The 72,089-nt window shown below is 45.2% G+C and overlaps 2 protein-coding genes across 2 annotated transcripts; both read left to right on the forward strand.

Moving 5' to 3' along the window:
- Positions 1-1,354: 1,354 nt before the first annotated feature.
- Positions 1,355-42,833, forward strand: LOC105198019 (transcription factor Sp9). The gene is given in 6 exon segments (XM_039453585.1): positions 1,355-1,999; positions 39,138-39,987; positions 39,990-40,175; positions 40,244-40,477; positions 40,480-40,624; positions 40,626-42,833. Coding segments are annotated over 6 exon segments (2,031 nt in total). The 5' UTR covers positions 1,355-1,885; the 3' UTR covers positions 41,128-42,833.
- Positions 42,834-42,935: 102 nt separating this feature from the next.
- On the forward strand, positions 42,936-43,804 carry LOC105198020. The gene is made up of 2 exons (XM_011164651.3): positions 42,936-43,399; positions 43,480-43,804. Exons 1-2 carry the CDS (start codon positions 42,972-42,974, stop codon positions 43,481-43,483), a joined length of 432 nt encoding a protein of 143 aa, XP_011162953.1. The 5' UTR covers positions 42,936-42,971; the 3' UTR covers positions 43,484-43,804.
- Positions 43,805-72,089: the final 28,285 nt, after the last annotated feature.

Raw genomic sequence — 72,089 nt, forward strand, 5'->3', positions numbered from 1 at the left:
CATACACACAGCGTTTTTACATCTGCTTGCTTATATTGGGTACTCAACTAATACTATAATATTATAGACTATAATATTATAACTTGTATATTAGAGCGAAGGAGTTCTTCACTCTATTTGAAAATTGTTTTCGTTTCTGTTATCGCAAATGGTCGTGTCGTCACATTATCATTGCGATCATAACAAACAGCGTAGACTTTTTTGAAGATTGCTTACTTTCTGTAATTATAGAGAAAAGTAATTAATGTAAATAAGAAAAAATTATAATCAAATAAAAATTCAACAAATATAATTATCGAATTGACAATAAATAATTATTGAATATACCGATGGGATCGAAAAAGTTGATGTAGGAAATTGCTTAATTAAAATATGTTAATTAAAATGTACCTTGGCGTAAAAGCATCAATGAACATCCGAAGGGAATTCCATTGATGTGAAAGACGTCGCTGAACACGGTGTTATTTTCCTTAGCAGAAGATAGTTATTAACTAAAATCAGGAAACCTGTTCTTCACCGTAATGACATATTAATATCTCGAAACCTAGTCATTGTAATTCCTCTACTGCCTCCCAAAGAACAAGTCTTTCGATGATCTCATATTTGAGTATTAACTAAACGGAAAGATAATGAGAAGAGAAATAATAAAGAGAGCAAAAGACAAAGAAACAGATAGAGAGAAAAAGGGAGGACCTAGAGAAGGGAAGGGGGGAGAGTAAGGGACAATAAGATCGTGAGAAGAGAAAGGTAGCGCAGGTGGAAAGACAACTAAGGAAGGAAGAAGGAGCAAGAGGAAGAAGACGCGAAGAAACGAGAAGAGGAAGACGAAGCGGCGGACGCTGTGCTGAACCACGTGATCGTAGAGCGTTTTAATTGGTCGGGAGCGCGATTCACGCTGCGATGGAGGGAGGACGAGATAAACCAGGCAGAAAGGTGGGACACGGGGGGAGGGAGGACGAGTGGGACCGAGGGGGTGACTGACGGGGTAAGGGAAGGGCGAACAACGTTCGTTAGGGTTGCAACGTGGATTAGACGATCGCGAGGTCGTACCGAGGAGGACCGTTGCGAGGGCGGGCGCTGTTTCTGCCCCACCAGCAACACCTTCCAGGATGGAAACGTACTCGCGAGGTTCCTTAGGAACGGCCACTCGACGCACTCTCCTGGGGCACGCGCACGCATACACGACCCACGCATACAGGCGCGTATCCTCGCGGTAGGGGGGCAACGGGAAGAGAGAGAGAGAGAGAAGATAGATAGAGAAAGATAGAGAGCGCGCAAAAGAAGAGGAGGAGGAGGAGGAGGAGGAGGAGGTGGAGAAGGAGAAGGAGAACGAGAACGAAAAGAAAAAGCGAGAAAGAGATACCGATCCGGCTCGCCTCCGTAGCCGGGCCGCTCCTCTCCTACGTGGGGGACGAAAAAGCTCAGTTATAATTGTTGCACGCCGCGAGGTGCATCTCGGGGTCCCTCCGATAATTGTTACCTCCTTCCGCGTGGCTGACGGCGTTCCTCGACGCCGCGACGGACGCGTATATCGGACGACAGTGAGAATCCGCGTTCGTCGCGTCCTCGACCGACCTCGTTATCGACTAACCTCCTCCATCTCGTCCGCGGCCGAGCGGCAGCCACAGAAATTACTGTGATTACCGGGATATACGAGGGCTCGTGGAGCACTCCGAGCGGACTGCCGCCGCTGCAGCCGATGCACCTGCGGACGTCATCCGGAAAGCGTCTCCCTGCACGCGCGGATCCGAAGCTGCGGCTGAGTCACGATCGTCGAAGGAGCGGCTGCTCGAGTCTCGCCGATTCAGGAGAATAGGATAATCCTTTATCGCGGGTGGACTTTTTGGAAAAGTTCGCGGATCTTCGGAGCGGAGAAGACGCGGAAATGAATTGCGCGTATCAGTATTCGCATAACGGCCATCCGCAAAATGTGATGATGATCACGCCGACGGCACCGCAGCAGGGTCTACATCCCGCGCAGGAACCAGAGTATCTCGAGGTAGGATGTCGAGATATATTATATATCTTTAAGAATATGCTTCTCCTCTCGTACGCGGAGAAATTCGGCTTAACCAGCGACAGCATCGAGGACGGGTAATTTTAGCGATTTAAAAGTCCACGAGCGTCTCGCCGAGTTAGCGGGTGATTCAAGTCCGCGACGACCCTTCGCAGCTTACTTCCATAACGAGCCTGGGCGGTTCTAAAGCTCCCCTTCGTTAATTGTTCATCTCCCGACGTCTAACGCGGAGGGGATTCAATACGGGATCACCAGGTCGCCGCAACCAGCCATTTTCGTTGGTGTTCGCGGAAAATTCAATTCGTTCGATTGCCAATCGGATCGCTCGATTGAATTTGTCGAGGATGGGAGTATGGATACCAGTCCGCGCTTTCGTTAGGAATATCAGCTGCGTCAATTACCGTTTCAATAACGCTCTTAATTTAATCGCGAGTCACTGCGCTAACGTAATCCACGAATCCTATGAAAGTCTGCGAATAAATTTCGATGACAAGCTGAAAAGCATCCCGCGTGAAAAAGAGACGACGGAATTTCGTTTACTTAAAAACACTCGTGGTTAACGATCTGAAGAAACGTGCACCGTGCCAATAATAAATCGCGGTCGATCGACTCGCGCGAAAGGTTGCGAAAAAAAGTCGCCGCTTTCACGCGGCCAAGGCGACGAACGAGGAATCGCCGTGGAACCGAGGAGGAAGGTAAAGGAAGATGGAAAGAGAGATGTAGCTGGGGGATATTAATATAAGGGCTCGATACGTAATTATAGTGATTACCGTATTGCCGGGGGGCGGACGAGGGCGTCCCTCAGTTTGCACGTCATTTCGCGATCTCAACTTCCAGCGAACATGCGCGCGAATTTGTCGGCGCGGGTCCTTGGCCAGGCTAATTGTTTCCCCCTTTCGCGCCAAACTTTCGCGCACCAACCACTCCTCCGCATACTTTCCTTTACGTATTCCCGACACGCGCGCCACGGCAGAAGGCGCTCGCGCACCGGATATTCAACGTTTAAGGACGACGCGTTTTAAACCGTGACATTTCGCTCGCGGCGATCATCCCGCTCTGCTCTCGATCGTTTTCTGACACAGTAACCGACGAAAACGTGCCGATCGTTAGAAATACGGATGAGGCAGGGCCGCTATACTTATCTATTAGGAGCGAATATTTCATGTCGTTAAACGCAACGTAATAAATCACATTGCGCAACCGAGCACTTTTCGATGTTTTATGTCGACAGATCGCGCTATTTGTAATTCATCAAGTCCGCCAACATTGTTAGATAATTAGAGGTTTTTCCGGCGCCGCGTCAAATGACGATGTGCTTTGCAAAATGGTTAATCGTCGTTACGAACTTTTTACTCTGTCCTTAATTGGTCATTATCATCAACATTATCGATAATTATAGCGGCACGAGCGTCAACCCCTCGCCGTCGCCTGCCGTTCGAGCGTCCACGTCTATATATATCGCGTCATGTATAATGCAAAAATCTTTTATGAAATCGTGTTCACGCCGATAACTTATCTATATTATTTCTTCCCGTCCACGGCTTATTAAGGAATCATGATTTCCTTCGCGCTGTGCTTCCGCGAATTACCTGTGCTTAAATGTCACACCTAATTTACTTCAATTATGCATGCAAAGATGTATAACAGCTGCTTATGCAAAGACTAAAAAATCTTATTACACATACGTCCTTAACGTTGGAACAGCCCATGTGCTGTGAGTGACTTGAATGTAACTAAGAGAACTAATCCGTTAATTAATCCGATCGAGTACATTTAGATTAGTTAAGCGAACCGAATCGCTTCGAGTCTTAACGCTTCTCGCGTTCCGTGTACCAAGCGTAAGTACCGAGTTAAATTTATACGGATCGATACAAGCCGCAGCATCCAATAACTTGTTCAACGTTATTATCCCTCTCCATTCCATCTTTTATCTACATCTAATATACTCGGAATACGAGCAGACGAAGGCAATAACATCGAGGGCAGCGGGATAAATCGAGGAAAGATATTTATTTCGATCGATTCCCTCGTGAAATGGGGTGCGCCTTATTTGCGTCGCTCCTCTAACGTTCGCGGTCGGCGGAAAAGAGCGAGAGACGCGTGAATTACGGAGGGGGTTGTCTCCTCTCCTCTCCGGTGGAACACTCCATAAATCTGGTCAGCGGACGGAGGGACGGGCGTCTCTTCTATCCCGGAGCACGATGTAGACAGAATCTCGACTTACGCCCCGGCATCGGCCACGGCAGCGAGTCCGTAAATCAGTCCCGGGCAAGTTTCTCCATGTCCTGTTTCGCGGCGAGACGCGCCACTCGGTCTTAAAAGCCTCGTATTCTCGGCTCTGTCGCGGACATGTAGCCGCGTGTATTCGTTATTGGCGACTGCTGGAACCTCGAATCTATCACCGCGCGCGATGTTCCAACTCGGAGATTAAATTTTCCCTCCCTCGCGTTTGTCCCGTATTATAAAAGCAATTTGACATTTCGAAACGTATACGGATAAGGTTGCCTCGGCAGATCTGTAGAAGCGTCACGAAACACCATCCACAGCGGATGTCGGCACATCAATGAACGATCGTCTCGCGTCTGCGTCCTTCGGCCCGGTTTCGGCAAAGGCTTACACACGCCGTTAGCAGATAGTAGACAAGATCTGGCTTCAACTTGGTAAGGTGAATCTTCATTTTCGACGCTGCCAGCCGCCACGCACGGAGAGCTGGTTCCTTGGTAATTATTAGTCCATCAGCATCTCTCGATGGCCACATGGCCGTGTGAGAGGCAAGAGCCGAGCTGGTCCCAGCGCGGACCATCCTCGCTACGCGAGAGACCGCCCTGTCATTATCCGCCCCCGTGAGGCCCGTAGGCCCCATTTCCCTTTCAACCCCATGGCCCGTCTCTGCCAATCAACGATCCATCATCGAGAGATCCGATGTTGGCTCCGTCGATCTATCGCGCCATCGGAGACGACGTCGCGATCGGTAGTCGATCGCCGCTAATCATTTTTCAACGACGTGGAATATCCATATATTAGCGTCGAATTAAACTCTGGCTGTCCGTTCTCCGAAAATATCGGGGATGCACGATTCATCTTCGCGCTCGTGGTCGCCTCCGAGGGGGGTTCACGTTTGTAATAAATCGAGAGAAACGCTCTCGTGCGGGAATCTGAAAACGAGGAAACCCGATAGCTACTAGCTATCGCTTCCACGCGCGCGCGGCCCAACGCCATTTGTCCTTGCCGCGAGCGTTAACGCCCGTCTTTGGTTCCGTTCATTGTAAAACATCCCTTTTCTCACCCCTCCCGCGCCCATCCGCCGTCTTGCTCCGCGATACGCAAGGGCGTGGGCGGGTCGCACCTTTTGTGCGCCGGTGGCACGCGATGTACGCATAATCGCCACCAAGATTCGTAGCGGGTGCCGGCCGATAACGTCCCCTCGTTCCGCGAACCTATTCCTTTCTCACCTCTGCGTCGTCCATCTATCGATTATTCCGATGCTTCTATCTCGGGGGTACCATCTAACGTAAACACTATCCGGACGATGCGTGTAGATACGAAATCACGCTGATGGTTACTCTATAACGGAGGATATAATAGGATCGGGATATGGGAATCGTCAAAAAAACGTGCAGTGATGTAATTACGTCAGCCGAGCTTTCACGTTATTTAGGAAGAAAGTAGATCGAACATAAGCAAACTGGAAGAAACTACAATTATATATTTCTATTTTATCGTACGTCAAGCGTCTCGTTGGCCGGATCAAAAGTCACTTCGCGATCGTAGCTTTACAAGACGAGAATACATCGAGTCCAAAATCCGTCATCGAACTCGACGGCATTCTCTTTGAGCGGACTTCGCGACCGCCTTGTCACCGAGCTCCATGAGATATTGCGTCCACAAATTGCCCGGACCAATCTCGATTGGGACCACGGTGATCGTCCGCGCGCCCGGCTTGGCCGGGAATGGTTATGAATGGACCACGATTAGCCGGTCGCCTCGCCGTAGTGGCGCCGTACCACACCACGGACTTCTTCCATTATGGAAAATTAGATCCTAATGCGACCTCGACCCGTCGCTCGCGTCTCCACCGGGGCCAGTGGCGTAGGAAGGTAACGAACGCGCTCCTATACAGAAGAAAAAATACGCGGCGTGCCCTGAAACTGCATGTTCGGGTGGGTCGTTCAAGAAATTTTAATTTCGTAATTCACATAAACTCGACGAATGGCTCTTTAGTCGTGAAATTAAATTGTCATTTGTACACTTGATCCGTTGCGTTAAATTTGAAGAGAAATCCAGCTCTCCAAATTACGCCAATTATGAAATTCTTAGCAACCGGTTGGCTACCTCTCGCGATGCGGTTTTATAGGCACGATTTAATCACAGCCACGACGCAAACCGCTATAAAATCCGCTCGTATCATTCGCCATGTGACGAAAAAAATTTGCGGTAGCCTAATGACAACTCTTGTCTTAATTTTCGAATCGTTGACGCAAGATGTTTTCAGATTTTATTTCCCTCGTCCAGTTTTTATACAGATCTTGCAAAAAAAAACGTTAATCTCGAACGTTTTCCATATGTTTACAAAGTTCTCGCCGATGATTCATTTTTATATCTTGTTTCGTTTTTTCAAAAATTATAAAAACGCTCTCTGCTCTCTCGCGAGTACGCCACTGAAGAAAATGCTTCTTCGAACATATTGCGTTTTACAAGACGACCCCGATAACATTTGAAATTCAAACCGCACGATTAAAGTCACATTAGCTTCTTGCGCGTATCCACAAGGTTCTCTCCGCGCAACTTTGTGATATTTGTGATTTTAACAGCCGCCATTCTCGAGCTTACCTGCGCCATGCGCGCAGCTTGTTTCGCAAAACCAAAAAAGCACGAGTAAATTGCGAGCTCGTACGATCATCTTCTTTTTTACATGTAATAATTGACGTTCGATACAAAGCTACGATTACGCAGGTGTTGAGATGGACTAACATATATTCTCAATGCGAATATTCTTAAACCTTGAATCGAGACGCGAAATATACGATATACATTTATTTCAACCAAGTGTTAAATATAGTCGCACTGTATGCGAATATATCCATTAATTCGTTCTCGCTAATATAGACTGAATCTATTTACCTTTTAATTTTGATGTTGCGATATCGTAATGTACAAATATTGATATATTTTTCCAACTCGACCTGTGATAAGATCATTGACTTAAAATTATTCGCCGACTGTAATATTATTATTAATGATGCTATCGTTGACTGTTATCGCAGATCAAATATTAGTATCGATTTCCCTGCACATAGATGTCGTAACGTGGCACGAGAAATTGCGCGAGTTTGAAACCCATTTGTAAAATTATGTTGTAACAAGTTAACGCGTGAACGCACACAGAAGTAATCCATCAAACGCCGTGAATATATAATATTATATTATGTAAAATAGATCACGATATCTTATCTAATTAAAACTCTAATCATAACTCTGTCTCCAAGAATCGAAAATATATAAAAATATCATATTTCAATTCAATATTATTACAACACTAGTAAATAGTTCGATAAATAATGTACATTTGCGTCTCCACGAATATATAATACATACAAAAAGAAAGAGACAGAGTTACAAGTACAAAAAGTTGAAGGGGATATTTTTTGGCTTGTCATAAGAAGAAAAGGCCTTTTAAATTCAGCGATAACGTCTTTTATTCTAAAGGACAGTCCTTCATTTCGAGTAGCTGATTTTAGATTTATTTATTTTTTCAAAATTTAATTTTGTCCTTTATTTCAATTTGCTGTTTTTTTAGTCCTTTATTTTATTTTGCTCTTTATTTGATTCTTTCCTAATTAGCATTCCAATATCGTGCTTCTAAGTGAATTTTTATGTAATTATTTTTATGTAACAATTAATAAAAGTTGTTTAACTGGTTTAGAAGCATGTGGAAAAGAAAATTTTATAATTTTTAGATCTGTTTTTATTTTCTTGAAAAAAATATGGTAACCTCCCTAAGTACAAAAAATTTTTGTATTTAAAAATTATTCCATCTACAATTGTGCTGTATACCTACAGTGCTATAGATATATATTTTCATGTAACTGATAATTTAAAATATCTCTTGATATTGATAATAAAAAAAAAATGCCAAAGAAACAAGTTAGTTGTTCCTTTCGAAGAGACAAATATTACAATAAACATTCTTTTTATAAGATTTTGAAATAATCAACATTCAGAAAAATAGGATAGCATATTTTCATTGACGTAATAACGTAGTTTATAAAAAAAAAACAAATTTAATATGTTGATTGTAAATATAAAAAAAAACAATCACATTTAAATCTTAAGATCAATACACGTTATGTAGCTAAATTTGTTTTTCTGTTTTACGAATTATGTTACCACGTTAATGAAAATATGATATCCCATTTTTAAAAATGTTAATAATATCTAAATAATCGAGTTTTAAAAAATCATTTGAATTATTTTATGAATCGATTACTTAAAAAATACAACATAAGCCATTTTTTGTCGAAACTGAGACTCAGAAGATTCAGACTTAAAAGAACTAAATACATAATTTTCTTGATATACATTTGGGTTTCGTTTTATATGATGAATGCATATCGTGCAGAAAAAATCGTGTAAAAAGTGTCGAGTAAAAATGGATTTGCAATAAAGTATAAAACTTGTGTTAAAGTGATGCAAAATTGTACAAAAAGCAATTTAAATATAGAAATACATTTGAAAACATTTTATTTAATAAACACAAAAAGAAAAGTTAATGTGTCGAGGAAAATAAAAAAGATATTTTTTTAAATACGACATTTTTATTCGTCATGTTAAAAAGCCATGTGAATATGTCTTAAAAAATTTTGTAATTGTGAATAAAACGTGTTAAAAAATCTATATAACTGTGAATTATGTAAAACAATAATGGGTAAAAAGGAATCTATACATATATATATCTTAATTTCGAAAAAAATGGACTTTTTTTACAAATGATCAATAAATATATAACCGTACATTCGCAATATGTACAGATTATATAAAATATAAAATCATGCATGATTTAAATAAGTATACGCAAGACATATGCAAATCACATAAAATTCACGTAATCATGAGGGACACTATCGTGACTTACAATCAATAAAAAAATTTTATCTCAAATTATGAACTAGAAAATTCAATCTTCGCATATTTTACTTAATTGCATCAGCGGCTGTGTGTGGAATGATACATTTAAGAGCACGATCGTTGGAAAGGCAATGGTACAAAACAATTTGCATGTAATTTCCTGAACGCGCGACACATTAGGGATAATCTTGGATAATAATTTCTGACGAGCAAATAGCCCGGAACATTTAAAAAAGCGATTATGGAATCGTAAATCGTTAAACGCGATCGCGTGGCGAGTCTAATGCGTCTTCTACCCTCGTAGAGGGCTAATATATCCAGATATCTTCGTTTATCCCTTTTTCCTCTTTCACTCGGAACACGCACACGACAGCTCGGTCGACACCAGACGCGAAGGACCTGATCAATCGATCAGCCCCGCGATTTCAGTCGCGTGTATCTCGGATTAGGCTCGGATTCGACGCTACGCGTCCGGATCCTTCGTCGCGCGTATCGGTATTTAAATAACGACGGGGCGCGTAGTATACCGTTATGTCAAACTACGAGCTCGCGAGCTCGTGAAACGATACGACTTCGAGTCACGTAAAGTGGCGAAAGGGGAAGCGCGCGTGAACGAGAGGACGAGCGAGGAGGAGGAAGGGGCCGAAGCCGAAGCGAGAGCTTCTCTTTTCTGCTCTTCTCGCTTCTATACGCCGAGAGGGCACCACCAAAGTCGCCGCGCGCGTGCCTCCTTCCAGCGACCACGAGCTGCGCGCGCATTTCACGGCTGAATTATCGGGGCGAGGGGTCGCAGAGGGGATATGGTGATCGCGCGCGAGGAGGCGAGACAGAGAAGCGAGCCGAAGAAGCGGAGCGGTGGGACCGAGACGGCGCACACGGCACACCGGTACCGGGGAGGATGCCCTGTCGAAGTGGCCACGCGAAGGTGGGAGGGAGTGCTCGCGAGTCGCGGAAGGGATATGGTGAACGAAGCCGAGGAAACCAGACACGACTCGTAGGCGGTGATGGGCGGTGACGTATTCTGGTTGGGCTCCGCCTCGCGCGTCCGACCCCTTTTTTGCCCGGGGGCCGCGGAGTCCTGGACGTTTCCCTACCACCTAATATCCCCGTCTGGTTGAGACCAAGTCGTTCGGACGGTCGGCAGTCTGTCACGGGGCGAAGAACGGGAACCACGGTAATCCCGGCCTTTTCCACGGAGAGCCTCCTTTTTTTTTTATCCGAGCGACGGTCGGCCGCAAGGACGACACATCGGAGCGCGAGTCTGAGTCGCGATCGCACCCGCGGTCGTCCGTTCCCGTGATCTCGAGTGCAGTGCTTAAACGAAAGCAGCTGGACAGAACGAGTGATTTGGAGGCACGAAGGGACTTGTCCTCTTCTCTGTCTGGTGTGAAGAACTTAAACTTCCGCGGTGCTCGAGTCCCGCGGTTTCAACACCGGCTGTGCGACAACCCCGAGTCGGCGTCGAGATGCTAACTGATATGACGCCGGCGGCGGCTGGTCAACTCTATCCCCAGCTACAGTCTATCACGAAGTCGCCGGTGCACGGGCACGTGGTGAGTTTCTGTTCAAGTCTTTCCTCCTCTCATTTCCTCCCTTTTCTTTCCTTCACGTGTACGCGTCGCACTATCGAGGTCCATCCGATCTCCCGAGCGCTTTTCACCGCGTAATCGAATATCGAAATCTGCCACTATGACGTTTCATGACGTGTGACGTTGCAAATTTGTATCTATATCTCCATCATGACTGGTGTGGAAAAGGATCTTTGACATTAGTGAAAGGGACCCCCGTCGCGACGGGTTAATTTCTCGATCGAGTTAGGCCCGACGATCTCCTCGGAGCAAGAGCGAATTCTCGTGTTTCATCGGGAACGCGCCCGTTATAATCCCAGGATAAAGATCCTGGTCTCGGCAGGTAGAGAACGCGATGCTAGGGCCGAGATTAGCTGCTACCGTCGTGTCCTCGACACCTCCGATAAGATCGCTGAGATCTCCTCAAAGGTGCACTTTGACAACCGCCTTTGATCGCCGATGCAGTGATCATCTCGAGGCGTCAAGGCAAATGTCATCTTTGATTTTCGACGTCGATTTGCTGGTAGGCAACTTCACCTTCGAGTCTTGTTTCGAATGTCACAGAGAGAGAGAGAGAGAGAGAGAAAGAAAGAGGAAAATGTTCTACGCTCCAGTTGTATTCGAGATTAAAAAGGGAAATTAGTTGATAAACATGTATATTTACGCGGAAGCTGCGCAACTGAACATTAGCAATAAATTACTTTGCCATTATTTATAATTGCTACAATGAGACGATTCGATTATCCGTATATGTATAAAAACGACGCTTTATTTAATATATAATTATATGTCGACGTTTTTATTCCAACGTGCAGGCGTGATAAATGAGAAGGTTGATTATTATCTGTAGTACAACGGATATTTAGTTATTCATATGATACATCTGGGACATTAAAGTGATATAGTAATCAACATTCCGCAAACCGTATCATTTGTTTGTACGTCAGTTCAATAATCAACATAAGAGAAGCTAATCGCAATCAAAATATTGATATGTTACGTGTTACAAGAGAATATATATTATTTATGGTACATCGGTTTTTCAAAGTTTTTTTTTGTCAAATAATAGTTTGAGTGAAATAATAGTTTGAAAATTTGTGTAATTACCTTCAATAATAATGTCAACGTCAGTAATATTAGCGTATGTAGAGAGAAAAAAAAACATGCAACACTTCGCTCATTGTTATTGCGTAATGAATTCCTGCATTATTCGATGATTAAGTACCAAAGCAAAAACGAGCGAAAGGCAAAAGCAGAAACGCTTTGAAAATATCAACTACTTACGATAAATTGCAAATTAGCAAGTTCTTGAAACGGACGCGGTAACCTTTAACATGTTTTACGATGACTGAGTGATCAACGTTGAATGTGTCAACGCGTCGGGAAAGAAGAAAACTTAGTTATTACGCAATGTTGTATCGCGCGATTGCCAAGAGTTTCGCAATATATGCTAATATCTTGATCAAGGGATTAAACGATAGAGATTAGACGATCCCGTGCATATTTAAAAGGATATGCCTACGCGGAGAAGCAAACAACCGTGGTTATGGGGTACGCTAAATGTCAGTGATCTTTCGGCGATCGTTATCAGTCAATATTAAATCTTGCAAATAAAGATAAGTCAATGACGATTTATCACGTACACCCGTATCACCTTTTATTCTCCATTTCGTCAAGCCCACACTCCTTTCAGCTCGGACGTAAAAGAGAGCCAGCGACACGCTGCAGGTCGCATTACGGATCAGACGCAAAATATCACGAGATAATCTGACGATGATAAACTCGGGTGTACGAAGTGTATCCTTCAGCTTTCGCGACCGTGGCCGGGCAACATGTGCCCGCTCGTTGCTCAAAGCTCTTTATTTTATGACTCGGCAGGAAGGACGACGGCGGTCGCCGTGCCGGGCCCTGCGAGATGATTTACGAGTCGACGTAAAAAAGTAATTAAATCCCTGCCGTCAAAAAGGAAGGCGTGCGCGCGAGCGCGGGTATTAATTAAGTCAGGCAGAAAGTCTCCTGTGTATGCCGCGTCGAGTACTAATGTCGGCGAAAAGTCGCATATCCGTCGGTGGACATCGCGCGGACGCTCTGCTCGAGAGAGAGAGAGAGAGAGAGAGAGAGAGATCGTCCTTCGGACGGACTCAACTTCCGGTCTGATTTTTTGCGACCTCTCGTTACCTCGCACGGTCCTCCACGTTGGTTCGCTATTTGTTTCTCTCGGTACCCGCGTTTCCCCGCGTCTTCGCAACGCAGCGAACCTGTTTCGCGTGATTCTCATAACTGACCGTCCTGCCGTCGCGTCGGTGCTCGGAATCTTTTTTTTTTTGCTCGTTTTTGCGTCGCTATGAGATTATTCATATAGACGGCATCGACGAGGAGGCTCGTGCAAGATCGTTCTGTAACTCGCGAATAACCGCTGAAAAAGAAAATTACATATACGCAAAAAAATTCATTCCGAGAAATCACGCGTTTTCCTCCTCTCGAGGCGTAAAAATATATATCGAATACATTTAGGAGCATTTCCAACAATTTTTTTTTGTTGGGAAAGCAATGATTCCTGTCGCGCGAGAATCCTTTCAGAATTTTTCCAATTTCTGTCGAGAGGAAAGACGTATATATATATATTATATACCAGATTTCATCTAAATCGGAGATGTGTCCCGTGTTCCAAACTACGGCCACGCACCTTTGCCGATGTCGAGCCACTCGATCCGAATGTATCGAGTGTCCCTCGCACAATGGTCCTTGCGCAAGGTTCTCAGGGCTGAAAAGGACTGCCCTACCTGTGTGTATCCGAGGAGCCAATTATTTGTCCGATCTCCTTTGTGCGCCGGAGGAATCCACTTGACAGGATGCGTGGGATGGAAACGCGATGCCTACTTCCTTTCGCCACCCGATCCCGCCAATAAGATACTCTCCTCCGTTAAGGGTCTTGTCTCTTTGTTTCTTTCTCCTCACCCTGTCTCCCATGTCGTCAATGGGGGTTGTCCTTAAAGGGCCATGAAACTCCTCGGCAGGCCGCATCGCGGTGAATGGGACGACCTCCGCGCGTTGCGCGCCGATTAATACGCTCGACTTAGCGCGACGACGAGGAATAGAGCGGCCAACTCTCTCGCGCGCTGTCGTGCGACGTTAACTCATCGTTTACACGCATACGCGTTTTCTCCCTCTTTTCTCTTTTCTCCTCTGGGGCTCGATTGGATAAGAATGTCAACAACCCTCTTAGTTTCGGTGTGACGCGTGATATTTCGATCGTAAACTTTCTCAACTGTCTCTTTCGGCCCCGCCAACTCGAACGAATTGCGTACGGGATCGATGAAATTTACGTCGTTCGCGATTGAAAAAATCGCCAAATAAATCCACATAGCTATGATATCCGTTGGAAAAAGAAAGAAGATATGTATAATGTACGTGTTTAGCAGTATAAAGATATGTTGCTTTTTTACCGCTCCAATGTCATGCATAATAAACGTGGCACACGCAAAACGGCACACGTTGAACCTTCATCACGTTGGGGCTATACATGAAACTACCTACAAAACTTGGAGACAATTTTCTTCGTCAAGTTATATGTCGGCACGCTACATTGAAAAGACGTGAATCCGAGGGAAACCAGCAAACGTGTCACGCTATGAGCGACTCGGCGCGATGCAGCAGCACGGTGTCTTTCCTAGCGATCGATTCCGGCGCGTCATTAATAATTAATGCTTCGATCGGCGAAGCCTGGAATATCCCTGGAAGCGGGGACTTACTAATTCACGAACGACTCCGCCGCGCCCCGTCGCTTTCTTCGTTGACATAATATCTTTGTTTCCAGTGGAAACTTTCGCAATCTCCCTGTTAAATATTTTAAAAATTCGATATGCGTAACTTATAATATCGACACATGCATACCGATGCATACATGCGCGCACACATGTTTAAAGAGTGTGATTACAAAAAGGAGATTTATTTAAATTGTGTCCCTTGAAGTGGATGACCTGTTGTGCGTATTATAGCGCTGAGGTTCGTGACACGAGAGTTGAGAATCGGAAGAGAACACGTATGTATATATCGTCCTTATGACAGAGAGCTAACGCGCTCGAGCTCTTTTATGCGACTGTGCTCGTGTTCGCCAATGGCGAACGTAGTTGACACCTGTCAATATTTTGCACGACGTCGTCCGCGCCGCGCTCTCGAGAGTACCCTCTCGAGGTCTCTCTCTAGTATGCTTCCACATCGGTAATCCGATAATCCGATTCGTCTGGTAAAGGTGTCCCTTTAAGCGACGTCCCGTTGACATTTTCGAGGGCAACAATGGACTGCGAACGGCCGCTGCGGAGTGCAATGCTCGTCGTGCAGAAAACAGCGTCCTCCGTCACGCCGGGAGCGCGGACGAGGGGTTGCGGATGGGTGGCGCGCGGGGCCTTTTACGTGACCTAAGAGGATTTACCTGAAGCACCGGATGCCACACGAGGATGTCGTCCTAATTTGTACTATTTGAGAGCAAAAGAGATCGAGAGAGAGAGAGAGGGGGGGGGGACCGGAGGGGGAAGAGAAGAACATTATTTCCTTAAACGACCGCAACATCTCTTGCGAAACACGCGATGCACACGGCCTTTCGTCGACCACGAAACTCTCCTCTATACGTATCTTGAGGGCGACCACGACGAGCGCCCGAATTTCGCTTCACATTCTGGAGAATAGATCTTTTGGCGTTACCAGAAAGAATCCAATAGAAACGCATGCGTGCGGTTAAAAATTCCTCTTAATAAAGATTCTTTCATTTTCTTTGACAAAGCATTTGCAAAGTACGACTGGCCAATTTCTTCTTCTCTTTCTTAGTTGCTTTCTTAGTTGCATTACAGACACAAGTATTTATTAATTTTCTAAATATCGCTTATTCGCTGCAACTGTACAACTCAAGAGTCGTTACTTTTTAGTCGATTGCAAACAAATTTTGATCAGATACAGTACACTAAGTAAAGAGTTAATGATAAATTTATTCCTCAATTACCAAATCGCATTTAAAAATACATATTACAAAGTTTTAATAATTCAAAATATTCAAACTAGAAAATATCATTTTTTGTCATTATTATAGCAAATAAGCGATATATGTATCCGGATTGGTCGTTTATGTATAAAATTTAAATAATTTGCATACGTGTACACAATGTAAGTTGTGTAAATTATATTTTATGTTACCATTTATGTAAATAACAACCTCCAAATTACACAAGATTCAGATTTTATCAGAAATAATGAAAATTACACCAAAATTATTTTCCTTTCTTAATTTTTAATAGTACATATTAAATATTTTTATTTTTATCAACACTAAAGGCAGATACTGCAATCTTATAATTATGTGTTCAGTTACTTTTTTCTGTATCGTTAGCCAGATTATAATAATTTACATTGCCTGCATTGTCTACATGAAAAAGATTCGCGTAAACATATAATGCAAACAGTACCTAAATAATGCGCGTAGACGTAATCTTAAAACGTACGGTACAACCCCGATATATTTCTATGTAGAAATTTCATTTATATCATCGGCTTTTGCATCAGTACGGAGTAAAACTCGATCTGCGGAAAATCACTCGGGGTGGATACTGGCAGTCACCGCTTCTCTCGAGGTCTCCCCTCTGTCACGCCCAACGTGATACCCTAATGAATTATTTTCGACGAGCACATCGTAACTCGCGACGTGTAAACACCCTTTCGAAAGCTCACTCGTACAGCTCGTATGTACAGATCGCCGTGCTGCACGGGGCCCGAAACTGGCAGATGTGCGGGGAGACAACATGGCCGCCGGGTGACGGTCTGTGAAAAGTCGTCTTTAGGAAAACCGTTATTACGTATGATCGATTGATTTCGGTATCGTTTAAGCGTCGACGTGGACGCTTTTCTCCCGTAAGAAAACGACATGAAAACAGCCGGCGTATAATTTGCCTATAGGCGCGTATGTGTGTATGTGTTTGCGTGTGCAACGAGTTTGCAATGAAAAACTTGCGCGTGTGCGCGTACACGCACTCGAGTCGTGCAACTGTAATACCGAATTGATCATAGATCTGACGTGTGTCTGGGAAAAACATCCCCGCTGAGACGTGAACGACGACGCGACAAATAGGGTGTGTGATAATTTCTTTTTTTTTTTACACGTCGCGCATGAATATTGAGGAATCGCGATCACGAGAAGCCAACAGACGATAGAAAACTTGAAAGAAAGAGATAAAGCGCATATTCCGCTACGCTGCAATTATTAAAAAAATAAAATAAAATAAAACAATATCTCGAAACGGAAAACGTCGCGTGCCACGGAATCCACGCTGGAAAGCGAGCCGCGGGCTGAAAAACGTCATCCGAAAGTGTAATCGATCCTAAACACCGGGAGAAATATGCGGATAGACAAGGGACCCCAAGTCGGATTGGCACGTCGCTTATATATTTCAGAAAGACATAAATTGTGCGAAATTGCAGGCTAGAAGATATTACGCGGGGCGATATATTTATTGCTTTTACAAAGTCCGTCTATGTTGCGGGATGATTTATGCGTTTCAGCGTATTAGAACCTCGAAGTGAGCCTTTCTCGAAACCGGTCGCGGAACACGATACTCGCCATTACCCTTCATCCTTGCTTTCCCGGCTTCGATTAACAGCGCCGTATCTGCGAAGTGAATCGGTCTAAAAAACACTACGGAAGTTAATCTTCGATCGATGGTTGCGTTATTGATCGAAGCCCCGTCGTGCACGTTCGTGTTTCTCGTTTCGCAAGATCCCTCTTTGAAAGAATCCTGCTCGGGAAGAAGTAAACTCGCGTGAATATATTTTGAAAAAAAGAAAAAGATTGTCGGGTTACAAAAGTATACGCTGCAAGACACAAATTGAATATTACGACTGAAGAGACTCTGGATCGGAGCGCCGGCGGTTAAAGATAACAGCGCGTTTCCTTCTAGATAATAGAGCTTCGCTACTGCCGTTGATAAACCGTCAAGTGCAAAAAGAAGTTGACGATATTTTATACATCGAGTCACGAGCAGACACTGGCGAAGGACACTTGTGAAAGGCCCAAACAACCTTTCTCTCGTGGTTCAGCCTTTGCTTGAAATGGACATTTTTGTGAGAGAGTGGCGCCAACCGCGGAGTGGGGCAAGAGAGAGAGAGAGAGAAATTTTAATGAAAAAATTACGACCCTCTTGGGAAGAAAGGGTTACCCGATACTACCTGGCGATTCTTAAACGAGCGATAATCGGAACGAGATTGTTCGTGAAATTTTGCGGATAGTCGTTGACCGCGCGCGCTCACGCGGATGCACGCTCGACCATGCTCTCCTCCACGCGGGATCCACACACGCGTCGTGTGTACCCTACGTACCGTTCGTTGCACATCGTACGTGTACGTACGTACGCGGCTCGATCGAACCTGCAATTTGGCGTAGATACGCCCGTGCGTGTGGGTTTACCGGCCGCGTGCAGCGGCTTGCACCGGGTTATACGTGCCTTCCGCCGGCCATCATTGTATCGCTCCAAGGTCCGATAATTGAAAAGCCAAGACTTCTCTCTACTCCCATCGCGCGCTGCGAAACAATATTCCTCCTAGGCGCGCACGAGCCCCGGCGATGGTACGTCGAATTACCGGCCATTATCGTGACGTATCATCGCCGGGCAGCGTCATTCACCGGGGCCCCGGTGATGGGAAAGGACGAACAATACTCGATCTGCGGTCGACACCTCGAGGCTTTATCGTGCACCACTCGAGTAAAGTGGAGGACGATTATTAACGACTCTCTCGCTGCGCGATTCTATTTAAGCTCCGCTAACGTTTTTACAGCTGAAACAATGGGGGGGTTCTATCTCCGCGCGTCGAGGAGGCCGAAAACGCTCGCGGCGAGAACGCGAGCGCGCGACGCGACTTTTCGAATTTCAGCCGCGCGTCGACAGAACGCTCCGACGACGCTCCAGCGCTCCAGCGCTCCAGCGCTCCAGCGCTCCTTCCTCCCGGGCGTATCGCCGATATCGATATCGCGAGCACGCGCGCGCGACCGCCCATTATGTTCCTGTTCGATTGCTGTACGTACAATCGTACAACACGGCACCGACGAAGAATGAGTAATATCCTCGTTGACAGATGATTGTTCTAACGCGCGCGCTACCCGGAACGGCTGTTAACGATCTCTCGCTGCTATCTTTCGCTCCGGGTATATTTCTACTCTTAAACAACTGAACAATAGGGTAAAGACGAGGAAGTTGGGAGATTAGATTAGATTAGGCTAACTCCGGGTTTTACGTTGCAAAAGTCGAAGAAAAAATGGAAAAAATGGAGATAACTTGCAACCACTCTACATGCCTTTACATGTTACATTAGTATTGTATTGTAACTTTAGCCTTTTAATATTAACGAAACCATTGCGAGTTGAATTTGTCAATGTTACGAGTGGCGCAGTCATGTATTTCAATTTACGTCAAATGATTACTGTTTCTGTAGAGAGATTTATTGATTATTTCATTATACATATGTGTAGAGATATAACAAAAGATGGAGTGCACGAAAATACAAATGCTTACTTTTTGTATTCTTTGTATTCCAATTTGATTGTCCCACTCATAAGCATGATTATAAATCTCACCACACTGAAAAAAAAGAATAATAACGGCAATCAAACCTAGATGATAGGTACTAAGCATTGATGAAATAGTTTCAATTAAATATTCAGCTAATGTAACCAAATATTTCGTAATATTTAGTAACCGTTTGGTAACAGTTTACAAACCGATTGGTAAATATCATTATTATATTTGCTTACTACTAACATAATTACTAAATATTTGATTGCATTAATCAAACATCTAATATAATTTAATTACACATGATAAATCAAGTTTTCGATCATTGCGGCGTGCATACCCCAATTTGTTAAACACACGGGCGTGTTCGAAAGAGAGGAACTTACCGTTCGATAAAATTATTCCGAGGTACGCACCTGTCCGTGATTTTTCGCGTGGCGCTTGACGCATTAGTGCCGTGATTAGTACTATGCGAGTAATCGTTACCGGTGCCGGGAACCACGGACTCCGCTCGTTGAAAGAGCGCGATGAATGACGGGGTACCAACGACGCTCGGCGGGACGCGAACGCCTCTATACCCTTTATCCGGCAATGCCGGCCTCTCGGCGCTCGGCTCAGGGGGATAAAAGGGCGCCTCCGCGGGAAGCCGTCTCCCCCGCGGTGTCGAAACCAAAACACCGACGGCACGGACGCGTCCAGTGTCGACCGCGATGATTTATCGCCCTTACGATTGCGCGTCTTGCACTTTCGCGCTCTCCTCTTCCCCGCTCTCGATCCTTTTCAGGCGAGAAAATAGAGTTTTGTAATTATAATTGAATGTTACTTAACATTCTGTTTAAGATCTCTTTAAATTACGTTAAAGTTGACATGAAGAGAGATTTTATATTCTTTTTTATAACTCTATTATTATTTAGAAAAACGACTCACAGTGTATACACTTCAATCAAACACATTGTATATGTGTATATGAAACAATTTTTACAATAAATATTTAATGTAAGTTTGGATTATTTGTATAATTATTTATATAATTTTACGTGGTTAGAATTTATATTTAAAATTATATTAAAAATTTGTTTTTAAAATAGAATTTTAAATAAAAATAGTTATACAAATAATCTAAAGTTTTATTAAATATTTATTAAATTTTTCAAACGAAAGTTTATTTTGTTTTAAGAAAATCTGTATACTGACGTAAACAAAAGTTTGAAATTATTTTCTTGTGTACGCATGTATACATTAATAGATTTTGTAATATAAAGTATTGATATTTAGAAAATCTGTTATTAAATATTTTCATGCGAAGACGACGGATACTGCGTACGATATCAAAGGCATCGCTCATGCCAGCGGCAAACTTTTAGTCGCCACTGTACGTATACACGCTCGAACAAGGTAAAAATCAGGTTCGCAATCTGGATTCTCGTTCACGTTGGCCTGTCGTCCCGAGCACCGACACCTCGCGCGTCCCCCGGTTTCCACTCCTCGCAGCGAGGAGGCCCCGACGAAGGCCCGAGGAGGAAGGAAGAATGGAAAACGCTCGCGTGACGAATATTTGACGCGTCCTGCAGTTCTATGCGCCCCAGCCGACGAGCCGTATTTAGCGTCCTCTTCTTTCGAGCAATTTAAAGCTCTTTCGCGCCAGTGGAACCGGCCGATGACCTCTTCCGGGATTCTGACGACAACTTCCGGCATACTCCGCACGTGAAGAGGCCAGCCGCGATTTTCCTCTTTCAGCAGATGCATACGGTCGCACCTTGCGCGCCGCCGCGCCGGACCGCCCCGGGTACACCGCGTATACACGCGGCGTGTGGATCGTTGCGTGCGGCTCGCGTGCGAAAGAGGAACCAACGAGTTTCGAGTAAGTGGCTGGGATAATTGCTCGACGTACTATTATCGCGGAATGCGGCGGATTTGATATTAAATCGGTCGCGCGTATGTATACGGACGAACGCGTCTGTCTTTTCTCTCGCGCGACGGCCGCGTGTAAATGTGTAATCGTTCCTCCTTAACTGATCCTTATCCTCCCTTACGCGACAACGAGCGCGTCGAGCCGATAACTCGAGAGAGAAAAAGAGAGACGAGCTACATCGCGATTTAGAAACGCCAATAAAAGCGGAGTCGCTGGCGTAATCGTTACGCGTAATGATACTTGACCCACGGGACCGTTCACGAAACCCCTCGCGGTCGGAAATTATTTCACATCACGCCGGCGCTGAATTGTTTCGACCCGTCAACGAAGCCTTCGGAGAGAATGACGGCACGCACGATATACGCCGCGTATAATCTATTTCGAAAGGATAGAAACGAATATACTCGTCAAGCCAGAAATAAATCTGTGACGGCTTCGTCTCTCTTTTCCACATAATACGCGGTATAATAAATTACAGAAATAAGAGAAGCTTGTTTCAAGCAACGAGGCGTGCATGATTAATGAGTGGATGTTGTATCGATAACTCATAACGCCTTACGAACGACAAGTCAAATGGAATGTCTGACGGGAGTTTAAAGATTATGACTCGTGTTTCCACCGCACATTTAGCACTCAATATAGCTGTCTTGTTCTCATCTTATATCCCAACATCGCCCACAAACGATGGTTACACCAGAACTTAACGTGTGGATTTTAAAGAATGCTTGAAACGCAATTTTTTTTTTTTTTTTTTTTTTTTTTTTTAATAAAACAAATTCTTCCCTGTCATTGTAAATATATATCTGGTCTAGATATAAAAGGCTGTGTTAGAGAGAATAGAAATAATGACAGAAAAATTGAATCGTGCTGGATTTTAGCTACAGCCAAATAATTATAAAGGATGGCGTTCGGTTAAAATAAAATTGTAAATCAAGTCTCTTCTTGGCATAAAGAAAAAAATGCAGAATTGCTGAATACAGTCTCCCGAATCGTATCTCTTTAATATTTTACATTTTTAAATAAGTATTTAATATTTAGTAACACAAATATGAAGTTTGTAAGAAACGAATATAGGCAAAAATTTAAAAGGTTACATCTTATGCGTGCAAACACTTTGAAAAATCAGGGGGGTAATTGACATACTTTTTGATCAAATTATGTAGGCGATAATAATGTAATCACATGCAATTTTATATTTTCATAAAAAAAAGTTTATTTTAAATTTAGAATATTTAGAATATTTTAAATTCACTGTATATACACATTTGCATTTATTACATTAAAACTAATAATTGATATAAACAAAAATATGTCAATTTAAGCTAAAAATTCAAGCCAGTTAATTTCCTTTCATTATCGTTATTTATTAAATATTAAATATTTAATCCTTCTTTCAATAAATTATTAATAAAATAAGTATTAATTAATGGTTCCTTATATTTTTTAAATTATTTCAATTTATAAATTTATTCCAAGAAAATATGATAAGAGATCCAGAGATACGATTTAGACGACCGATTATCTTTTGCAGCATATTGCAAAAAGACTTATAATAAATTAATTTGTTATTGATAAGAGATTAAACATTGATTACAAGAGATGCCTGAAACAACAAGCTACAATTTCCAAAGTTTATTTGCATACAAATCAGTATCAAGTGGGAAATATAATAAAAAATAACTTACATGGTAGGTATGCATTCGGCAACTCTTCCTCTGAGCTGAAGTAAATAAATTATTTTATTCTATATATCTGTGTGATTTAGATATTTATTAGATCCTGCTAAATATTTATTCGGTATTTACTGGATTTTGCGTGGATCAACACAGATAAGACGCAGTTTACTCGATTCGAGTCAAGAGGGAAATGCGCGCTCATAAAAAGGCGATTGATCCTGTGGCGTTGCAACGAACGTGCCTCTCGTATATTTTTGTGGAACCGATTCGCTGACCGAGTCGACGAATCTAGATCCCTATCGGGGCATCTTACGTAGTTCACGTAATAAGGGGGAGAAAAAAAATAAAAAACGCGCTGAAATGGCGCGGCAGGAGAAACCGGACTGGCGAACGAGGACCGGTCAACGGGACGCGACTCCGATTTTCCAACAGTTCAGCTTGCTCGTTTGCGTTCTCGCAGGCCAGATAATTTGCATTTCGCTATCCCTATCGCGCTCTATCGTAGCCCGAGGTGACGAATTATCCTTTCCGCGCATTGCGTAACGACCCCACTGTCGTCGTCGTCGTCGTCGTCGTCGTCGTCAGAGCCGATATACCGTTAGATTTACGGATCGGATGGCGCTCTCGCCATGTTCTATTCCGGCGCGACATCCGCCAGTGAATTAGGAAAACCAAGTCCCTCTCCCGCGGAAGGACGATGCATTGCCGTCACGATTTATGGGCGCGTTCTCGAGAATCGAGGGAACGCGTTTGCTCATTTATGAATTTTTATGTAGGGGTTTCACATGGCTTTCCATGTTTAGCCGCTTATTTACGAAGCTCTCTATCATCGAGCGTAACCATCTTTGAGCGGCAGCATCTTCTCTTTTAACATTTAATTTCTTTCTCTTTCCCTTATTAACGACACGTGTGTGTGTGTGTGTGTGTGTGTGTGTGTGTGTGTGCGCGCGCGTGTGTGTGTGTGCATTAAGGATTTCTCAATATTGAACGCCAGTACTCGATATTACGATGTACTACAAGACGTTTAATGCTAATAAACGTTCCGAAAGCCATCTAAGGAGATTACCAGGTAACCCGAGATTGCAAACATTTCCGATGAACTTAATTTACTTGTCTATCAGTGTGTGCTTTAGACGTATCCTGTATATCACATAGTCAGAACGGTGTAATTCACCCGACAGTCAACGATCATTCAAACTTCCGTCGCGGCGATAAAATCGCTGAAAGGCGCGATACGGTAAGCATCCACTCGCGTGTTCACGAGCATTACCGCTCCTCATCTTCGCAATCGTCTACGTCGATCGCTCGCAATCTTTCCGCGCGACGACGATAATATATTTATGCGGCTTGTCGATGCGCGCGTAGGTTACACACAGAGAGCCGACCGCGACAGATCTCGCTCCCACGACCCGTTCGTCCAACAAATCGTGAAACAATAAATCCGGGCTCACCCTCTTGACGAGGTCCTTATAGCCAGGGATGATGGTCCCTTTCGAGAGGGCGGGGGTAGCCTAATATGTCACAGTCTGTTGCAGGACGCCCCGCCGATGCCCGGTCCTCGAAAACGAGGGTGGCCCGACCCGTTTTGAGGGTCGACTTGCGATTAGATGCGCTCCTAATGGAGCGATTCAATAGCGACGATCTGATAAACCGATTCCACACGCGTCCCTGTATAGTCGCGAATCGTATTAACCACGATCCTCCTTGCGTTCCTCGATCTCGTGTCCCCGGGCGAATTTTACAATCGACAGCAAAGTGGATCGTGCGCGTGCCATCTCTTTAAATTAAATTCGCCGATAGTAAATCTTGTTTTCTAATGAAAATTCCGATTGGCAGCGTTCGATTCACGCTCGACGGATCGCGTTAGGCGTTTTACGGTCGGAAACGCCTCGCTTATGGAGTCGTCGGAGAAGTCCGAGATGCAACGTCGAGAAAAATGATTTGCATAATTTCAGAACGCGCGATTCGCTGCGAGATAAGACGAACGAGCGAGCGTATCGCGGATCTACCGTGCGAAAGCACGATGAAGCAATAAATTTTGCCAAGTTGGCGCGGAAGACACGCGAACCATTTTGTTCGAGATCCGGTCGATTCGCCAGTACTGATATCTGTGCACACACAACGCTCACTTTCGCAAATGTTAGCTGCGGGATACTAATGATACACTGATAATTTTGCCTCACAATGCTTTATTATTTCAATATTTTGCACTTCTATTCTATTGGAAAAGAAACGGTTTTGCTGCTATCTAAAAATTTAGCTAGATTCAAATTTGAAAATAATTTTGTTATCAACAGATAATTTCGTAATTATTATGGGAATTCGACAAAATCATTTTCGGATCCTTTTCTATACATTTGCACGCTCAATGAATAATGTAATTATTCATCGCATTATTCGCTAATCTCCTTGGTTAACTGATTTGAATATTATGTTATATTTTTACATACTTATAATTACACGGAAAGAACAATTTTACTGTAGTATCTGAAAATTTAGTTAGATGTAGATCAAAAAATAATTTTACGTTAAGCTATCAAAATTATGTAAGATATTCAAGCATAATGACACTGCCGCAAAGAGTTTCGACATTTTAGCAACCAAGTTAAATATCCGATACAATTTTTTAAACGATTCGTCACGATTATTTTCAGATCTGTATTTCAGGAAAATTATTCTTTCCGCATAATAACATTTTTTTAATCGTGCAAGCCGAATCATTCCTCGAAGATAAATGTCATTGACTGCTCTATTAAGTGCGAAATATTAATTATAATGCTACATGTGCTCAATAACAGCCATATATAAAATAAGAAACTATCTGAAATTACGATCTCTCGTAATAGACAACGTGAGAAATATTTTTAATGGTGTTCAGTTGACTTTAATAACACAGTGACGTGCGTGTCGGTAAACTTTATCGCTTCGTCGACCGACGCCATTAAAGGTATTTTTCACGTCATGTCAATTACGCACACGAGCAACAAACTTTCTCTAAACGTACGTACCACAGTTCCTACCTTTTACCATTTTCATACTTGTCTTCATTATTTTTTCACTTTTGTGTACATTTTCTTTTTCCTACACTCCTCTGTTTTCTTTATGAATCAGCGCGTTGGGGGTCTTTGAGAATCACGTTCGCGATCGTGTCGGGCGACACGGAAATATCGCGTCCCGACGACAACGACGAATGCCCGGACAATTTTTAATAGCGCGGTAATTGACGATTTTTAAAAATTCCGCCGGTGCTTTAAAACGGACACCCTGTACCGAGCGCTAACGAGATAGAAAGCGCAGCAAGTTCCTCTCGAGCAACGGGTTACACGTGCAACGATTATAGGTATTACGCGCGTGTACCGATCGTAAAGCGTCTCGTTGGCGAGCGGCGAAGAAGAGGACCGCTCAATTCCGCCTTCGCTTTAACTCGACGCGGTGTGTTGCGGCTCGCCTAAATTACCGTCTATAACACGATGCGTTTCGATTTATTATTAAAATTTTTTTTTTACGTGGAAACGCTTTTGTCTCACGAGCGCAATGCTCGCGGATCGGACGCGTTTACTCTCGAGCGCGATCGATTTGCCTTCTATTCGTTCATGCTCGTGCTCTTTTCTTTGACGCAACTGCGGGCAACGTGTAGTCGCGTCTCGGTCTATTCCGGTGATCTTTGCGTTAACCTTTTGACATTATCGACTCGACATTACAAGTCGCTGGCAGAGCCTATTACGATTGGATCTTCGTGCCAATATTATATTACCGCTAATAACGATGTAATGCATGCTTTGTACATAATGAATCAATAATATAAATACCGGAAATTATATTATTACTATTACAGATAGATAATGTATTTAACGCTAGAATTAACTTACTGACATTCACGATCACGGGAGGATGTGTGTATGTATGTAAAGCGCACTTTCTCCGAGAATAGAGCCACCTGTTTCGCACAACCGGGTAGATTTATAGTTCTGTCAGTTATAACGTTCGTATAGGGCGTTAAGTACATCTATAGTCACCTATTTAACGTGACAGCTCTATGGAAACGTCGTATAACCGAGCAGCATCCCGGAATTCGATACTCACGTGATCATTATCTTACGATCCTTAATTTTTCCGCTGTTAAAAGAGCACGGACCTGCAATTTAAAAAAAAAACTCGCGAGATGGTCGCGCGAAGTCGTTGCGGAAACGAGACGCGACCTCGTCGTCGTCGTCGTCGTTGTCGTCGCGCGAAGCTTTACAAGTTCTCAGAGCTATTTGCAAGGCCGATCTCGGAAGAACGCTCGCGCGCGCGCGCGTCTTTTTTGCTCGGAATATTATAGCGCCGAGACGAGAGGGAGAGAAAGAGCCGCGGCTCTCCACGAGAGAGATTGGATCTTTAACCGCTTTACTTTAGCGGCAGCTGCGTCCGGCCGCCGAGATGAACGGGTTCACGTGGTCTGCCAAAGGTGATTTAGTGCCAGTTTGTTGCTGTAGCGCCGTTGGTAACACGTCGCCCCGTCCGGCGAAGGCGAGGCCTATATTACTCGACTCGTAGGACGCGCACGGATCCGCCGGGCGGGAGAGAGCGGGTCGTCCGCCGCTAAATTACCTCGTCGGCGCTTTTGTTTATCCTAGCGAACGACCCCGATAAGCGCGACGATTAAAGCGCGCGCCGCGCCGACCGGTCGCACGTTAGTTCGCCGAGCGATCTTGTCGTGGCTCCGATTCGATCCGATCCGATCCGCCGCGATCCAAATGCCACGTTGGTGGTCGCGATTAGACGCCAATCTCTCTCGCATCGGGGAACGATGATTGCGATGACGACGACGACGACGACGACGCTGCAGGTGCGCCGAACCCTGACATTCGCCGATCGACCGATCGTATCGCGTCCACGAAATGGTACTTCGCTCGCGTATCCTGAAACTCCTTCCTTACGTTGCCGATTCACTCCCTAATACGTTGAACTGTGAGAGAGGAGATGAGAAACGTACGTTACGTGGTAATAAAGTCATATAGCGGAGGGTACATGTTAACGTTAAAAGGATATTATCGCGCGGGGACATCTTTATGTCGCTCTACCGAAAAACGGCGGGCAAATTATTAAATACGTCCATTCGCCGCTATCGTTTAAATTGCACGTAGAATGCACGTAAAACTTGCCGCCGTGCGTGTGAATTTCGCGCGCGCGCGTGTGCGCTGCGTATACTCGTATGTGAGGGGCACCACTCCGGACGGGAACGGGAACGGCGGCGGCACGTCATCGCGACTCGATTCCAGAGCCGGCGCGGATCGTCTCCTCAAGGCCGGCGACCGTGTCGTTCGCTGCGCTCGTTATCACCCCGAAGAGCGGCGTCGCGTAGATTTACCGAAGCGCCCGGGTCTTTATGACTTTTTAAGTGAACGTAAATATTTGCAGGTGCAAGACGCGATACAACGACGACGACAACTACGACGTGCCCCCGGTGCCTCACGAGATTCCGCTCGTGATCGCGCGTATCGGACGGACGGGTATAATCCGCGCTTCAATGTAACCCTCCGTCGTAAAAGGGCCACTTATACGGCCGTCACAAGCGAGCCGCCTTAGCGTAAATTTATCAGCTCGCGCGCCAGCATCTCGTGCAAGTTGCCATACGCTCAACCGGCTCTTTTGCATCCCATAAAACGTCCTCGCGACTATATTACGACTATATTCTTCTAAACGACGCTACCTTCGCGTATCGTCTCGGAAATGCCCCGGATAAGTAATATCGCTCGGCAGCAGGTGATAGAGGGAAAGAGAAGCGGCGTGTGTGGTCGTCGGTCTTCAGGAGAGAGTGTCGGTAGTCTGTCTCGAGATAGTCTTGTTCGTCTCTCGTGGACCGCCAGTGGCTTTGCCAGTGTTGCGAGAAAGATAATCGCATGCATGTCGCGAAGATAAAAGCGACAGGAATCGCACACGGATCCTTCGGTCCGACTCTACGGCGCGCAGCGTAACTTCATCCGCATGCTCTGAACGTGGCAGCGCAACAAGCGAAAAAGAAAGAAAGAAAAAAAAAGAACAATCTCGACAACTTCGTACAACGCTTCCATGAATTATTTAAAGTTTGTCTTCGAAATTCAGTTCACGAAGCGTGAATGTGGGAGAACGAGGTGCGCGCTCTGGTAATTACTTCGTGCTCTCTCATGGACACGATAGCTATCAAATATTAATATGTGCTCGTCTGGCCTTCGTCTATTCGCTATTACACCAGAAGGCTGTTACCGTTTTAAAGTTTCTAGGATAAGTGTTATGTACTATTGCTAAAGTTATAAACGCTTTATCGCTTAGTAAAATGTGAGGCATGTGCCGCATTCCCTCCTCGTAAATGCACGTTAATCGGGAATTTCTAAAATTACCTCAGCGTAAGAAAATCACTTCCGAATAAAAATCGTGTCCGTATAATGTAACGAGCTTTTACAGAAAAAAGAAAAACGATTCCGAAGAGACGATGACGGATATTCTTTTTTACTTTCTTTTTTTTATATTCCTTTTCAATGCAGAGGCGAAGGACGGGGTCGCGCTGGACGGGGTCGTTCGTTCAATCGATGGTAGCAATGGCGGGAGATGGCACAGCCGTCTCGTTCCTCTTCTCGTTTCGCGATTCTCGCAGTAATCGAGAGCCATCGAGATCGTCGATGGACCGCTCCATCGTTTAAATGCTAATACAGGCCTAATTTATCGGCCTATGATTCTGCCAAGCAATCCGGCGTCGACGCTATTTACACGTCGATTCTACGTGGAACTTTCGTAATTGAAAGAAAGCCGCCGACCGGGACCACCGTGTAGCTGCGGCTATAAAACTCGGAATATACGAGGACGGGGAGGTTTTTCGGTAGACACGTCTAGGAGGGCGAACGATCGAGAGATGGACCGCGTTAGTCTACCTGAAACGGCTGATAAAGGCGTGCTTATACGACCGCGCGCCTTTCACGCGTCATAATAAGGAGACCGGCGAGCCCGGCGTGCTATTTGGAAATTATTGTCGCTGCGAGTCCCCGCGAGTTACAAATAACCGCGAACGTCCAGAAGAATGAAAGCGAGTCCGCGTGCGCGTAGATAAAGAAATTTATTAAACGCTCCGAGACCGCCGAGTGTCCTTTCGGAACACTGGGCGGGAATTTGTGCCTGGTACTTTCGAAATTATAATACGCCCTTTACGACGCGATCGATCAGACGCGGTTAATGCAATTTGTAACGCGTATAAATAACTGAACGAAAATTTAGGAAAGCATAAATTGTACAAAGGGAGAATGAGCGGACGACGCTTAAAATAATATCTACGTCCAGTGATATATAAACCTCTCTTTCTCTTTTCCATCTCTGTATATCGGAAGAAAAAGAATTATTAGTAATTATATAAACTTTTATTTCTTGTAAAAAAAAAAGTCGTGAATGCTGTTCTTCCTTCCAATTACTTGAATAATTTTATTAAGAGCGCTTCGTCATCGCATCGCGTTTTATTATATGGAATTTTCAGATATCAGATCGAAATTGAATAGTGCATCAGTGAGTTAATCAACCTGTCCGGCTTAGTCATCCTTTGACCGCTACCGCATACGCTCTTCTACCCCATCTCGCTCAAATTGGTTTTATTTAGTCGAGTAGTTCCGCGCGGACCTCACGGCCGCATGGAAGGTGGAAAGGGTTAACGAGAACAAAGTGAGCAAATACGGCGTAGCGGTGAAGAATACATCGTTAATAAATAAGAGCCCCTCGTAGCTACCTACCTACCCAACACCATCGCCAGGAGGCAACTCCGTCTATATGCTAATGCACGGCTTCCGACATACAACGTTTTGCGCTTTCCGTGCTTGATCCGCTTCCGTGCGAGGCTCCGGGTGAGCATTGTCGAGACCGAGGATTACGAATGGCCTCCGATTTCGTGGGACCGCGAGTCAATGAGCGCCCGACCCGATATATCGCTTGCCTGTCTCGCGGCGATATCCCATTAGAACTTGTAGGAACTAGTAATAAATGGAGCTTAACGATTTTAATGAAAAGGGCAAAACCCTTTCTGTATGTAAAAATTATATTTTGATTTATATATCGTAACAACATGAGATAATATAATATCAAATGACCTTTAACGAAATAGACGATGGTATTTTTACACGAAAAAGGAAAAAAATGATTGTGCTCTACACAGTATCTAGAAATTTAGCTGGCTACACGGGTCTGAAAATAATTATGTTGGACTATCAAATGTAATTATGTAGGATGCTCAAGCTGCAGGTTGCTAGAATTAAAACTTTTGCAATGCCATTCATCCTTGAACGTCCTTCATAATTATTTCGCTGGTCCGACGAAATTAATTTCAGATCTGTATTCAGCTAGAGACACTTCAGAAAAACCGTTCTTTCCGTGTAACAATCCGTGCATATCGCACATTTGTGTACGACATTATCTGTTGGTACTTTAATTAGGTGCAATTTCAGACAAGGCGCTGCGTTGGACGAAGGATAAAAACTTTTCCGCGAATATGAATATTAGTATGGGTGGCCCGAACATTGGTCCGAGACGTAAAAGCAGCGCGGGTAGAGCACCCTGACAGTAAAACTCGTATAAGATGATAAAACCTGGGCGAGGAAGCGCGGATTTTTTTTAATGGGGCGAGAATGTCTTCGCTTAAGGGGGTCACCATCTTCCAAAATTAGAAGCGTTCTGCGACGAGCAAACGTGGCGAAACGGCTGGCCGGGCGATAGATCGGACACTCCGGCGCTAATTGGCTGCGGAATTTTATGTACCACTAAATTACTCTATGCAAATGCGCGGCCGCTTCCGTCGTCCCTCGACAAGGGCATTCTGGAAGTGCACTCTCTCTCTTTCTCTCGTGCGCGCGCGCGCAAGCGACGTGCCCTCTCGAGATTTACGCCGCCCTCATTAGCTTAATGAAGACGTAACGTTTGAAAAACGAGTCGCGATTTTTGTCGGAAAACGATCAAACCGGAGCTTTTCGTCGTCAGTGTTGCGAGGATGATCCTCGTTCGGAAGTGCACTGGAATAACCGCGCACCGGGAGTGCGGAAGGTCGGGAGGATGATACGCGGCGTTAACTGGCTGCGAGTTATAACCGGACCGCGTAATGCCCGCTTAATATTCAACGCCGGTGGGGGCGACGGATTTACGAGAGCTAATGAATTGGTAGTCCTTCTCTTCTGGCTGTCCCCACTTCCATTCGCTACTTTTTCACTGTTTGCCCAGCGAACAGATTGCCGCTCCCTTCGATCTAAAACTGAAAGTGCTAGTTTCCACTTTGCCTTTGACGATGATCGCGATCTAATATATCAAATTGATCAACAATTAACAAAGATAAGATTGACACGAAAAATCAGAGAATATCGAATAATGAGATATCCTACAACATCGAACCTGATTTACATCTTTACCCGGAAATCATTGGACGATCCAAGGGCGATTTGAAATTTGTCGAGGGTCCGCGGCAAGAAGAAAAAAAAAAAAAATTTGATGCCGTCGGGAGGAGGAGCAAAAAGGAGACGAAGTAGGAGATGCCTCTCGGGCTATAGGATAGCCGAATAAATTTGGATAGCTCCCTGTTTTGGCCTGGAGCCACGGTTACCCGACGTAGACACTCTCGGACGTACGATCGGCTCTTTCGTAACGCGGCGTGCGAGAAGGGAAATAGGAGAGAGACCGGGCCGAGAAGGGCGGCGAGTGAGGTATATATACAGGCGAGCCGCTCCTTTACGATGGATTTAATTAAAAAACATAATTTAGCAGGCAGAGGATAACAGGTAGCTCGGCTCCGGTGGGAACTAACGGAGGTTCCGTCACAGTGCGGCGCTGTTCGGCGCCGGCCTGCGGTCACTCATGAATAAGATTATTAATCCCGTCCTTTGCAGAAAACCTGCCTCCTTTTCTTCTCTCCCGCGCTCCTCGCCCTCTACCCTCACGTTTCCCAATATTCAGAAAAATTTATCGCGCGTAATTTAATTTGCTAATAATTATTTATGAGCGAGCAATACGACAAGTAGGCAAGACGTACTATTTAATTCTCTTTCATTTGTGATCTCCGAAATTAATAAACGTCTTGCACGCGCGGTTACGACGATGAGATATAGCGCGGATCATCGCGAGAGCGCTGTCGTGAAATGTGGTTCCCAGTTGTACGCGGATAAATTCGAATTTTGTTTTACAAGCGTCGTGAAAAATTGCCGGAGTAATTCGAGTTCGTCGAACATACGGGTCTGCGAGCAATCGAGCCGTAGTATACCCGGTTAATGATCGCGGTCGTTGATGCTAGACGCGATACGCCGCGTCTACGGTAAGTTGATCGCCACTGACGCTCGTCGTCGCTGCGGTTGGACCCCGGGGCCGCTTAGATGGGCCGAGTTAAAAATCCATTTGTTGGGGACGCGGTCAGTGTCGCGCGCGAGATTAAAAGAGAGATACCGACGAGCAAGAAAAAGCAGCGCCATTTTGTCGAAAGGAGGACCGACGACCTCGCGGCGGCGACTAGGCTTCTCTCCCGCGTACATAATGGCAGTCGCGTTGCGTGCGAATATACAATTTCGTTCCATCGCTGCCGGTCGATCGAGGGGTCCGTCCTGTTCGCGAAGCCGGAGAAGCGAGGCGTAAGGAAAGCGAGGTGCCAGTCGCCAACGTGAAAAGATTTTTCGCAACCAGGTGGAAAAGAGAGGAGGAAAAAAAAAATGTGGAAAACCGCGAATATTACGCGTAATAGAGCGCGCCACGAGCTAAGCAAAATTGAAAATTTATCTCTCTCGCGACGTAATGTCCTACGTCGAATTGACTTCTGCTCAACGTCGTATCTTCAACGCGGAATTTGCACAATACTGCATGACCTATATAGACGCTACGTGGATAGTACTATCACACAATTAACTTTATAAATGCAATGAGGTTGCTCAGATAACGCGTCTTGTAACCGGTGGGAAAAAGTTTTTATTTCTATATTTTTTTTTTTTTCAACTCACGAGCTATCATCGTAACGTGCAGTTCTACGCAGTCACGCAACATTACTGCAAATTAGAAATTTCTGCTATTAGCTAAACCTTCTTACTACTGTTGTTACTACTTTTATATCGAATACCGTACGAATGTGAGGTACGGTAGCACGTATTTTTAACTCGATCACGCGTATTATAGTCTTAATTTACACTTCAAGATAACCGCGAGGAACGTGAAGGAAAAAGTATCGAGAAAAAGGGGGGAGAGAGAGAAAGAGAGAGAGAGAGGGAGGGAGGGTGGGAGAAAGCCACGAAACGACGTAGGAAACAACGTAGGAAACAACGTAGGAAACGAGTATATCGAAGTCGACGGCTAGTCCGATAACGAGAAAGACGAGCGAGGCAAAGCGAACGTTTTTATAATCGCCGCAATTATCTGCGAGGCCGAAGTCGAGCGTATATAACCCTAGCGCGCAACAGCTTCAAGGGGCACCGCTTCTTATCGGGACACTGTGGCTGCGTGCCGGCGCGGTTGCATGTGGAGGCTGATAAACAAATAATTAGCATTCGAAGTAACCCGCATTCGTATTATCGCTGGCATCGCTCTCCTCGCCGAGGGAAGGCCCCTGCTCGCGTAACCCTTCGTTGACGTACGTATAACGTAGCGCGCAGCACCGGCCTGACGAAGACCCTACACTGCACTGGCCCGCGTTTAACGTGCAACGGCATTCCGTGCCGGCCGCTACATTTCGCCCAGGCTTGTACCTGGACGGGTAATTAGCGCGGTATGGAAATCGCGTTCAACAATTCGACCGCTCGATCTAGGTACGTTTCTTTCCCCACCCCCGCGGAATGTTTTGCGTGTCCGCGTAAGCGTATCGAGATTGTAAAGAGAATGCCAACGAGATCGTTTTTGAGGCAGAGAAGTAATAATACCATTTTAAATTATAATCCGATGGTATACACCGTATCTGTAACATGTTACAATTTGCATGGTAATAATAGTTACATTACTTGCCTACGATGTTACGTGCTTTGCGAATAATTTTAGTCTTTTTCTTTCGCAGAGCACGAAATGAACCACAGTACACGTTGTATGATAAATACAAAATGGATTACATTTTAGGTTTAATTCAGACTCTTTCTTGAAACATCTTAGAATCGTAATCTACTTTAAAAAATATGTATAGGTATATATACTTTTAAATATACTATATATTTATATATTTATATACTACTCTCTAAATCTGAATCAGTGAAATCTTACTGATTTGCAATGCTATACTTACAACTGTGATCATCAGTGCTTATTCACTATTTTTCAGTGATTCTGATTAAGAAGGGGATACTCTTACTGATCGAATCAGTATATTGTCGCTGAAAAACAGTTCATGTATCACTGAATGATACAAGTACATCACTGAAATCAGACTACTCATCGTTTTTCAGTGAATAATACACCGATTCCAATTTAGAGAGTAGATATTGATTTAAAAAAATAATCTTTACGATAGCAAATATTAATATTTATCTTTACAATGAAATAAGAGGAATAGCATATCATATCATAATTAAAACGTTTTGAATGATCTATAAAGGCAGTAAAAGAATTAAAAGAAATGAAAAGGATCACCGAGTGTGCGATTCACAGTTAAACGTGAAACAAGACAAGAAATTAAAAATACGCAAAGTCGGACTTGGTTAGTCAATAGCACTGCGGTGGTTGGGGGCTGCTCAATGCAGGTGGATCCAATCAGAAACTCGACCATGCCGGCTCGGCAGGTGCTTGGAGATCGCGGTCAATGGCTCTTGAGAACGACCGACACTTTTTACGCCGAAAGCAGAAAAGAGCGCCGACTAATTTTGCGCGCGGCGCTCCTTTATGGAACACGAAGCCTTCCTTTTTCCGCGGCCTCGTCGTTCGTCTAATTGTCTCTGCTCGGCTAATTCGATAACGACTACTTGATAGCGGAAATAAATTTCCAAGTCGCTTCCCGAAAGACGTTTTGACTAGAATAAAAATTTATATATAAACTAGATATAAATTATATACTTTTAGACAGAAAAAAAATCTTTTTCTTGTACATTTAAAAGGGGCATTACTCGGATTCTCTCAATGTCTTCGTTAGTGTACATGCATAAAATACCAATCGTCGACGCATGTCTCGCCTGATGTGCGAACGAGGCGAGGCCAGGCGAAGCGAGGCGAGGGTTCTCCTCGGGCTGAAAGGGGGAATGAAAGTTTGACACGGACGTCGGATGCGGTTCGCCACGAAGCTCGACCGGTAGACACCCCACGGTTTGTTGCTTCGCACCCTCGCTCGCCGGGTCTTTTACCTCCCTCGCGCGTTCAGCTGTCACGTGGCTCGTGCGCTCGAACGATCGCCGGCGCAGCGGCGTTTCCGCTTTATTTTCCGCCGTCCGACGGCGCGTCGCGTCGCATCGAGTGTCGAGTGACCGATCTCATTAACGATCTCGTGCGGCGGCAGTCGATACTTCCTGGCACGTTCGAGGGCCTGACCGGTTGGAAAGCAATCGCGCGACGCCTCGGCGCGAATGAGTTCTCGGAAAAAGATCCGAGAACGACGCAGACGGGACGAGGCGAGACAAGCGAGGATTCTTCGTTTTAATTTATGCGCGGCGTAGCTCCAGGCATTATTAGTCCTAGCTGGCTACGAGGGGCGTGACGTCACGCGGCTAAAACAAAGGATCCTACCGGTGCCCATTTCACGTCGGCTCTCTTTTAGCCGTGCCGACAGGAGGGTGCGAGAGACTCATCGGGCCTCGCCGATGCCGACCGGCCGGCCGGGGCCGAGTAGTTCGGCACTCTTTACGCTCCGTCAATTTCGTACTACGCACTTTTTCACCTAGGCGATCGTCTAACTTCCGTCGACGGTTGCGGCACTCGCTCGACCGAACAACGATATCCCTCTTAATTCGAGACTCTCGGAAGCAGTTGATATTTTGTCACGAAAAAATTTGTAGCGATCCGAGAGGCGAAAAGGTGATAATAACTGCGAATCGTGATCGAGATGTTTAACGCGTACGCGCGCGCGACGCGCCATGGAGGGCGTGTATCCACGCGTATAGGGTTCAGCGATGGAGAGACTGTGGAGGGAGCTGATCGAGGGACGTCGTTGTCTCCGCAGGCCACTGTCATATTGTCCCGGCGGATCGATACGTGGCCTGCCTACAACCTGCACTCATCGAGCTTGAAGAGGGCGTGGCTCGTACACCGGCGGAGAGACACTCAACCCCGTTGCGATCTCCGCCGCGTCGCGCCGCGCCGCGCCGCGCCGCGCCGCTAAACCTTCCGCCTCCCTCTCGACGTAAAAGCGGGAGAGACGATTTCGTCCTTTCAACCCTCCGCGCGGTTCTCCCGTGCCAGTCGTCACCCTCTACGACCTCCGCGTCAACGAGCGCTCCCATTCGTCGGGAGCATCGTAACGGGGAGCAATCACACAGCGTCCGGAGATTTCTCGGAATAATAACTCTCGATACTTTCCGACGTCATTTAAGCGTAACTGTGGAGATATTTCTCTCGATTCGCAGCTTTCTCGAGATCCAACGAATCGTTCTTACAGACGTATTCGCGTTTCAACACAAAGTTATTTAACTCGTTACTTTTGCGTTAAAGGTAGTAACACTAAATCACGCGGAAAGCCTTGAAACGGCACTTTGTACAGGAGCGCAACCTAAATAACGCCCATATACTACAATGTGTCATGTTACTGCGAAGAAATATGAGCAGGACATTTGTTGTACGCGTTGATGAATGATCAGGGCAACCGAGCAGGACTCCGGATCTCTCTTCGAAGGATAGATCGAGCGTGGCGCGGTCGCGACTCTTCGCGTTTTTCCTTTCTCTTTCTCCTCGTTCTTTCGCTTCTCTCTCTCTCTCTCTCTCTCTCTCTCTCTCTCTCTCTCCTCACGTCGCTTCCATCCTGGAAGGGTGCGCGCGTTCGTTGTCTTTCGCCGGTGTTGCTGGCGCAAGGTTGAATCCACGTGGGGGCGTGTCGCCTCCATGGCGCCGGCTGCTAATGGCCGCGCGGCCCTCCAGACCTTAATTTCCTGCCGCTTCCGCGGACCCTCTCGCTTTTACCTCTCCGCGTCCAAATCCGCTTCGGAACCTTTCCTCTCTACAGCCTCCGGCCCTTCGGTAGCCGCCGACACTCTCTCCTTGTCCCGCTTTCACCCCCGCGCTACCCCCGCGAGCGATTTGCATGGAGTTGCTTTTGATGAAGTTCGTTATCTAAAGTTTCACTCGGCTTCTGCCGTTTGCTCTAATTTTTAGCTCGCACACAAATTGCGCTCCCTCTAATTCCTCGCACCGCGTGTGCGTGAAAAGAACACGAGTTCCGAAAGTTTCTCGGAATTGGAGAGCTTATTGAAATCTGTCATATTATAAGATCCATCCACAAATTGTGTTGTTATTGAATTTGTTCAATTTGCATCGAGAGTTTCATCACGCTATTACAAATCATAATTCTCATCTCGTCGTCGAGCACATATTTACGCGACATCTCGAGTGGAATGATCTTCTTCGTATTTGTTTCCAAAACCACCGGCAACATTTTCCCACGTTATTTTGGGTCGCTTAATATGGTATCATAGAAATCGTACGTCGACCTTGTGCTTGATTCGAGAACAATTTGCATGAAAGCGGCCTAGGTAGAGCGGTCGGTCTATCCGGGTCTCATTACTTTCAGCGACTAATCTTGGATCTCTTCTAGGATAGGAGCGGCAATTTAGTGTCATTATACGCCCTTAGGGGAAGACTTTCCTCTTTCTCCCTGCTCCCCTCCTCTCTCTCTCTCTCCTTGGATCTGGGCCCGGACCGAGGCTTCTTTTTAGATCGATTTAGACGCGGCGGAGCGATTATGGGCGTCCACCGACCGCCAGATTTCGATATTACGAACCGCGCTCTAGCACGAAAAAGTACCCCGATAATCCCGTGAATCGATACGCGCGCGATACGTAATTCGCTGCAGAGTTGTTATTACTGATTTGCGTAATCGGGCCGACGAGATTGCTCTATAACGACCGCTTCCGATGTTACAAATTCTGAAAAGAACTGGTAATGCGCGCGAGCGTTGTTAGCACATTGTGTATCGAGGTCATGCGTGCCTCTAAAACTCTAAACAGATGTTTCATCAGATGTTCTTAATAAAAAAAAAAAAATTGTTAAATTTATAATTCTTTACACAGACTGCAATCTTAGTTCTTCGCTCGTACAAAGAAGTCTGTTTTAATTCAGAAAAAAAAGACAAGAAATAATAAGTTCTTTTCTCATATATAGTAAAATTGTAGCGTTATAGACCAAAGAGTAAACGTAGATTTTTTTTTAACAATGTTACAGGATCATCCGGGACTACGAGGCACACCTCTGGCCATGCTGGCGGCGCAATGCAACAAGCTAAGCAGTAAGAGTCCGCCGCCGCTGGCAGACGCAGCCGTGGGCAAGGGTTTCCATCCCTGGAAGAAGAGTCCACAGAGCAGCGGCAGTTCGCCACAGCACACCGGCGGCGGGGGAGGCGGTGGTGGAGGTGGAGGAGGCGGTACCGGCGGGTGCACAACGACGGGAGTGAGCCAGAGACCGGCGGCGACGAGCAGCGCCGGCAGCACGACCGGTGGTTACGCCAGAGCACCGGTAACGTCTTGCGCCTCGACCGCGCCGCAGTATGGTAGCGAACTGTATTTTCCCGGAACGGCGAGCGCCCAACCGGCCGGCGACCCGCATCATCATCAGAGTAGTCTTCTGGGCAAGGTCGAAGGCGCGACCCTGGGCTCGGTGTACGGCAGGCATCCGTACGAGTCGTGGCCGTTCAACGCGATGCCAGGCGCGACCCATGGCGGAATTAAAGCGAGCGACGGTTGGTGGGACGTGCACGGTGCCGCAACGGCCGGCGGATGGCTGGACGTGAGCAGCACCGTCGGCGTCGGCGTTCACGCGGCGCAAATGGCCAATTACTCGGCCGACTACTCGACGAGTCTCGCGCTGGCCGGCAATCACCTGCTGACCACGGCTACGACCGCCGGTCACAATCTCCTGCAAGACACGTACAAGTCGATGCTACCGGGCGGACCGCCCGGATTCAGGCTCCATCACCATGCGGCCGCCACGGCCGGCGCCGGCGCCGGTGCCGGAAGCCCTCAGGGCAGCGGCGGCGGTGTCGGCGTCGGAGGCGCCGGCGTTAGTCAAGCGCCCTCGCACGCTCGCAAAGACGTTACACCGGGCGTGCCACCTGCGATTGTCCGAATTGTCAAGAAGCCGAGAGACTCGGTCCCGCCGGCGTGCACCTCAGGAAGAAGAACATCCATAGCTGTCACATACCGGGTTGCGGCAAGGTCTACGGGAAAACGTCGCATCTGAAGGCCCACTTGCGGTGGCACACTGGTGAGCGACCGTTTGTTTGCAACTGGCTTTTCTGTGGCAAGCGGTTCACACGTTCGGATGAGTTGCAGCGGCACCTTCGAACCCACACCGGCGAAAAGAGATTCGCCTGTCCGGTCTGCAACAAGCGGTTCATGCGCAGCGACCATCTCGCGAAGCACGTCAAGACCCACAGCAGCAGCAGCAGCAGCAGCGGCAGCAAGGGCAAGGGGGGAGCGGGGAGCTCGTCGGCCGAGTCCTGCTCCGACAGCGAGGACAACGGGAGTCAGCAGAGTCCCACTTCCAGCTCGGTGCCGCAGCCGCAGCCCCGCCGCAGCAGCCGCCGCCAGCTCAGGCCCAGCAGCAGCAGCAGCAGCAACAGCAGCAGCAGCAGCTGGCGGCGGTGGCGGCAGCGGCGGCGGCGGCAGCGGCGGCGGCGGTGGCGGCGGGCCAGGACACCAGCAACACCACCTCCCCAGACCACCACCACCACTCTCGGCCATCAGCCGACAACACCCATGACTCCAATACAGATGACCCCACCGCCTCTGACCCCACACCATCCCCACCACCCGCATCTCCCACCTCTAATGCACCATCCTCATCATCACGCAACCTCCGTCCCGGCGGCCCACCACCCGCACGCGGGGATGAGCATGCACTGAGCCCGGTGGGGCCCGGAGCCGGTGCCTGCAGTACCACTGCCGCAACGGCCCTGGGCTCCCCCCTATCCTACCCCCTCAACTTGAACCTCATGCAAAATCACTCGACCATCAATCCTACGACTCCCCATCACCACCATCAGCAACACCAGAATCATCACCAACACCATCACCATCACCATCATCATCACCCATCGCACCAACAGCAGCACTCGCGACAAAATAACTCCTACTCTGTGCAACAGAATCCTGGCACGCCGGGGACCGCGCAGACTCCCTCACCCTCGTCCCCCGCGCCTGTACATAGTCTCTAAGCGGTTACGAGCGCACACTCGCGTCCAACAACCGGTCACAATCCACCGCACGTCCGTCCGCCGCGCTCATACACGCAGGCACGAATGATACATACACGTAGACACGAGAATATACACGGAGATACACACGAACTGGCTCCCCGTCCTGATTCTGAATACGGAGATGGTCCTCGTAACGCACGCACGCGGATATTTCAGGATTTTTTATTTGTACATAATATATATATATTTATATATAGGTCGCGAAAGAGAGAGGAAGAGAGAGAAATGATATTATATTAATTAAGCGGTGTAATGATGTGTAAAAAAAAAAATAACCCGTATAAATATATAAATATATAAATATAAATATATATATATATATATTAAAAACAAAAAAATATATATATATATTATACATAAAGCACTGTCGCGTTGTACCATACACCGACAAAACACTTCGCGCCCTGCCGACTCTTCTCTTCCGTTCATTTTCGGAAGGCAAGAGAACGGAACGAATTAAAGAGAAACAACCGTGGAGTATGGACACGGACAGGTTCCAAACGATTTCATACCACACAGGGCCTTGAACATTGTCTGAGAGAGAAAGTGATTTTCCTTAGTGAATTAAAAATTTTTTCCAGGCAATTTGTTGATTACGTTTGGAACTTGGACTTGAACGATAACCCATATCAGCCCACCCTTTGGATGTAGTATCGCACTATTATCAATGAATTATTATTAATTATTATTAATTATTAATTATTACTATTAACTCTTCTTTATTACTGTATTATTATAAAAATTATAAATTCATTTTAAAGTGAGAAAAAGGAAATAAATAATGCTTTTGTGAATAATAAAGACTCTATTCGACTTTCACTCCATTCACGAAGCTCGTTCCCGCCGCCCAATTGCCGACTTCCTCCTGTAATCTATGAAAAAGACAGTCCACGCTAGTTTCTACTCCTAGCTCGACCTTCGCTCTTGCTGCCGCTGATTACTAAGGTGCAACCCATGCGCGCGAGTCAGCCTGGATTAATTTACCTTCCTCGCCTGCTACTAAAATGTGATTCCTACGCATGAGACGAAGTGAAAGTAAGTTTATCAACAATTGCTTTGTAAATTATACAACGTCGCGTGTTCGCCAATAATAATTTTTAATTTTGACACATAGATCTAAATATTCGCGATGAAGAGTCGCGTAGGGAATACCCTCAATGTGCCCACAGGCTGACAGAGAACGACACTGAGCAGAGAGAACACGGCGCAGCACGAGCGGGACACGAGCTCCTGGGACGATATTATCGCACGGGCCGTTAAATCCCAGATCCTACCAACCGTGAAATGTCCCGTCATAACATCAGGCCTCCCCCACTTTGTCGTGCCACTTTATTTTCCCGCTCCGGGATTTTATTCCGACCTTCGCTCCGTTCGGAGCGATTCGCCGATTACGCGGCGTCGGGCATCGTTCTGGCATCGCCTCGCGAGCGCATCGGAAATGCGTCCGATACGTGCTTCAGCTCCTCGATCTTATTAGCGAGAATGACTCGGCTCGCTTCTTTCGGGCCTAAACAGTGGAGTAGCCGCGTCACGCGATCATTAAGCTTCTATAAAGTTGATTCTCCCGAGCATTCTGGCCGATCATAATTGATTACAACATGCGCAACATTCTTCAAACAATGACGGCAGAAGCAATCATTCGTGTTACGAGACAATTGCATGTTTTTAAACATAGATACGTTACCGTTAATAAATTAATGAAGCGATTATAGAAAAATGATCTCTCACTCTCAAATGTGACTGGAATAAAGTACAAAGACGACGCAAAGTTAATAAACGCTAAACTCGTGTGCAACCTAGAGATGGAATTCATATTTCATCGCGAATACGAGGTACGCGGTCTTGTACGCGGTGCAGATTCGACATGTCGGAGTCCTGACGGAGACACCGCAATAAACAATTGTCAAGCGCGGCGCCGTAAACTGGATCAATATGGCAGAGATTACGAAATAAGATCGTTATGCAAAGCAGTCGGAGAGGGTCGCGCCGGGGTTGCGCCGCAGAGCAATTCGCGGGGGGTGCGGTTAACGTCTAGCGGCAAGCGTGCAAGCCCGGGGGATGGCTTTTTCGGTGATTTAACCGAGGAGGGTGAACGTTTGTTATTCAATTTGCAACCCCCTCGGTACCAGCCACTGCTCACCCTCTACCCACAGATCATCGCGCCTTTACGATCATGGCCGTACGCTCCTAATGCAGGAAGCGTTCCTCCTCGCTCGAGATATAGCGCTTGGTAGGTATTCTACTCCGTTTCAACTCTTCCGCACTTATGTAACTATTTTAGTCTTTGTTTCATTATTTGTTTCACGGAAGCTGACAACGATCATATTTCCATCTGCTGCAACATGCTGGGAATCTATGCTGCACCACAGTTATAATCTTGCACATATAACTCATTAATTAAAATACGCATTTTGTCGCTACGAGCTTGTTTTAAATAAATTTAAAAAGAGTTTAAGGAAAATTAATCTTTGTTTCATATCATTATCATAATCTTTCATTTCCCTTCAGGTATTATATTACATTTACAGTATGTCTAAACTAATTGTAAGTGAGTGTCTATATAATATCAATGTTTCAGTATTTGAAGAATTAAAAAAAAAAAGTAAATAATCTTCAATAAAATCTTTTGAAAATATTTAATTGGTTTTGCATGAAGTATATCATTTTCACCTTGTATAATTGCAGAGAAAGTGACAATTATTCTCGCGCTTAACTTTTCATCTCGGACAATCGTTACAATCCGAGACGCGAATCAAATAATATTCAATTGACTCGAAACGATCGATGCTAACATGTAGTTTTATCATTATGCAATTCTTTCGTAATTCGAGAGCTTGAATTTATGTATGATGTGTGCGCGCACCAATAAATTAAAGGGAAGGATTCCTTTCGAGAGATGCACATGTCTGTCCAGCAGCTTGCGAGTGAATAATTAGGCGCGTGCGAGTGTCACGTCCGCGAGACCGTTCTCAAGGCTCGGGGTCATTAGATCCGTCTGTTCTTTCGAACGTGTTGCGATAATAAAGGTCGCGCACCGTCACCAGACAAAGACACCGCTGTGCGATTAATTTCACGGCGGTGCGCCCCATCGCGATACAATTGAAACGAATGGAGCGGCGGGAGCGTTTTATGAAGCCGGCGGAACGACACTTTGCTCGCAAGCACCGTCCCGCGCGGATTGCGTTCATCACGATCTATAAATGGATTACGAGTGGCAGAGATGTAGCGTACAACCGGTAGAAATAAAATTGAATACGTTGCCTGCATTTTACTAACATGAAAAGAACAATTTATAATTAATGTAAAAATAATTATATGTATATGGAAAGAGACAGGTAAGTGAAATGATTTTTTTCATTCTATTACATAAAAAATTCAGTGAAAGATCTCTCGCGTCAATCGAGAGGTTTCACAAATGAGACAAACTAGCGAATGACGGAAAGCAAAGTATTAAGTGGAGAAACGACGGAAAACTGGATGGCACTTTGAAATTTCACACCACGATGTCGGCGAGGTTTAGTAAAAAAAAAAAAAGATGTGGACAAAGAAAGGTTCGCCGTGTCTCGCCTCTTCGAGGTCTGTTAACAAATCTCATGATCCTAACGATTCGACTTTTGGTGGTCGAGGGAATTTTACTACGGTTAAAATTTCAAAGCGAAACCGCCTCTTTCTCGAGCTCACTGCACTTTTTCAATCAGAAAAAAACAAAGAGTATCTTCCGCACTTTTCATGAAGAACAGAGTATTTGCTGAAAAGCTATACAGTGACAAACGTCTCGAATAATAACATTGATTATTATGTAAAACAATACAAATTCATTTAATATTCGCTACAATATTATTCGTAAGATTTGTTAAGTGGACGAGGTGGCGAGCGTAATCAATTTGCCAAATGAGCAAACGGATTAATACGCTAATTCAAACCGGTTGTAAAAGAAAGAGAGAGAAAGAGAGAATTAATGAGGCTATGGTTAGACCCACGGTTTATGGACATATGGTTAACACAGTTACATGTAGTTTGCTGGAAAAGCTAAAGAACACACATGCGTGAGGCTAGTACTTCAAAGACCGGCACAGACGCGCGACGCACACGTGGCATACGAGAAACACGCGAGTCCTGTTACCAAAGTGCCGCACACTCGAGAAAGTAACGCAAGGCACGATCGGAAAGCTGGCATCTGAAAAGTCAACTTGAACCTGGATAGAAAGAGAGAGAGAATCCTTTTAACTTAACCCTCCAAAGCTGACGTTAAAATCTGTAGAGATTCTATGTGACTTATTAATATTGTAATGTTACTATTCTTGTACAGTTTAGAACTGTGTTACAAGATATAAAGTTTATTCGGCACGCAATTTGATTAATTTAAGAAATGTATATAAAATCACAGCTAAGACCGAATAAGATCCTCATTTTTAGTTGTGCTTTTACATATCGATTTTTATTGTTGTATTACTGTTACTTAATTGTGAACTGTTATCTTGACTAAAAGATATTAATTAATTTCAAGCAACTATAATGATATAATTTATATAAAAAAGAATAAATATTAAGTTTATTTTAGTAACAATAATTCAAGATTCAATAAACTCAGCGCCAGCTTCGGAGGAATCGCCAATTTTATTAACGACACATACTGTGATTTTTACGTGTAACTTAATTATCACATAGCTATACTTAAATGATTCTACGTGTACGTGCGTACGTGAGTATGTAAAATCTTGAAGTATTATAAGTTATTAAGTGTTACAAAATTTCTGCAAATCTTTGCGTTTTAACACATTTATCTGCGAAATACGAAACTGCATGCGCCTGAAAGAGCCCCTTGCGTCTCTTGCGAATGAAGTAACGATATCTCGGAAAATCAGATAAATAACGTCATCCGACACGAACGCGATCGATACGTCCTCGTGTTCGACATTGTCGAACAGTCGAGTCTAATGGGCAAACAACACCGAACATTTCTGACGCTGTCATAACGAGCGTCGGCCGGTCATCGTATCGCGCCGCGCCGTATCAAACAGCGGACCGAGGCAATCCTGTAACGCAAGGCTGATAACATTACCGTCCGATTCGAGTTAATTGCTCGTCGTTAGAGGTCATTAAAGTATCCGGTTGGTTCACGCGACACTCGCCGAGGGGCCTCGGGGACGCCGCGGTATTCCTCCGGGCCGACTAACGAATCACGTCGCTCCCGCAATCACCTCGTTACGCAAGCTTACTCTAATTGAAGCGAGCGGCCGGGGCTAATTATCGAGCGCTACCAATTTCGATATCAATTCGTTATTCGTTCGGCGATCGACGCACCCAGCCAATATACTGGCACATTTCTGCATCGCGATTATGATGCGGTTGCTTTTAATCATACGAGATGGATTTAAGAGCCGGCAACTGCGTGTAATTAAGCGTTTCGAACGAGCGGGAGACGCTTATATTGCATTTATCGACATTTGCTTTTCATTAACACGTTGTAGTTACGATTAAAAACAAAAAAAAAAGAACGACAGGATGAAAAGAAACAGCCGTTAAGCAGTCGAGCTTCGCAATTATAGTGACTTCGTCTCGATAAAATATGCGTCACTTATACCAAAGGAATCGCAATTCAATTTATCAATATTCCTACATGCTTACATTTTAACGATGGGAAAAGAAGCCTTCCAATCATCTCTCCCGATGATAATTCAAAAGCGAACCGTCGACCTCGCACGAGGGTTCACGAAAGAGCAGCACGGTAGCTAGCGGTTCGTAGCTATCGACCGATAATTTCATGGCACATCGAGTAGGTATGTCGAGAATGGATGGAAATTAGTTGAGATGGCCGTCGAGTTCCCGAGTTAATTGATACGTCCGCGCCCGATGAGGCGGCGGAATATACACAGCGTCGATCCGGCGCACACATCCCGTCCCGCATGTACGTATACATAATGTACACGCAACCACATTGCATTCCGGGTTTGTCCGAGTCCCGCGTGATTTAACGGCTTCGCTTCCTGGCGATCTAGTTAACGCGCGTATACGCACACGCGTGCACCGCGAAGAAGTATTGGTGCAGTTTGCAGGGTGACGGAATACGCGTGAAAGACGAACGGACTGGTCTCTCCACCTCTTTCTTTCTCTGCCTCTCTCTCTCTTTCTCTCTCGGAACCCCACGGGCCATCGCACAGTGACTAATACCCTTCCGACCGTATTTTTATCTTGCCACGAGCGAGTGGTCGCCCCTCGACAGCAAGAAATCCACCATGACAACGGATGTGCCAAATAGATGGCAACATCTAGAGGGAACCGCGCGGCTATCTTCGACGACGTGTTCGCGAACGGATAGCTTTTTTAGGATCAGACTAATGATGTCGATTACGAAGAAATTTTATATTAATCCTTGTATTAATCTTTTATTATGAGAAAAAGAGAGAGAGAGACAGAGGAAGAAAGGAGGGAGTGGCAGAGGAGCGGTATCTTCATTATGCTCGCAATAACTCTGCAACATGTTAAAATCAAGACATTTCATTTTACTCGGTGAATAATTAAATAATTTCATATTGAACAAGATGTAAGCGAGCTCATCGCAGACATCGCGAAATGGAGACAGAATCCTTTATGAATCATGCTAATTGCCGATATGATTAAATGTTTCGTTCTCGGAATTTTTACCCTCGCGTTTTACGATTGTACAACCCTTGTCTCGTTACCTCATCGTTACGAAGCTGAACGCTTCAAAAATGTATGAACTAGCCATGGTATAAACGATACCTTCGAGCAGCGAAGTTCCCTTTCTAATTCGCTGAACCGCTATCGACTTTTTACTGAACGATAAAACGAGCCTGTCATTCCTTTTTACACATCAATTTTGCATTTCGATCTACTGTAAAGCGATATACTCGGGCATGGAAGAAGATGAGAAAAAAGTTGCTACATGCCTGCTGAGAATCTAAATTTATGCTTACGGTTTATGCACGATCTTCAGCTTCAGATCAAAGTTATTTCACCAACACATGCCAGCGACAGTCGCACGGCTGTTGTACGAGGTGTTAATTGGCTTCTCGTGAAGCGATCATTTGTCAGATTCGTAAGGCGGACGGAACCGAGCCACAGTTGGTTCCGTCCACGAAACGATTTATGACAGCCGAGTCGGTCATGCGGAGCAGCCGGAAGTCGCGGTACTCTTTGTTCCTTCGCTCCTTCTTATAATACCACCTCAAACTCATTTATCGCATTTACATTCTCCGGCCTGTTCCTCGCCCACTCGTCACGTTCAGATTATTGAATTAGATATACGGCGGAATTGAATTGATTTTCGCCAGTCATCGCACGATTCACGACGGTTCTATATGCACGCGAGCGCACGCACCGGAGGAACAGGATAGCACGAGAGAAACGGAGGAGGAGGGGAAGGAGCAGAATGACGGGGAGGAAAAGGAAACGTAGTATCTCGAGGAGAGAAGAGCCAAAAGAGAATGGATGAGACGCGAATAAAGCTCTTCTTGCCGCGATCGTCTGCGTTCCGACGAATTTTGTGTCTCGGCGCTGGCCCTTTCCTCTCTTTACTCGTGTTTCTTTCTCCTCTGAAAATTACACTCCGAGGAGGCGAATCCGAGCAAGCAGCGAATCATCGTGAATGCCAATTTTCACAATCGGAATTGAGTCTTTTTTTTTATTAGCGAATCAACAATAGTGATATATGATAAAATAATGAATAATAATATTAACGTGATCGCAAAGACTTGCATTTTACGTCCTCGCGTTTCTCTGAGGTTTCTCACTCGACGTTGGCTATCGATCATTTATATAAACGCAAAATAAAAGAGTACAAGCGGTGGAGGACACAGCACACTTACTACACTTCTCCGGACATATGCTTTCTCCCGTGATAAAGAGCCAAAAAAGTGCGACCCTTCTCGCACGTCTCGTTTGACAATTTCCGGAGGCGACAGCGGACGATAAAACGAATGTCGGTTAAGCGACAGTTACTGTTACGGAAATATGACGTACGACTTTAACACGTCGCTACTCACCGGAGACGCAATTTGGCCGCCGCGGGCTAAACTTAGTCTTTCCAAGCTGACGGAAGCTGCGACTTCCTCGCGCTCGTTCGACACATCTCGGGCGGGCCCCCCGTGTACACGACAACCGTCATCTAATGTGTATCGACCGCCTTTCATCTAAATGCGGCGCGACGCGACGCCGATTATTATTATATAGGTATCGAAAGAGCGAACGTCCGACGGATTTAATCATCGGCCGTGTGTCATCGGCGCAAATAATAGAGCGTGACAGATTATACCGCGAGATTTTCGAGCTAATGACGAGCAGACGCTCGCGCGACGCTAATCATACCATGGCGCGGGACCCGCCGCGGATTCTTGGCGTCGAGCCGTGCCGGAATGGAGCACGTGTCTGGCGTCGGATATCGGAAGGGGCCGCGAACCCCTTGACCCTGCCCCACCCACCTCTCGGAACCCTTAACGATCGTCGTCATTGAATAAATCTGAAGCGTTAGACGTCGCCAGGTCGACCGACGCGCGTCAATCTCGGAGACCTCCTTCGTCGAACGAACGCCCACCGGGAGAGAGCGGCGATCGATATATCCTGATAGACGGGACGCGCATAACAACGGTTCGACGGACTGCGGCACGGAATAAGCACGCGCGGATAAGGAACCTCGGAGAGAGGGACGAGAGCGACGTTCCCTCTAATCTTTCGCGACGCGCACGAAGTTTCTTCTTTTAACGCGCGTATTATTCGGGATACATAATCCCGTTCTTCTTCTTTTAGAAGATGCGCGATGGCGATTTACTATTTGTAGAATTCAGATATAATTTCGTGATAAAAAGAGGAAGAGATTTCAACTCTTTTTCGTCGTACAATGAACTGCACACGGAGAGAATTTTCTCTTAGAATTTATACTTGAAAGCATGGTAGTCGTGGGACAACATGAGACTCGAAGAATTTTATTTTAATTTTAAAATAAAATTTAATCAAACTATATTTTATATTATATAAAAGAGTGTACGAACCTTACTATAGTTTTAGTAAAATTTTATTATAACTGACGTTAGAGCCAATGCTGCGATTTTGTGTATAATACAATTAAAGTCGAGAAAGACCCATAAACAATCATAGTCAAAATCTTGGATCTGAAATAATGTTTCTTGTATGATTTTACATACAATTTCTAATTCTTGTGAACTGTGCGGCGCTATACTTTTATAGTTTTTAAATTAAATCAGAAAATCAGTACCACAGAACTAAATTGGCAATCAATTTAGTATTACTGATACTAACTAGCATTTCTGAGATCCGCTAAAATTTTATCAAATCGTATTAAATATAATTATACCACGTTGTCCCACGTCTACCAAATTTCAGGGTAAATTCTGAAAGAAAATTCTCCTTGCACATATTCCTTCGAGTCAACAAATAGGGACACGAGAGTCTTTATGTGCGCGCCAGTTCGCACCGTCTCGTTCGCACCGAATGTCGTTCGAAGGTAGGTGGTAATAACGCGATAGAACAAAGAAAAAAAAAAAACACCGGAGTGCGAATCCGCACGAGAGCTTTTACGCCTCTCTACAAGCAGGCCGGAATGAAATTCCTTCTCGCCGGTCCTTCCACGCGCGAGTGATCTCATTGATCGTTAATTAAGGGCTAGATCGTGGAACAATCACGATATAATTGCGCGTGTCCGTACAATGAGGCACCGCGACAATATAAATTCCCCCGGGGGCCTCCGCGCGCGCGGCCACTCCGAGGAGGAGCGTGACAGGGGGGCGTGCACCGTTTCAGAAATTCGTCTTTCGGCCACCGCGCTCTTTCTCTTTCACGTGAAAAATGCCAGATGTTTCGCATGTGGCCGGCGCGGCGTAACGTGCAATGCCGTTGTTCCGGCTCTGTCACGGCAATGCCTTATTCATACTTTTGCGCGAATTCAGATCGCTCCGAAGCCTCGAGGCTGCGGCGACACGACAAACGACGCTCGGTGTACACACACGAAGCTGAACGTCGAAAGAGGAAGGCCGACGTGGCCCATTTTCCTCCGTAATCACGCGGAGGTTGCTCGTACTCGTGTCTTCCACCGCCAAAAGGGATAAAGACCCCGTTACGTGAACGCTTGATCTTCAAGAATAAACGTTCGATCGCCGGGGAGATCGAACACGCGATCTCCTCGCGTGGAGATCCCGCATGAGCAATTAAGTTTCGAGAAAAAACCGAGAGAAGGAGAACGAGAGAAAGAGAGACCAGAGATCGGGACCCAGAAAAATCTAAAGCCAAACGGTTAGCCGCGCTTAGGATGCGCCGCTTAATTCCAAGTTGTCGTCTCATTAACGCCGACTGTTGGCGTTTTCTGCCAATGGGCGCGGCACTAATTGCCGACGGTGCGCTACCGACGATCCGTCTGCGTAAGCGACGCGGTGGTGCACAGGCACTCACAAGGTGTGGCACGGCTCGCTCTCATTGTTCAGCAATTAAAAGCGCTCCTCTTTGTGCGCCGCCACCTGCCGCTTTGTTTTAGTTTCGCCGCAAAGTGTGCACGTCCGAGCGCGCATTTCGCGACTCGGTGGACACGTCGCGTCGCATCGCTTCTCGAGGCTCGAAAGCAGCGCGAGATCGATTGATCCTCTCGGATCCCACCGGCCGCCACACTGCTATTGTTTTTCCGCATAATTCGGTACTCCACGCGTCAATTGATCGTCTAGCGGTAAAGTTCGTCTTGTTTGCGAAAAAAAGAAAAAAATAACATCTTCTCTCATAAAAAAAATTCGATTTTTCTCTTAATGAGTCGGCAATGAAAGGATTAACAAGCTGTATCCGTTTAATTTCGTGCAAGTTGAGAAGCGGAACGTACAGGCTCGCACGGTCGAGTTCTAGATAATTGCGGTTTTACTTACGCGGCCCGCAGCGCTTATTACTTCGGCGATCCCATGGCGAGGGATATATATCCCTCGTGGACTTGCCGCCACTCGGCAACGATACCACTCGTTTCTCTAACTGGATTAACGGTCGATTTCCATTTCGCGGCACGGACGGAGGGCAATTGGCCGTTAAGCTCGCGCCATATCGAGCCTGACGCTATATCATCGCGCTCGCACGTTATACATACCGTACGGCTTACACAGGATGAATTCCGCGTAAAGGGCCCGGACGCCGATTACGCCAAAGAGGTATATATATATCGGGGAATTGAACGTCGGGCCATTCGCGCTCGGCTAATGGCCCGGCAATTTGCTGACGATGGGCGCTCGCACTTTCCGACTTCGTGGAAAGTGCGGCGTTTCAATTTTCTCCTCGTTTCGCAACACGGGTGCGGAAAAATCGCGCGTGCTCGCACGCACGCACGCACGCGTGAAAGATGCCGCGGCTCTCCCGAGAAGCAGCGCGTCCACGACGCATGAGATGCATCGAGATCAAAAGGTACTCTTTAAATCTGAATCGGTGGATAATCACTGATTATCAGTGAATACTTCTGATCATCAGTGCCAAGTATGCCACTGGTAATTAGTGATTATCTCAATTGAAAAATCAATAAATTTATCGTCTCGTGTATTTATTAATGACTATTGCATATTTATTAGTATTCATTAGTATTTACGAGTGGATTTATTAATAGACTGATCAATAAGAACTTTTCATTGACTTTTAGATTTAAAAAAAAATCACTGATTTATCAGTGCCAAGTATGCCACTGGTAATCAGTGATTATCCACCGATTTGCAGCGCTATGTTTGTAACTGTGTCATCAGTGACTATTCGCTATTTTTCAGTGATTCTGATTACGAAGGTGGTACTCTCACTGACCGAAGTGATGTATTGTCACTGAAAAACAGTGCATGTACCACTGAAATAGTTATAAGTATATATCACTGAAAACCGACTGTTCGCTGTCTTCTAGTGAATGATACACTTTCGTAAAATCTGCAGCAACCGAACATTAGATCTGTCGCTTCGAACGTACGACATGTCGCGACGGTCCGATACCACGATCGGGTTATCGAGGACGCGCCGTTTCTGCGCTCGTGGTTTTGCAACGTATCTCACTTCCGGCGCGGCTAACTGACAGGTCACGGGTGTAAGCTACCGAATGACAGGCTTTCCCGTCGCCGCACCGCGCGGTGGTCGTTGGTGCGGAGCGCGGGGCGAAACGGGGACCCGTTTGGCCGTACATCCGCGGGGCCGCGCGTACGAAGTGGCATGAAAACAAGGAAGTGACGTACGAGTAAAAATCGATGATTATAATTAGCGGTCGATATACCGGAACCAGGAGTAGCCTGATTACGGTAATCAGTCGCACGCAGTCGCACGCGGAATGATTCACGGTAGCGCAGGAAGCCAGGAACGTCCGCAGGAGGAGGGGAGCTCCGCGTGCGCGCGAAGGAGGAGAAGCGCGCGCGGAGCTGAACGCGGAAAGAGCGCGCGGCGAGGACATCGGCGAGTGATAGAACGAGACAAACGGAGGAGGTTGATGGTGATGGTGGTGGTAGAGGAAGGAGGAGGACGAGGAGGCGGAGGAGGAGGATGCGAGGAACTGCGAAGGGAAGAGGAGGAGGAGGGCCGTGTCGGTATACCACCGGTACGCATGCGTGTGCACAACTCTTTCCGTGAGCGACTATTATTATATACCGTATATAGTGGCGGGACAAAAGGGTCCCCATATGGCGACTCGCGGGCTAATATATTATATGTCATTAGATGCATTACTCTATGATAATTAAACGTCTATGTGCGCGGCATTGTTACGCTCGTAGCCCCGCGCGGCATTACCGGAATGACACGTTGCGTTACAATGCTTCGGATGTCGTGAACGATTCGCCCGCCCGGTTGTACACATGCTGATTGCGCGCTCCTCGACGATGAGCGAAGGGCGCGGAGGACGGCGGAGGCGAGCTGGCACCGCGGGAAAACGCGCGGAGTCGTTTCGGTTTGCTCGACGTTCCGACTCGTCGGAAACGGGTCGTCGTCGTCGTCGTCTTCGTCGTCGTCGTCGTCGTGAGATCTCCGCCATTCATTCGTCTGCGACGTCTCGCGAAGAAACAACGGGCTGAGAAAGAGACGTTTCAAGTGACGTCGCGTTTTCCTCCCACATCGGGAAAATGCAACAAGTTCGAAATAATTACGCTTTTCCTCAAAACACATACATTTTCTTTTTCATAACGACGTACGCGAGTCTTGGCAGCGTTTTTGTGTAACGTATTTTAAAATTAAGACACTACACGTGTTCAAATTCTAATTTCGAATCACGCTTGAATTTTTTTGTTTTTTTCCTCCAAATGATACATGTCATACAAATCTTCATCTACACTTTAAGATTTAGCAATTACGAATTATTTCTTCATTATTGAAAAAAATGTTTTAATGCTATTAAATGACGATGACGATATAATAATAATAATAATAGCTTTATTGAATAATATGAGATTAATTTTTGTTTAAGCACGAAAAATCTAAAAATTCTTTGGAAACTCAAAGATGAAAGAAACTCAACAAAAATAAATCGAAAAATCAGTACTGTACGGAATTAAATTTGAATATGTATCCATGTCGCACTTCTGTTTATCGAATAATCATCGAATAGTTACGCGACATTTGAAGTACAAAAAAAAAATATTTTCTTACGATTTATGTAAAATATTTTCTTATACGTTTGATATACTTTCGAATAAAAAAAAGAATTTTTATATTCCACCAGCAATAAATTCTTAGAACTAATATTCTCAAGGAGAAAGCACAATTTTGCTGAAATGCAGTTTTAAAAATAATTATGTCAAACCATTAAAAAATGTATATTAGTTGTTTAGGCTGCCGGAATGTCAAAACTTTTTGCAGCAGGATCATCACGCTCAAATGTGTCGTAGAATTATTTTGATGGTCCAACGTAAAATTATTTTCCAATCTGTATCAAACTAAATTCTTCGATACTAAAATTGTTTTTTTTCCGTGCTGTTTCGTCATTTCTGCGAGAAACAAAGGATCGTCATACCTGTATGCATCGGAGATCGCGAACATGCTCGATATGTTCTCACGTGGAACGCGGTTACGCGTGTCACGAATCTCTTTTACATCGAACGAATTCGGGAGCAGAACTGGGTCAGTTGCGGCCTAAATGCATCCCGTAGAATAATGATCGCGATCCATCTCGTCTCGTCTGCGGTTTGGCGCGCGTGTTTCGCCGGACAGTCCGAGACACCTTTGTTGTTTCTCTCCTCCCGATCTGTATGTAAATGCGAGGGACATTACGGGAGCAGCCGCGCCGATGCAATGTGGAGCAACGGTACGACTTGTGGCAATCGCGTGAATTTTTAGGTACACGGCCAAGTTTTTGTCGCTCGTTCTCTTATGCAACGGTGACGGCGCGGCACGGCGCGGCGGTGCACGCAGCCGCGACCGCATGTCGCATCTGTCTGACGATTGATTTCTCCTCGATGAACGAGCGTCGCGGTTACCCCGACGAATGTCGCCACCACAAGCGTGTCGAAAGCGAATGAAATGGAGAAATGCACGTTCATTTCGTTCGACAGCGAATTAACTTCGAGAGGCATTATCGAGGCAAGTTAGATAACAACGGTATTTCAACTCGCTTAAAATACTATGGTCGTGATGTAACAGATATCGGCAAGAGGTGCGCAATAAAACGCACCGAGACCGGAATACGCCGCGCTGCTTGCGCGCCGTCATTACTCCCCTCAGCTTTACCTTTGCATTATTTTCTTTAATTTTTTTTTCTCTTTATATATTTCAAGGGGGGCGCATCTGCCATGGGGGGAGCGCATATTAGGGCACGTAGATCGGGGCGTGGCCGATGGTGTCGTTTCCTACATGGCATTGTCCCAGGACGGGACGCACCTGGGAGTGAACCTACCACGCCTCTCGGTCGCGATGCAAGAGGTTCCCGCGGATGCACCCTCGCCGCGTCGTACGTACAATCCGGCGGCGCGTACGCGCGCATTCATAGAGGTATTAACCCCGCACACGCGCGACCGCTCTCTCTCTCTCGTTCTAGATACGTAGATTTGTCGCGCGTGACATACGGGACGACGAGAGCGGTATCAGAGGACACAATACCGGAGCCGTTCATCTACGAGCATTGTTCCGCGTTGCACACGAGTATACACGCGCAGTGAGACAATGCCGGAATCGGTTACATGTCCTCCGCGCCACATGTCTTTTTGCTCGTCTGTAAAACTTTGCGCGAGAGGTAGAGACCTGCATTTTTCAGCCGTAAAGATTTCTCAGAAGAGTCCAAGTCTCTTCCAGGATCCCGAGAAAGTTCATTCGTCCAATAAATTTATCGCGCGCCCTATTCGAGCCTTACGTTTCACGATACATTAAATTTTCTCCATTATACAACGAGCGCGCACCGTAAGTCGAGAGGCGCGGCCGCAGCTGATTTCGACATTTCACGGGCAAACAGGTCGGGAAACATCTCGCGTTAAAGCACGCGCGTACAACGGTGTATATACGCGTGTAAACGCTGCTCGAATACGCCCGGGGGCGGCCGGGGCGGTGGCGATTCCGCCCCCAGGTGGGTCAGGGTGGTACCCGGCATATCTCACGCTCTCATAACATAAGTATAAATACTACCGGGCCAAAGTTTCCGACCGCGCCAACATTGCCGTGATTAAAGCACGCTCATTTGTCCCGGGAATGTGAGGTATACGACGCGCAATATCGATAAAGACATTCCTCGATGAATTACAACTCATTTACGTAAGGAATGTTAAGTACGTGACAAAGATAAATATTCTTGAGTGATTCACTTATTCTTACTATATATACTTCTTAGAAGGTAATGTCCACGCTTCGACGTAGAAAAGTCTACGAGACAATAATTTATAAAGAGTGGAAAAGGAGAGGAGACGACGCGCTTCCACGGACGGGACAGACCCACGAAGGGTTCGAAATGGCGTCAGATGGTAAGACGTGTAAAGACGCAAACGTAATTTCCGTGTGACAACTATACCCGGGTCTCGATATTGCGTGCAACATGCCCGCGTGCACCATGCACGACTCGATCCGTCGCCGTTGCGCGGAGTTACGTGATACTCTCGACAGAAGCGCGCATCCCCTTCGCTCCGTCCCGTCGTTTTGCATCTCGCGGGAAGGTTTTTGTTCGATGCACGCCTCGGCCCGAACAATGAGTAACTGTAGTTCCCGGCTGGCAAAGTGGCCGCGGCGACGGCAACAGATGGAGAAACGCGCCTGTCGATGTCTTCGAAAGTGTACCTCCTGAATACGTGTCCTACATATGCCCGAGGAGGGAATAATAGCGGCCAGAGAGGATATGCGTGCGACCGCAGATAGTTCGCTCGCAAATTTCTCCTTCCGGCTCCGGCTATCGCTCTATCTCGCGCGAAGAATAATAAGCTCGCGCGCGCGCGCGTGCGATTGATAACGCGATAGCGCAAACAACTTGCTCGATGCTCGCGAATGGCTTGTGTACGATCTTATCGTAGCATTAGCCGGATAAAATAAGTAAGACACATACACACACGTGAGCGAGAGAACTCGAGTGACGTGTTACCGCCGCGAAGTGACGACCGCGCGCGCTTGGTCTCGATCGGTGAGAAGCCAATAATTCATGAAGAGGTCGAGCTGCATACCGCTGCGCTGTTTGCACGATGCGCCATTATGCACGTGCTGCGCGTAGTTTAACAAGCGGATCATACACCTCTCTGTTTACGAGGCGAGAGCGATAATAGATGACAAATATTGGCAGATGCTCGATCGCGCTGCTACGACCGCGATCCCTCTATGCCGCCTGAACATCTAGGACCATCCTGCCCCATCCTTTATTGCCGTCTCTCGGGGAGATCCACAGAGGGGATATGCCGGCAGCGCGCACCCCAAAATAGAGGACGACATTTCCGTGGTTTCTTTCGCGGCATTGTCGGACCTCGGGGCACCGTTGTACCGCCGTCCCAGGGAGAGAGTCGCAATGCATAAATCAAGCTGTATCGATGCGAAACCGGGTAACAATGTTCGGCTCGGCCCGGGGCATCGCTGCCGGCCCTCAAAGGAGAGTAAAGATTCTTAACCGCGGCGCTTTTTCGTGGCACGGAGGCAAGACCACAATATGGCTCGATGACAAATGGCACCCGGTGGCCCATTCGGCCGATCTAGAAAGCCTATGTGTCATTTGTGACGGTCACCGTTGTTACGTCGAATGGGAACAGATCTACGCACGCCGACGAGTCGAGAAATCGTTCGTATAATCCAACATAAAATGAAACTCCTTTCACCTTGTATCGGGGCGAAGTGCCTACGCTCCGTGTGTTACGCTCCAGCACGAAACAGAGAATTCTTCGATCAACGGATAGGAATCTTCGACGCTGAGAACGGTAGCGTGTAAGTTTTGGGAATTTGCTGCTACCGATGACATCTGATCGTTGAAAAGAATATGTCGTGTTATATAATAGAGCTACCTCCCGAAGACGATATACAAGTGGGCTCCTTTTATTCGTTTTTGCGATAAAGAGAGGCTGGTGATTTACGAGAAAAAATATAGAAAGATTCAACATAATACGTATGTGTGTGTGTGTGTAAGATGGCCTTTCAAATAATATTTCTCTCGAAACTGTAACGCGTTTGCGGGGAGCACTAGAGAATGCATTTTCCTCGATTTGTTCGACGTAAGGAGGACGCGACGCGAAAAGTGCCTCTGAAAATAACCGATCCCGAAATCGCGTGGAAACGCTTCCAGAGGGACAGAATCCGGGACGACTTGAGAAAGTGTCACCCGCGTGAAGAACCGCTCGCAAGAATTACGAGTACACGGAGCGATAAAGTTGGCCCCTCGGTAACGCCTCGCGCAGAAACGTCGCACAGGATTCTGTCGACGGTTAGCTTGTTTTATGGTCCCGCGACCGTCAGGAGGAAGTCCGTCCTTCTTTCTGGTCCATCTGCGCTTTATGGTCCTTTAAGAAATTTCGTTTAGGAGGATGAATCGCTCTATTACAGCGAACGCGCGGAGAACGTTTGATATCGTGAAGGCGCGTTGATTAGAAAGAAATATTAAAAAGATTTAATCAGAGCTTAATTTCAAAGTACGAACGTCAGAACAAAAAAGATTCGATTGTCAGAACAGACAAAAATTATGTGATCACATTTATGAAATAATTAACATAACGTTTATGAAATAATTAATAAGTACACAGAAAGAACGGTTTTGCTAAAATATCTAAAAATTTATAATTAAATACAAATCTAAAAATAATTTCATTAAACTATTAAAATAATTAGGTAAAGCTCACTAATTCAAAGAATAACAAAATTTTTATAGCATCGCTCATCGTGCTTGCACGTTATACATAACAATTTTGCTGGGAATCCAAGAGAAAATTATTTTCAGATATATTTAGTCAAATTTTTAGATGTTTTAGAAACATTTAAATTTAGAATGTTTATTTAAATTAAGGATTATTTCTTTACCTGAAAATTAAAACAAGCACTCGTTTATCTCTCTCTTTTGTCTTTAAAAATATTACTCTATCTCACGCAAGGTATCGCGATTAAATACCGTGTCGTCAATGAACGAGAATCGTTTAGAGTTCGTACGCGCTTTTTTCGCTCTCGGAAAATGCATTCGAGTCGACGACGATGGGCGTCGTCGCTCGAGGATGCACGACTCGTAGGTCGGGGTGTCAAACGGCTCGGCATCGCGACGTTGCACTCGCCTTCGCGTTAGATGCGATGGATTTTTGGCGATCCGAGAACGGGGTTTATGGCCTCGTCGCCGTTCGGGGCCCAAGAAGAAGCCCACGAAGACGCTTAACTCGGCGACGACGGAGCAGAGGGGACCTCGCGCGAGAGGTGCCTGCGACAGCATGTGCTCTGGGCGTGGAGCAACGCGAAAGAGATATACTGCCTAGCTCGAGTATTTATGGCATATCCGTGCTTCGTCCGATATATATTTACATCAGGTCCAGCGCGGAATGCGCGAGCGGACCGAATAATTGTTTCTGGAAGTGTGAACAGCGCGCGCTTATTAACGCCTCGACTGTCGCATGTAAAAGAAGCGTTGAATTATAGCTCGCGATGAAGAAGACGGTGAACGTTGCGCGCGCGGCATGCCGCGGCGTTGCCTTTGTTTCAATTTCGATCGCCGCTGACGTCACGGAATTATTTCGCGTGCGCTCGATACCGATAATACTAAATAGCGTTTGTACCTTTACGTCACTAATTGACGAAGTCCCGTATTATCTTGTGTGTAATTGCGCGTTTAAATAAATAAATAATTTTTTACGTGACACGTGATGTTCCAGTGCCAACGTATAATTGTGGATTCGGGTCGCGTAAGAACATAATTAATGCTAGAAGCAGAGTAAACATTGCAAGCGACTAACGACGATCGCTCGAACTACTAAACGCTTCTCCTTAATTACTCTCCATTTCTTTATCCTGCACGTATGCAGTAGGAAAATATTTTTCTTTTTCTTTTTCACTTAATCGTATCTTTACTTTGACTTTGACAGAGTTCGACTTTATGCAGCTATATTATTTTTCCTTTTTACTCGCTTTGTGTCCCTCCATTTCGGACGATAATGAATATTTTTCTTTCTCTAGACTCGCTCTCCGTCGGCATCTTCGTTTTTTCTCCTCGTGCCGCGGACCACGTTGCACTTTTTCACCCGGAGGACGATAAATCATCGAAAAACATACGATTTTTTTCACGGCAGTCAACGCTACGTGCACGTAACAAATAGCGCCGAAACATGCATCACGTCGTGTGCAGCTTTGCCCGAGTTTATATACCGGCGGGTCTTATCGCTCGTCTCATCTAGAAAGCGCTCGTTATAGTCGCTTCGTACTCGTTTGACGGACGGATCGTCAAGAGACGCTACTACGATTTATAAAAAGAGGATACATTATTAGTTATATAGTCTCTTTGGCCGTAAGGACGTTCATGTTGAGCGCCGCTAAGCCGACAGCGGTACGTCTCGGTACCGTTGCTTCCGGTATCATTTCTTCTGCATCGTGAGGAATCCTGCTTATCGTTACGCAATTAAATCGCAGCGTGTACAAAAAGCCTCAAGTCTTGAAAATCGAACATTCATAGAAAGACACACATATGATATATAATATATACTCTACGAATACAAGCAAAAATTCATCTAATTAATATATCGCTCATTTGCTACAACAATGACGTAACTCAAAAATTATAATTTTTTTAATTGATTGCAAAAAAGAGAATTCAATACAATGAATAAAGAGCTAATGATAAACTTGTCTCTTTTCAATTAGTATAGAGTATGCCAAAATCGCATCTAAAAATAATATTATAAGATTTCAACGATTCAAAATATTCAAATTAGAAACTTGGAGTTATTGTAGCAAATGTGCGATATGTGATTTTTTTAAATTTAAATCTTAAATAAAGTTATAGAGCATATAATTCTGGTAGAAAATATATTTCTTTACAGAAAATATATTTTTGCAAATGATTATGCGGGCTTTACAAGTTTGTAAGTTCAACGATTTTTCGAAAAGGATTTAAAACAGGCAGTAAGAAGGCTTTCAATCAAAGAATCGAGAACGGCAATTAGTATCGGATGTCAGCAGATCGTTGTTCGGTAACGTTTCTCGCACGTCTTTCACAATAGAGTACAACCTGTGTGACTTGTTAGGGTCAGAAAAGGGATCCTTTATTCATTCATTCAGGTAAGACGCTAATAGTTCGACCTCAGTTTCATTCAAAGCGAATTGTTGAAGTTCCGATTTCTATGAAGGACTAGAGTTTCCCAAGATATCACAATTATAGTAAAAAAAAAATCGTGGTTTTTTTCTTATTTTTAGTAAAACATTTTTTTATTGAAAAGCGTTATTAGAAAGCATTAAGTGCAATAATTTGTACATATTACTAAAAAAAATGTTGACTTTAAATCACTCGAAGAGTTTATTTTATTGAAAAAGAAACGTGAATTATTACGATTAACAATTAACTAAGAATAATGATATTTATTTCTTATTTTTCAAATTCCAAAATTAAAATTAAAATATATGAATATAAATAATAGAAAAGAATAGATATTAAACTTAAGTTAGATAAGAATAATCTTCATAAACTCATTCGCGACTATAGTAAAATTTCATTTCTGAATTGAAAAGATGATAAGGAATCTCAGATCATTTCAGTCGCAGATATAGATTGTGTCCTCGAGACTCTTCCAACGGTGTCTCATGAAACGACAAGTGGAATATAAAAATATCATAGACTGAAAAGATGCGGAAATCATATGGCACTCGCGATTCCGCCACGGTCGTTCTTTTGGATAAGGATCGGCACTATTTTCACTTTATGATCACCCCGCGGGTATTATTTATTGGTAGACATAGATGCAAGGACCACCCTTGGGATTTGGATAGTCTGCAGATTTGCTCGGTCAATAAATATCATTCGTTCCGATACTCGAATCTAAAGGTCCCCTCGGGCTCTGCCCGAAATCCGCGTGTAACTAACTCGAAGGGCTGCTTGCCACCATGTGTTTGCCCTACTTCCTACACAGACTCTGCTCTTTGCCCTCTTCGTCGGCCTCTTTAGTCCGATAATAATCGTTAAGTGCCGTTTTCGTGAAAAAACTGAACAGTTGATCGCAAAATGCACTGAATGCAAGAGGTGAATCTTACAATTAGATTTATTGTTATTTCATTTTCCGATTCTTCATCAGTAAAACAAAAAGTTTAGTTTGTCTCAACAGACAATATATTTATATTTTACTCTATTTATATATATTTAGTCTAAATATGTATAAAGAAAAAGCAGTCGTTTAAAATACTGTACACATAAATTTTCTTCGATACAAAAGATGAGTTTTACATCACCTTTACGTTAGAATTAAAGTCTAAGCACATCAAGTGAGCTGCATCAATGTTTAAAAAATTGTATCGAAAAAATCCAATCGTACTGCGTTCCGATTAACCGAGGGTTAACACGTGCTTTATACCGAGACACGGTAGCGTGCAACGTTCACGGACGTGCCAACTGCGACGTTCGCTTTCGCAGCCCGTCCGTATATCGTTCGAGCGCGTTAACGAGGATCGTTTTATCGACGATTAACCCTCACCCCGACTGACCCCTGGCCCGGTGTTTGCGGGCTTCTTTCGGAAATTGGTTCGTCGCTCATGCCAATTTCCGTAGATTGCTATTCCCTCCACCACCTCCTATCTTACCACCCCGCTTCTCTTTTCGCTCCAAGATCCGCGCCGACCGTCGTTCGCCACAAATTGTGTAAATTTGCCGGCTGACTATTTATCTTTATAGCCAGCCCGAAGGACGAGAACGATATCTAGTGAATTGGCTTCTTATCGTCAACGACGCATGGAATTTCCCGGAATCATTCCGGATAGCATTCTTCCTTAATCCTTTTACTGCCATTTAAATGCAATTTCGAGCAAGCTTACGCTAAACGTTCGTAATTTATTGTCTCTCTCTCTTTCTCTTTAACAAGATCTGAATGTCAATCTTTATGGCTAATTCTCAGTGGTCTTTCCATTTCCTATTCAAAGCAGAGTCGTACGCTGCGAATGACGAGTCATTCGCGTAGTTAATAGTTATAGCTTCCTTCCGCTTCAAGTACAGTATTAAAGTGTCGTACATTTTCGACACGCGACCGATTTGTCAGAGAGTTTCAACTATATATCCTCCCATGCTGACGATGAATGGAGCGACGCGCGGAAGGTGGACCGAAGGGACGAACGATCGAATCGAAGAACGCGCGACACCCCAATCGCGAAGGCCACCCTTGCGGATGTATTAGCTTTATGGTCACGGGGTTTATACCGTCGCCGGGCCTGAAGCAAACAGGAAATAGCTCCGAGCACTCGGGGGACCTGATGTCGAGTGTCCAGTTTATCGTCGACAATTTTCGGAAGCGTCTACACCAAGCGTAGATGCTCGTAGCGGCCTGACTACGGCCCTGGGCAGTACCGACCACTCATCCCTAATGATGAGAACGAGTTTCAGAGGGTCTCTCTCGAACGCGGAGAATACGACCCTCCCGTCTTCGGCAGTCGTTACGCTCGATCGTTGCCGGCGAAGAATAGTCCTCGGTCAATTCGCAAGAGCTATAAGAAAATGGATCTCGCAAAGCGATACATGGAAACTTTGGGGCTCGCTTACGCGTATCGTTGCCTTAAAATGGCTAGCGTACTCTATCGTCTCCTATTACGAAATGACAATATAATTCAAACGTATATGCACGGAATGATTTGCAGCGAAATTCCGTCGATATTCAAGTATCATTCGACTTTTATAGCTGTTTGCATTTCTATGATTACTTTCCACTTTGTCGAAAAAGAATGTCTTGTAAATTGATACGTGCTGTTCGTTTAAAACTTATTAATCTACAATTCACGTTTTATTTTAGAGTTCAATTTGCTCGTGAATCATGTATCCCCCAGCGCGATCATAGCAGGTAAAATTGTACGAGGGGGATGGGAAGTGGAAGTAAGGATCGCCGGGCGGCCTCTCGCGAACCGGATGACCTTAATGTACATTGCGCCGAGTATCTCCAGAACCGAAAACGCAATTTTGGCCTGGTGGACCACACCGGCTGGGTCGTTGTCCCCACGATTAACATTCTCCAAGCGATTGCACCCACAGCGATGCGCAGGCAATCTCTTTTCTGGACCGTCCGGCACCGGCTGCCCGACCCGTAGTTTTTCTCGTTGCCGATGAGGGGCAGCACTGGTCGATAGAAGTTCTTCACAATGTAACGTAGCATGAAAGAATGAGATTTTCGTAATCCAGTTTCAAAGTGATCATTTATCTGCTTTATTGCATGACGATTCGTTTCATTTATTAGTTTTTAAAATTATTCCTTTCTAAATCTTTATTTAATCTTCAAACATCTTGGAGAATTGATTCTTGAAAAAATATCTTTCCTTCTTTTATAAATAAAAAGAGGAGAGAAAGGCTCAATGGTGCTTGCTGTTGTCGGTATCGTGCGCCGATTCAGCGAGGAGTCTGCGGCGTGCTCCAGCAAAGCTTCTCCGCCTATCCACGCGACTCTCAAAGGCACCCACGAACACGAGCCAAGCCTGTAATTCGTGCGATGAGGCCGCCCGATTGCGACGACACTCGGCAACAAAAATCCCCCCGCGATTTCAAGAGCGGCCGCCAAGCTGCCGCCGCCGCGGACGGCGGAGCGTTGATAGGACTTCTCTCTTTCATCTGTTCTCGCGCAATTTTCCTCAAGTCCCTCGAATAAGCCTCCACTCGTTACTTTTTAACCCGCGTGTACTCCGTCCATCCGCGCGATTCGGAGACATTTCTCTCTCTCATTCACCGGCAGCATTAAATCCTGCGATTTTATATCCCCGATCTGCGCCTTCAGTTTGATTCTTTCTGGCTACGTCATTAGGGAATGATATTTCATTAAATTACATCGAAAAATGGGATTGTATTATAATTGTACTGTAACTGATTAGAATTCCAGATTTTTCGTAATTTACAGAATAGTAACCATATAAAAAATTAAAAGTTAAATAATACAATTATTTTCAAATGAATTAATTTGTAACTTCAACTAGTCATTTTTAAAACATAATTTTATCTCATTAACTTCTTTCCTAAGTTAAAAAAACATGCAAAAGAAAATTATAAAAAAACATTCTTGCATAAAAAACAATATTTTTTCTCATTTCATGCGTAAACTTAATTCATAAAATTTATTTGACAAATAATAAATTGTTTTATTAGAGAAATTTAATTTAAAAAAAATTATGGCAATTTAATTTAATATAAATAATGTTTGCATGATGACCACGAAAGAAAGTAACAGTGTTTAGTAACTCAACTTCTTCTGTAATTTTAGCTCATTGAGAAGCAGTAGCGAGAGAGAATAAGTTTCTTTCCTACCTTTACTAGAAATGTACATCGTTATTATTAGGAGAAACGCAATTGGAATTTTCCTTATAATAGTTACTTTAGATTGTATACTGAGAAAAATGATTTTATTATAACAACAAGACATACATGATTAAATGCGTTTTGGTGAGACCAAGCAAAATTTTTACTTTTATTATAATACGACTCACGATTTTGTTTTATAATTAAAATGTTTGATAGATTTTATTAAAATCTAATAATTCCCACAAGAATTCCGATTCGTCCGTTTTAGACATATTAATTGAATTTGCCAGATTTTTAATTGATATAACAAAACCCTTTTCTCAGTTAGGTGACGAGAAAAATTACCAAACCGCTCAGAATTCGAGAATCCACATTGAAAAAAAAAGTTGTTAACTTGACTAAATTGTCAACTTGATTAAATTGCTTCAATTGAGTATTTATCTATTTAAATTAAATACATAAATGCTTAAATCAAAGTTCAAGTATTTTATGTATTTGAATTAAAAACATAAATACTTGAACTAAAAAAATTTAATTGTGTTAAAAATTTAAGTCAAGTTAACAATTTTTTTCTCTCAGTGTAAAAATCCTTCGTTTTTCATTCTTAATACTCAGGATACTATCTAATTGTTCTCATAATTATTCCAATCTTCTATCAATACCTATCCTCTCGATTCTATATTCCTACGGTATTAAATAAATGAAATATATTAAATGTATTATACATATAATATATTTAATATAAATATTAAATATATTTTTAAAAACCCAAGCGGATTACGGAATACATTCTGCATGGGAGAACAACAGTTTCGAAGAGCGCGGACAATACGAGTCGTGCGTTCTCGACGAGGAACGCCGTGTCGGCGGCACGTCGCGCGAAATGAGGAGCGGCAATGGCAAATAAATCGCCACGCTCGCATCACGTTCCGATCCGCGGCGAGGCGAAGCGGCGACGCGAGATGAGGCGAGACCGACCGCTCGCGAAAGTTTATGATGGTCTCGCGCTCCTCGGATCGGCCTCGTCCTCTTTGATGTCCGCCGCCCCGATCGCCTATCGGTGACATCGCGCGGCCATTCCACTCGCGGCAGCGTTACAGGATCAATTATTATTGATCGGCCATGATAGATCGAATCGACTTGGCATAGATGATTAAAGGTCTCTCTATCGCGTATTTTTTTTTCCTGTTTTCCCCACGTCCGCGTGTTGCGTAAGTCCGCATACAATCGCGTATTGTATGTACGTCGTTGCATTGATATTCAGTCCATAAATGTTAAATTCAGTCTCGCAAATTTCGTTCGCGATTTCGTGATTTCGTGTAAACAATCAATATCGAATTATGCAAGTCACGTCTTCTTTCGAACGATTCTGCGGCAAAGCATGTCCGGCAAAACGTCGCAGTAAAGGGAAATAAAAAGAAGCCACAAAAAGTGCAGAACGCTGGCGACTATAATACAGTCGCGTGATGTCGCAGATGCGCAACCAACTGTGCGGCCGGTTTTCTACCGTCGCCATTGTAGTCTCTCGGTACGAAATTATTGCCAAGTTATTATTACCCCGCTGGCGAATCTAATAAATGGCCGTACTCTATCTCTAATTCATGTGATATGTACGTATCCGCCGGAACGACGGGAACGCGCTTGTCATTCTAGACATTGCGTCTCGTCGCGTTTCGCGCTATTGCAAAATCGAAAACAATCGAAATCAATCGAGAACGAACTTAACACTTTGTTTACAGCCGACCGGGCCACTGCAATTATATTATTAGGGCACTGCTGCGCCAAAGATAAATATCGTATTTCGCGCCACGATCAAGCTGAAATGATTTTGCCACGATCGCGAACCGTAAGAAAGAAAATATGCGTTCTCCCGTATGAATTTCTTAGCAGAATTTTGCACCGCGCGATCGAGAACTCATGCTTTCGCGATCGTGGAAATTGTAACGGGCGGCGCGCATTATAACGAGCGCACTTAGTTGTTGGAAGGTGCGCGCTCACCGAGAGTAAGGCTATACCAGGTTTTTTTTTTTCTTTTACCATGCGGTAATAGTACGAACGCGTAAATACAGGCGCGATACCTATGCAGGCGGATATAGCCAACATTTTTGGCATCTCGCCTCCGACCCACCTCTAGAGGAGGAATTCGATATTTTTTTTCCTCTCCTCCGTTCAAGCCCTCCGCGGTATATAATCGTGTATGCAAATCGTCACAGAGCGGCCGAGTGAAGCAATCGTCCCGCAATCGTGTCTTATTAAGTCGTTCCGCTGATTTTCTGTATTCGATCCACGGGAACCCATTGGCGGAGGGAGGCCTACCTTGACCCCAAAGCGGCGGGTCATCGAGATCATCCTGTGATCCGAAGCCACCGCGCGTCCAGAGGCTGCGATGTGTATAAGACCGTAGAAAGACCGGCTCTAACGCCGCTAATTCGCCTAACGCGATGCCACCGCGAAGAAAATCGTGTTTCAATGACGGAGGCGATCACGAACTGCACTGGCGGAATAAGGTCAACGGTAAGCAAGCTTTTTCAAATCAGGTTACGCGGAACCTTTGTTCGGATTAATTATCCGCGTATATAGCGAGCCACGGTAGCCAGCCCTACCTTGAAATGTAAAGCCGTCTACGTCCACGCACGTATTTTCCGCAACAGATGATAAAATATACATCAAAATGGAACGAGGAGAAAAATTGCGTATTGCGAAAGGGGTTAAAAGTCTTCCTTCCTGGAAACGCGCAAAATAATTTATTCCCCGATGCCATAGCACGCAATCGTTTCCGGCTTATTACCCGTCTCCCACATTCTCACGTCCATAACTGGCGGATAAAGTTACGAAAGGACAAGTTTTAAAGAGACGTCGCGTATCGCTCGATACCCACGTATTCCACTTTTACCGCGCGGAGTTTGCGAGCTCTAATCATATAGCGGATCTACTATAGTAGCCGTCGTGCGCGCGGCAAGGCTTTCAACTTGCGGGGGGAACGGGGTGAGGGAGAACAATGCTCGTTTCTGCAATTGACGATGTGATTTGCCTTCTATCTGATTTCAAGATAAGCCCGTTACACGCATGCCCAACTCTTGTGCGACGTTTGTCATCGGTTTACGGGATCCTCGAGCTTATTCATTTACTCTCTAAATCTGAATCAGTGGATAATCACCGATCGTCAGTGTCACTGGTAATCAGTGAGTGTCTGAACTAAAAAATCAATGAACTTATTAATGATTGCGTATTTATTAGTATTTACGAGTGTATTTATTAATACACTGATCGATAAGAACTTTTCAATGATTACCCAGTAACTTTTCATTGACTTTTAGGTTAAAAAAATCACTGATTTATCAGTGCCAAGTATGCCACTGGATAATCACTGATTATCAACTGATTCAGATTTAGAGAGTACGTTCTCATCATCAGTGGGGGATGCATACATACTTCAGAACAAAAAAGATCTCTCTCTCAAAAAAAAAAATTGAAAGTTGAAAATTTTTCTGTAAAAACATTTCAATGCCACCAAGTGCTTTTGCCAATCTGGTGGCTCAGCAACGCGATCGACATCGCACACCGAGTTTACCCCGTAAATTTATATCCGCTTTCGTTGCTTTTAGCACCGAGTTTAGCTATGAATTAAGGCACGCGGGGAGCGTATTGTGACAGTGCACCCTCCGACGTGGGAATCCTAAGGTAGGCGCGCGGCAGGGGACTCCCCGAATCGAGATGCCCCGGAGCTATCCCCTGTTGACAAATTCGTGAGACCGTGATGGATGTCACGTTGACATCTAGTCGGGATACGATACGCGATAGACGATCGGACGAAAGTCCCTTCAATCGACTCACTTATTACTGATTTTTGAGAGCTCAGATCTAATGTATCGCGTATCTCCTTACCGATACGATCGCAATCGCGATAGAAAACAGTATGCATGTAAATTAAAACATATTCGTAGTCAATTTATCAAAATGGGATCAATTGTTCTTTGCGTAGAACATGACGACGGAGGGAATGCCTCACGGCGACGTCACATTTACGACGAGGAAGCTGTAAAAGAAAAGCGTTTTATCATCCATTCGAGAGCCAACGAATAGATCGGAACGGCGACAGAGCGGAATGCAAGGAAAATTCGCATCCCCTCGCGCGGTCTGTCGACAGATAGCGCAGTTCCACCACGGTGCGAGAGACCATCGTCACTTTGATATGTAAATACCCTGCGCCGCAGGGTGTCTTGGAGCGTGTACCAGCAGCGCGCACACGCGCGCCAGCGCCGCGTATATATAGATATATATGTAGGCCGAGTTGCGCTCGCCGAAGCGCGGTCCCGCCGAAGAGCGCACCGCCGATGTGCATTTGCTTCATCGAACACGCCACAATGGAGCTGCGACTACGAAGGCAAATCCGGAGGGGCGCCGATCAGCCCGCTTCCTAGGCTCACAACCAGGGGACATCCAATATTGCCGTTATCTCCATCCTACGTGCGTCAATATTAGCTCGGCTCGGAGCCCTCTGATGTCGAACACTTTGCGTTCCGTTCGCTCATCCGAAGGAGAGCGAGAATCGAGCCGGCTGGAAGTATTTGAATCGCGAAGAGATTAAATATACGGATCGGTCGGGGCCCGCCGCGCCGCGCCGAGTGGCGTTACATCACTCAGTGCGCGGTAACGCAATGCACGTCTGATCCGTGAAAAGTATATTTATCGCTCGTAAAGAAAATCGCGGCGGGATTGCAACGTCGGATATTGCGAATTAACATACGTGGAACAAAATTATAAACCAAACGAGATCCAGGGCCTGGATTCGGTCGGTCGGTCGACATTACGAGTGGACGGAGGCGCGCGGTAGCCCTATTCAGCGTGGCGGCGCTAAATAATTATCGTCCGCTGCTGGTACACGCACCGTGAGAAAGGATAAGTGCCCTAATGGCGTCGTATCGTCCGGCGATCTCGGGGTAATCGGCGGCCGGTCTCTCTCTCCTTCGCGAGTTACACCCCGAGTCACACCCTTTCCAAATGGAACGGCTCGAAAATGATAGCGAGCGAGACGACGATCGTCTGTCGTCGCATGCCAAGGAGCAATGCCATCGTCGTCGTCGTCGACGTCGTCGTCATCATCGGGAAACGTGCGCACCTCGAAATGCAAGTATGTAACGCGCACTGCACACGCGGCAGCTTTCCCCTGGGAGTCTCGTCGTAGCGTGTGGCGGGACGCAAATGCACGCACAGAGACCACCGCGTGCGTACGCGTGCGTGCGTGTGCGTGTTGGTAGCCGCGCATAATGGTGCCCGTTTAATGTTAACGACGCCATTTTCTGAATATGGATATCAACTGCCTTTGACTTCAGGCGCTCATGAATTTTCATACGCGTCCGGGGCCCCGCGAGCTCGACCGCGCGCCATGAAACCCGCCGAGGCTGCGACCATCGCTCTTTTTTTCGCTCCGACAATTACGACGAGAGAGAGAAAAAAAGAGAGAGAGAGAGAGAGAGAGAGAGCGCAGACTCGAAAATGTCCAAACGCTCTCGGGCTCGCATTTTTGCCATACAGCAAATGTACGCCGAGTAATGAAAAACAACCGATTCAGTCTACCGTTTCACTATTTTCTAGTAAGATGACGGTGCCAATTATGAGTCATTTAAAAGTAATTTTCATTACATTATGTACATTTAATGGATAAACATTTAAAAGATTATTAATGTCAAGGTAAGTAGCAAATATTACAATTTCAAAGAAAAATTGTTGTATATTCAATAAATCAAATATGAATTTTGGAAAAATATGTAAAAATGTTTATATATACATTCAAGACCGCACTGTTAAAAATGTCGTGAAATTTCATGAACTTTTAATATACAATAGTAAATGATATTTGAATCACTCGTAAATGAAATGATTTTTAATGTATTGTACATGTTAATGAAATGAAGTTTAAGTGGATTAAAATATTAAAAGTAACGAACATGTACATTAAATTCAGTAAAATGTATGTGTTTTACAAGTAATACGAACGTTAATGAAATTGAAGACGTTAGTAAATGAATATTCATACTGCATTACTTTTTATTTATGGGCTTGAACCAAGCTTCCTTTACAT

This window comes from Solenopsis invicta, chromosome 9 (assembly GCF_016802725.1).
Source record: "Solenopsis invicta isolate M01_SB chromosome 9, UNIL_Sinv_3.0, whole genome shotgun sequence".
NCBI lineage: Eukaryota > Metazoa > Arthropoda > Insecta > Hymenoptera > Formicidae > Solenopsis > Solenopsis invicta.

Excerpts from the sequence above, each read along its gene's own strand:
- LOC105198020 (XM_011164651.3), top strand. The coding sequence starts at position 42,972 with ATGGAATTCATATTTCATCGCGAATACGAGGTACGCGGTCTTGTACGC.